This window comes from Brassica napus, chromosome C6 (genome assembly GCF_020379485.1).
Source record: "Brassica napus cultivar Da-Ae chromosome C6, Da-Ae, whole genome shotgun sequence".
NCBI classification, from domain to species: Eukaryota; Viridiplantae; Streptophyta; class Magnoliopsida; order Brassicales; family Brassicaceae; genus Brassica; species Brassica napus.
In genome coordinates this window covers 27,982,692-28,052,652 of record NC_063449.1, presented here as the reverse complement: position 1 = coordinate 28,052,652, position 69,961 = coordinate 27,982,692, and the positions used below count along the sequence as shown (strand labels likewise).

Sequence of the window (69,961 nt, the reverse complement as noted above, 5' to 3'; positions counted from 1 at the left end):
GAATGCAATTTAAAGTTCTTAAGGTATTGTATTTTTATAAGTATCAAAAGTTAAAAGGATCTACGAAAAATACATAACCCATGTAGGATATGTTGTTGATTAAGAAAATGAGATACATTCGAGATTGATAAACCTGTAGTATTATAATCTCGAGGGGAAGAGTTAAAGAATCTCACTTTTTATGATAAGTCAAACATCCAGAAGATTATGTTTACACTAAAACTAAGATTGATGAATTTTTCTCAAAGTAAATCCGTAAGATTTTGAGACACTTATGTTGAGACAATAAGCAAACGAAATGATATATACATTTCAATCAGAAATAATTCTCAAAGCAGTATAAGTATTTTAGAGAAAATATCTACAGCCTCTTATATATTGTACTACACAAAGATTAGTATAATGAAGATAAATGTATAGTAAACTAGAAGTTTACATTTGGCATGAATCAGTTAGACCATTTGGTTCATTAATAATGCGAATATATACTTAAAGGTCATATGCATAGTCATATAAGAACCAGAAGATTCTTCCGAATGATTTGACATATGTTGCTTACCCATAAGATAAAAGGGTAATATGGTTTTCACCAGCCAAAATAAGATATTGGCATAAATAACGAAGATGTTAGTGGACTGATCACCCACTATGCATTTTTATAATATTGGTGAATTCACTTCTTAAAGTCTTTAACGACTATAGCACATTCACTGAGATAAGTGCTAAACATTTTGAGCAACACTGGTTCGCATCAAGCCAATAAATATTCACTAGTTCTCCCCATCATTGGTATAGAATCAGAAACCAATCATTTTCATCTAAGAATGTTGGATGTTGCTCCGCCACAGAGCTTCAAATGAAGATGTGTTTTCAAATGAGGTTGGAAATATATGTTGGATATAAATCTCTATTGACACTTAAGAATCCAGAGCCATCCCCGAAAAATATAAGTAAGGCTATACATGAATTCTAAAAGTGAGTTAGTACTTCCAACACAAGGGGGAGAAAATAAACAGCTGGAAAATAAAATAAGTTGAAATGAATTATCATTGATCCTCGGGCTAAACACAATGTGAAATAGAAGTCCAAAAGATAATTCATTTCAAAACTTACTAATGCAGTTGCCAGACACGACCCATATAAATATAGTGATCAAGTCACATATACCAGCTGTAAATGCTCCAATAAGAATAAATGTTCTACAAGAACAATATCAAACTGCTAGTCACGCCTGCAGCGTGGTAGACAGATTGGTTCCCAAGATAAATCCTCGTAAATGAAAAGGAGCATATATTGATAATGGTCAAAACGAGGCAATATAAGAGAAATTAAACATGACTGACGAAAATTCAGGTACCTGAGACAAATGAAGAGATCTCAATAAGTTATGTCATGTATGAAACAAAATGGAACCGATAAGAAAATTGACGTCGATGATATTATACATGCAAAGTAGCAGTTGATATAATAAATGAGAAAGAGGATCATGAAAGAAAGTCTATTGAAAAGTGTACACAAAGAAATGATTGGCCAAATCAGAAAGATGCAATAGACAAAGATATAAACTTCTTGTGAAATAGAGAAGTATTTGGACCAGTAGTCCATACACTAAAAGGTGTAAAACAAGTGAGATGTAAATGAACCGTTGCACACAAAGAAGGATCAATATGAAATTGATTGTGAAGAGACATAATTTCATATGGTAGATGCAACTAGTTTCAAGTTCCTTATAGTCTGGTAATAAAGGAAGAACTTGAATAAAACAATCCACTTGAAAAATGTTAATCCCTGAAAGTATAATCCATGAAGGATTGATGATATCAAAATCATGTTCCCGGGAACTCTGCATATTCGATCGAATTGAAACAAACTATTTTATGGGATATATGAAATATTATAAGGTTAACAAATGTATCCATTTGTATTTATCAAGAGATTATAAATCAATAGAATCATGATTTGAATATAATCAAAACTCCTGAAGAGTTATAGAAAAATTATATTTTGAAAGAAAACTCTTGACAATACTATATTGTTTTTATGTATTCTAAACTGGAGATCTAAAACTGAGATGTTATCATAAAGATCCTTAAAGTATTTTATTTAAGACGCTCGTATATGTTTGGTCCTGAAATACCATACGTAAGAGTGTTATTTAAGAAAATTATTAATCTTTTTCATTACTGAAAGATGTAATTTCATATGAAAAGAAAGAAAATCATAATAGTAACTTCTATAGTTACAAATGAATAATTCGTATGTACGAGACGAATTTCTATACGATTATATGTAAGAAATTTGGTTTGAAATCCAAATAGACCAATAAACTATTGTCTAAGTCAAAAGAGAATTATGGACAAGAAGTCTAAAGGCCCTAGATATCATAATAGAAATGAATAGAGTTTATTCTCTTAAGTTAATTCTCTGAAGAGAGTTGATTGGAATGCATATCCTGAAGATATTGTTTCCAGGGAAAGAAATATGATAGTAAGTGTGGTTGTACTCTTTTTCCTTATCATGGTTTTTTTTTATCCCATTGGGTTTTTCCATGACAAGGTTTTAACGAGGCAACAAAGAACATACAAAAGATAGACACCCAAAGAGAATGTTACAATTTGAGAGATGAAAATCTATCATTGTTCTAAAGGTTCTATGACTACTCATTCGAGGGGGAGCTTACGTAGTTGTACTCTTTTTACTTTTACTACGGTTTTTCCCATTGGGTTTTCCATGACTAGGTTTTTAACGAGGCACCACGTAATACAAGATGGATGATCAAGGGAGAGTGTTATAAGATAAACTTTGAAATGATCCTCCACTTCTTTACCAAACTCAAGCACTATGATCATCCACTCCTTTACCAACTCAAGCACTATGATCATCTACTCATCAAACACTATGATCACCCACTCATTTACCAAATTAAGCACCATCTTTGTTATTTTATGTATTGTTGTTCACTATAAATACCATCACTCATCTCACTCTTTTGTACACCAAAAACAAGAACAAGAGTTTATAATCAAAGAATCATTACATTTTCTTCTTCCTTCTTATAATAAACTCTCTCCCTTATACTAGTGTTATTTGCTTCCTACGTGTATTAAATTCTACTCTTATTTAAATTTTTCGAAACTATAAATTATAAGTTATTTCATAACAAAAACAATATTATTGCCTTTCAACATTAGAGTTAATAACCTATCAACAAAGTAAAGATGATCATAGTTTGTTTTTGTTTTGGATCGGACAAAGATGATCATAATTTATGCCAAAAAGCAGTATACAATATTGTCAATGACTCAATGGTGAGCTTCCTCGAACTAGCCAACAACCCAATGCGATGACTTTCGAACAACGGATTAAGTTTCAACCTTTCTGATAAGAACAGTTTATTGTCTTATAATCACTCAGTTTTATAATAAGTGTCATTTTAACATTTTTTCTTGTTACACAAAAAATGTCACTTTATAATTTCAATGCAAATTATACTTACTTTCAGCTGAAAATTAATTGCAAACTGCATTGATTTTATAAATAATTTTATTTATTTCAAAACTATTGGTCGGAGAGGTGTAATTAATAACAATTTACATAGATTTCAGTCACTTTCTTAATCTGTGTGAAAAATGTCAAAATGACACTTATTCAGAAACGGAGGGAGTATGTTTTTCTGAATAGAGAAAAAATCAAATCGAAAATCAACAAAAGAAAGACAGAGACATCCCCTAATATCTCATAGCGTTAATTATTAATTTATCGTACGTTTTCTTATAGAAAGTTTATTATCTTACGTTAACATTTAATTGATGTTGAAAATATATTAATCAACTTGTTGACACACGAAATATAAAGATAATACAATTTGGTGTTTTCTATCCCCCGCTGAGAATGATATGATACCAATTTGAAATGGCGAGAAAAAAATATTAGGAGTTGACAAAGAAAAGGAAGTCAGCTCAAAAAACAAAACTACAAGAATATACTACATCGTGATTTAAAAATTCAATCATTGGCCATCCAATTCGGACGTTTGAGTTTATTTATAAAATCTACGTAGATAATTGATAGTATAATGTATTGTATCTCAGTGTGAAACAAGTCATTACCTACTCTTTTTTCTATAAAACCATTTCATTACCTACTTAATTTCGGTATATTAGTTTTTATTTATTTAAATAATGTGACCCTTCAAAACGCATCGTTGGTGATCGTGATACATTAACATGATTAATAAACCTGCCTGCTTATTTAACAGAATATATATATATATATATACTGTATAACATTTTTAAATTAATACTCTATAAATTAATATAAACTAATTTTTTTTATAAAATAATATAATTTTATAGTTCCAAATTAAGTTTTTGGTTCAATCACTACAAGAAAACAGGGGGATTCTGATGACCGAAATCGTCAGAAATTCGTCGGAATAGACCGATTTCGACGAACCTGTCCGTCGGTATCGTTTTGTCGGAAAAAAAAAATTCGTCGGAATTTCGTCAGAACTTCCGACGACTTTCTGACGAATACCGAGAAACGTCATTCTGACGAACTTCCGACGATATTACGATGCGGACACACGAGACCAGAGTTCATCGGAAAAACTATGTACCGACGGAGAACGTTCTTCGGATAATTCCGACGTATTGGATTCCTCGTTGTATTCCGACGGACGTTGGTTCGTCGGAATATACCGACGGACATTGGTCGTCGGAATATACCGACGGATATTTGTTCGTCGGTATATTCCGACGGAAATTGGTTCGTCGGTAAATTCCGACGGATATTTGTCCGTCGGTATATTCCGACGCCTAAAATTCGTCGGAATATACCAATTTTAAAAACGAATTAATTTTGCATTTTTATATATTTTTTTATATTAATAAATTAAAAAAATCAGAAATTTAAAACTAATAATATTATATAATTTAAATTCTTAAAATTCATACAAACCGAAATAGAAAAAAAAACATTCATAAAGTTTTAAAAAGCCAAAAAAACTAAGATGAACTCGAAGACATCAAACGATCTAGCTTCTGCATTATCTCGGTGTTGAACTTCTTCTGGGATGCCAACTCAGCAAGGATAGTGGCATTCTCCGAAAGGATAGTGGTGTTCTGCTCCTCCAATGCCCCAATCCGTTCATCTTTGTCATGTAGCTCCTCGAGAATCATGAGATCGGCATACGGAGCTTGCAAAGAAGATGCCGGATACGAAGAAGCACGGCGGGCCAACCCAACTAAACGGCCTCCTTTCCTTTTAGGAACCGCCTACAAAAATATTTAAAGTTAGTAAATAGGGACAAGTTAGTAATCGACATTATAAAAAAAATATATTAATAAAAAAAATTACCTTTTCAACCATCTCATTTATTTGCAATAGAGACAAGTTGGTTGAAGCTCCCGTAGAGTCGCCGTCATCAGAGAGAGGCTGAGATTGAAATACTATTTCAGCTTCCACCAAATCAACGACACCTTTGATCACGGGGTCCTGAATTTGACCCGTCGTCTTGTTAGTGTGAGCCACCTTAATGAGTTGGAGACGATCAACGGGATTACCGTCATTTGCTTCGATCTAAAAAAACCGCCATTATTAGCCAAGGAATATATAAAATATTTATTTAAAAAATATAAAGATAAATAATAATAAAAAAACTTACAAGTTCATCCTCCTTAGTAGACATAGAGCAAGCGCCGAGGTTGTGCACATACATACCTTTCCCGCCACGATCGCTCTTCCGGTTCTTGGAGTTCCTAGAAGACGTCTCTGCAGTTTCTTCCTTCTCCCAATGAGCTATCAACTGCTCCCACACCGTCCCGTTGATGAACCGTGACCTCTTGTTCTTCTGCCAAACTGTCTTCCACGCGTTTATCTGCTTTGTATAAGAGTCCATGGCCTTTTCGTTGAATTTCTTACGGACTGTTTCCGTAAGATCGGAGTGCCAGTTGAACTCTTGCTACAAAACAAACACAATTTAATAAGTAAATATATTTAAAAAAATGTAAAAACTTTCAAAAAATGAAGAGTTACTATACCGCAAACTGACGAAACCACAACTCTCGTTCGTCGGAAGGGATCACACTCCACTTTGGATATCCAAAACGGAGCATGGAGTACATCATCTGGTTGATGCTCCGGCTAATGCTATTTTTCGACTTGGTGAACCTTTAAAAAAAATACAAGTTAGCAAGTTAATTAAAGGAAAAAAACATAACGGTACAAATAAAAAAATACTAACCAAGTGCTATGGCCTCGTCGTGGGTTGGGTTGGAGAACCGGGAGATGCTCTCGACCTGGTTGTTGAACCAATAGATGAACCGGAATGACCCCCGGATCCTGTTGAGCAGCAGCGTGAGGGGCAGCGGGAGCTGGAGCGGGAATATATGCGGGAACCGAGTCATGAGACGATCCCGATGCACGGGAACTGCTCACCGAACTACGTCGAAGACGGGCTGCGGGGCGGGGTTCATCCTCGGCCCTAAAAAAAAAATTAATACAACAAACATATTTTCAAATCATTTCTATTTTTAATGTTTTCATTTATATATTTACAAAAGGTTTTATAAACGTTTTAAAAAAAACTATTAAACCTTTTATTATACATAGTTTATTACTAGAAACTTATAAAAAATAATAAAAAAATTAAAATTTTTTATTATACATGATTTATATATATATATGTATACACAATTATAAAAAATTAATAAATGAAGAAAAATGTTGTTAAATATTTATAATTTTTTTTTTTAAAATGTTTTATTATACATAGTTTATTAGTGGAAACTTATAAATAATTATAAAAAATTTTAAAATTTTTATTATACATGATTTATATATATATATATATATATATATATGTATACAAAATTATAAAAAAATTATAATATAGAAAAATGTTGTTAACTATTTTTAAAAAATTTTAAAAACGTTTTATTATATATATTTCATTACTGGAAACTTGAAAAACGTTTTTAAAAATAAAAAAAAAACGTTTTAAAAATTCAAAAAACGTTTTTAAAAATCAAAAAACGTTTTTAAAAATCAAAAAATGTTTCAAAAAAAACTAAAACAACAATCCAAACAACAATCCTAACTTATATATCTTAAACTATCAATCAAACAACCTAAAACCCGAGATCTAACTTCCAAAACCCTAAACAATTGAGATTAAAGAAGGTTTGGGATGATTCTTACATGATTTACGGTTTGGGGGGAGGAATCGCCGGTGTAGAGGGAGGAATCGCCGGTGTAGAGAGAGGAATTTAGAGAGAGAGAGGCGGAAATAACGAAGAAGGAAGAAGGAGGGTTATTATATCTGAAGATTCCGACGGACACGGGTTCGTTGGTATTTCGTCGGTATAATTAAAATATACCAAATGCCGATTCGCGAAAATTTTCAAGCGGTTTGGTTCTCCCGGGAAAATTGAATTTCCGACGGAATGTGTCCGTCAGTATATTCCGACGGAATGTGTCCGTCAGTATATTCCGATGGAATTCCGACGACTTAGTGTTTAGGGTGTTGATTTCAAGTTTCTAAATGCAAAATCCAAATCTTTGATAATATATATAGTATTTGCATAAAGATTTAACAATAAAAATGTTTTATAACACGATTTTACACAACAACATTTTTTGTAGTGTAAGCTTATATGAATATGATTGTATAAGTATATAATGTTAAGATGAGATGTTATGAAAACAATGATATGCATACATAAATATTTTAATGAGTTGTTATATTTGAACGGTTGCGATCTAATACTATACTAAACACTTATTATGTGTTATTTTCATAGTTTTGGCATCTAAATTTATAGATTTTTATGATTGAAATTTTTTAGAAACACATGTCGTCGGTAATTCGTCGGAATATACCGACGACATTCCGACGAACTGGACAAGTTCGTCGGAATGTCGTCGGTATATTCCGACGAATTACCGACGACCTTTCCAAATTTCAATGAAACCCAATGTCGTCGCTATGTCGTCGGTATATTGCGAGGGATTTCCGACGGACCAATAAAAAAAAAAAAAAAAAACTAATCAGAATCTTCTGAATCTTCATCAAACTCCCCAACCTCGGCTTCTGGCTCCGAATGTACGACAGCATCATGTCCAAACACAGTCAAATTCTCAACGAGTTGAACATTTTCCAAATCTTCAACTGCCTGGGCGTTGCTGGTAGACTCTGGTTGCAATGGTTCATCATCATCAGAAGTTCCATCCACTCGTCCTCTTGGGTTGATTTGCGTTACAGTAACCCATGGATCGTCTCTGTACGTCACCCGAGGGTAACTGATGTAGCACACCTATACATATCAATTATACAAGTATTAGTAAAATATATAACATTAATTAATTATATTGGTAAAAAATTATGAATAGATTGACATACCTGATCAGCTTGCGAACCAAGAATGAAGGGATCATAATATTGAAGTTTCCGCCGCGAATGAACTGATGTAACACCAAACGCATCAATCTTCACTCCTCTATCTGGGGTGGTGTCATACCAATCACAATAGAATACTACACAACGCAATCCAACCATTCCAGGAAATTGGATTTCCAATATTTCTTTTATGTTGCCGTAGTAGACATCGTCACCGGAAGAAGATGAAACACCAGCATCATATGTTGTCTTAGAATGACCTTTCCTTGTGAATGCATATCCTCGCGTACAAAATTTAGGATATGATTTGACCACATAGTTTGGTTCCTGCACAAATTCGCGTATCCAATCATCGAACACAAGACCTCTGGCCAAACCATCATTCACCTATAAATTAAAAACATATATGATTGAAAAGTTAATTAGTTTATATTAAATTTAAACTAATCATTTGCATAGGGTAATATGATATATGACTCACATAACTACGAAGCCACGCAGCAAATCCGTTATCTCTAAGTTGTCGAAGCTCATCTTCTGTTGCATGCCTGTGAGTCATACGCAACTCCGCCATATATACACTATATACAAAAATATTATCAATATGAAATAAATTTATTGAATATTAATCTAACAATAAATGAATAAATATTTTTACCTCTCATATTGTAGAACATCTTCACAGTTGGTGAGCAAATATGTTTGCAAATGAGCGTGCTCAGTGTCCGTAAGTCTCCGCTTCGTGAATTTTCCACTAAGTCGTCCTATTTCCTTGAACATGCTTGGGACAGTAACATGATATGTTGCTCTCTCCCCTCTATCATCATGCCGAGCAGGTCTTCGGTGTTTTGTATGCACTTCTGGTGGAAAATAATTTTCAGCAAAGATTGCAGTTTCTTCATTGATCACCTGTGCCACTATAGATCCTTCCACCCTGCTTTGATTTTTGACCATCTTCTTCAGATGATGCATATAACGCTCAAAAATATACATCCATCTGTACTGCACAGGACCACCAAGTTCCAATTCTCTTGCGAGATGAATAGCAAGATGTTCCATTACATCAAAGAATGATGGAGGAAATATCTTCTCAAGGTTGCACATGCTGACTGGTGCGTTTGTCTTCAAATTATTAATACCCTCTTCAGTCACTACTCTGCTGCATAAGTCGCGGAAGAAAACACTAATCCCTACATAGATAAAAGACATAATTTTCGTAAGTATTAAGTTTTTATAAGCATAATTGTTAAATATAAAAATAAATTAAATTGTAAAAATATAATATACCTGCAATTGCTTCATGAACATTACGTGGCAATAATGCTGAAAAAGCAAACGGAAGGAGGCGCTGCATAATTACATGACAATCATGACTCTTCAAGCCAGTAAACTTTCCTTCGCTTCTATCAACGCAGTTCCCCAAATTTGATGCATATCCGTCAGGAAATTTCACTTTATCTGTAATCCAATCAAAGAACTCTTCTTTTCTAGCACCATCCAGCCGATAAATGGGAAAAGGGGCCGTACCGTTCTCATCAACGTGAAGTTCAGAACGATCACAAATATCGACTAAATCCAACCTTGACTTCAAATTATCCTTCGTTTTACCTTGGATGTTAAGGACTGTGTTCATCAGATTATCGAAGAAGTTCTTCTCAATATGCATGACATCTAAATTATGCCGCAATAGATGACTCTCCCAATATGGCAGATCCCAGAAAATACTCTTTTTGTGCCAGTTATGTAGCTCTCCAACCGCATTGACTCGAATGTTTTCATGTCCACCTACATCTGGCGTCCTTTCTGCATCAAAATACCTAAACTGCTTCAACAAATCTTTCCCACTAACTTCCTCAGGTGGACCATCAAACACCTGCTTGTTCTTCGTAAACGAAGTCTTACTCCTGCGGTATGGATGATCAGGTGGTAGAAATCGTCTGTGACAGTCAAACCAACACGTTTTCCTTCCGTTCTTTAGTTGGAAAGCATCTGTGTCATCTTGACAATATGGACATGATAGCCTCCCATGTGTTGTCCATCCAGATAACATACCATATGCTGGAAAGTCACTTATTGTCCACATAAGTACTGCCCGCATCTGAAAGTTTTCTTTGCACGAAACATCGTATGTCTCAAAACCATGCGCCCATAGTTGTTGCAACTCATATATCAGTGGTTGAAGAAACACATCTAGTGATCTTTTAGGATGATCTGGCCCGGGGACGAGAATTGAGAGAAACAAAAACTCTCGTCGCATGCACAAGCTCGGCCGTAAGTTGTACGGTGTCACAATAACTGGCCATAGAGAATACTGTCTTCCATGCTTTCCAATGGGCTGAAACCATCAGTAGATAATCCAAGATAAACATTTCTTCTCTCTTCCGCAAATTCTGGATATGTTGACTGGAAATGTTTCCAAGCCTTCGCATCTGAAGGATGTCTAATCTCACCATTTGTGGAATGCTCTGCATGCCATCTCATTGCTTTTGCTGTGCGCTCACACTGATACAACCTCTTCAATCTTTCCGTCAAAGGCAAATACCACATTCTTTTGAATGGGATCGGAACTCTTCCCCTCGTCTCCTGATAACGAGGTTTCCCACAAAATTTGCATACATTCCGTGTCTCATCCGCTCTCCAGTAGATCATGCAGTTGTCAATACATACATCTATCACTTCATACGGTAGTTGAAGACCGGCAACAAGTTTCTGAACCTCGTAGTATGAACCCGGTGCAAGGTTATCCTCAGGTAGAATACCTTTGACAAAATCAGTAATCGCATCCATACATTCTTCAGCCAAATTATAGTCTGTCTTAATACCCATTAATCTAGTTGCAGATGATAAGACTGAATGACCATCTCTACAATTTTGATACAAAGGTTGTTTTCCTGCATCCAACATGTCAAAAAATCTCCTAGATTCGGGATTTGGTTCTTCCCCTCTATAATGATCATGTACCATCTGCTCAGTACCTACACCATAATCTATATCCGTTCTAGATTCTTCTAACCTAATATCAGGCTGAAGTTCACTAACAGGCTGAGGTTCGCTAGTACTACCATATTCATAACCAGTTTCCCCATGAAGGTACCAAACTTTATAATTACGTGAAAACCCTTTCATATACAAATGAGTCCAAACATCAAATTCTTTTATAACCTTATTATTATTGCAAGAAGAGCAGGGACATCTTAACATACCACTTTTTGCATCCGGTTGCTGTTGAACAAGCCTCATGAATTCTCCAATCCCTTGAACGTATTCTTCCGTAAGCAAATTGGTGTTCGGATCCAAATGAGGTTTATCCATCCACGAACGATAATAAACTTCTGAAGACATGATTTTCACGGAATTGTTATGACTAAAGAGAATGAAGAGAGAATGAAGTGTGAATGAGTTGAATGAGGAGGGGTTGTATTTATAGGAAATTGCTTACGGCCCTCCGACGACTTTCCGACGAAATTCCGACGGATGTAAAGCAGTCCGTCGGAATTCCGTCGGTATTGTCCAATCTCAAACGGCTATACAACGGTCATATATATTTGTCGGCAACGGTCATATGGTTCGTCGGAAATTCGTCGGAAAATTCCGACGAAATTCTGACAACTTTACTGTTAATCGGAATGTCGTCGAAAATTCGTCGGAATATACCGACGAACTTCCGACGACTACAACGGTTACATTTTTTATCGGAATGTCATCGAAAAGTCGTCGGAAAATTCTGACGACCCTTGTTTCGTCGGAATTTCGTCGGAAATGGCCGACGGAATTCCGACGACTTCAATTTTTTGGATTTCGTCGGAAATTGGTCGGTAATCCGTCACAAACGTCTGACGACATTGATGTCCGTCGGAACCTCCGTCGGAATTCGGCGTGTTTTCTTGTACTGAATTAGTATATCGATAAATTAATATCTCTGTAAATTAAGAAAAAAATTATAGTTTGCTGTATTCCCAACATTATTAATTTATAGATGTTTGACTTATTTTACTACCATAAGACAACAGAATCTATCGATCCTAATTTTGTGTTATACCCTCGTACACAAAAAATAAAAAAATAAACATAATTATTTCATAATGGGAGAATCTTTTGTTGTTTCATGTTCGTGTTCGTGTCTATTCTGCATTGCCATGAGGCTTTATATAGAAAAGATGAGTACCACAAAACATAACGTTTAGGTTTTTCTTTTCAAAACCAAAAAACGTATATGCATGGTTACGGAGTATTAAGTGTCATCAATAATCATAATGAAGAATGATTCTTTCGACTATTGACCGTAACTTGCAAAAATAATTTTAGTGTCTCGACCAAATCAATGCTAATATTTATTTTGCTATCGGTATACATTTTTACATTTAGCCAAATATAAAAGATAACCATGAATATGATTTAAATCATAAATAATTAGACATAAGTCTATCTAACATATTTAAATCTAAATTCAAACCCAATATCCAATGTGTACATTTAAGTCACACATTTTAGAATTCCATTTCTGATTCAATCGAACTCCACTTTTGACATTTGGTTATACTATTTTATAGTGTCCACGGTTATTCCCACTAACGTCTTCGCCAGAAACTTACCGAAAATGATCTAAAACCATTTCGTCAAAACCGAGTTCTAACAATCCCCCACATGAATAGAAATAACTCTAGACACTAGACGACTCAGCAAACTTGACATACTTAACATTCCTTTTAATGATATAACAATTTGATCTCATGACACACCTTTAATAAAAAGATCCTAGGTTGTCATCACATTGAACATAATCTCTTGAGATTAGTCAGGATCAATTGTCTAATGATTTTTGTCATCTTTTATTCAAGATACAATTAACCATTATACACAAAACTTAACGTATTACACTAGTTTTTTTTTTAAATCATATTGTAATAACTATCACTAAGTTCATTTGGCCTTTTGCCAATAACTTTATATGGTAAGCAAAGCTTCCCCTATATTTCTTGAGATAACTCAAAATATGCATATTTCCATTTAACATCTCTTAAGAGTTTAGAAAGTTAATCTACAACTCCTTTAGATTTAAATGAATAAAAAGCAATTTCAAAAAACAAAAAAAATTTCGTTCTTAAAAATTCACATTTTACATACAACGATTTTCATAGTTCTTTCAAGTTGATTTTTATAAATCCAACTTATATGCTTTGGAATTTTCCAAACACATATTTTTTGTTTTTTCGCAAATATACATCTCATTACAAGATATTATTTTTGCCGTCAAAACCACATAATTTTATATGATTATTCTCAACCATATTGACTTTACAAACTACAATACTCATGTCAGTTTCAGTCACAATGGTCTTAATTCTCATTGTTTTTGCATGATTAATCTTTTTACAACTTGCATTTAAGCAATAACGAAATATAAATATTTTGATCGGTATCAATAAACATTTTATTTCTTATGGCAAACAGATTTATATGTGGCAGACCTCTTCCAAACTTAATTTGGAGCGTCGACTCACAAAATCTATTTCCATCCATACAACTTGATCTCTCAAAGATCAAAATGTTTTTTTATATATAACTATGGTATCACCATACTTAAAACTTGGATATCTTTTTCTTTTCTCATTGGTCACACATGTATTTAATAATTAAATTAAATTACACTTAAGGAGAAAATTTGTAACAATGAAACAAAAAACGTTAATCTTGATAATTAAATCAGATAAGTCAAAGCATTAACACCTGTGACTAGTAACGTTTTCTTTTAAACACATTTATGAGGCAGTAAATTAAAAAAAAAATATGTTATGTATAGCTGCTAATATATTTTTTTGTCTCTGTTAGTACGGATTATCCTACGTGACGTGCATGAACTCTTTTCGAAGCCTCCAAGGTCAATATAGAGGATTTATAGAGGATTTGAGGTGGTGTCTGGTAAAGAATCTTGTCAAACACCATTGTTTTTTTCTATTACACATTCCTAAAACAAAGTTAAAATTCCCAAAGGTTCACACATCAGATAACGAAGAGTCTAGGATAAAGGTCTTCTTCTTCACACATCCTCTCATTTCTGAACTGAACCACGTAAGTAGTGACCCTGCCAGTTTGAGTTCCACGTCTGGCTCGCTCTTTACCAGACACCACCTCAAATCCTCTATAAGTCATCTTGTTGATGGCAGGAACGAAATCCTTGTTGCCGCTGATGATCACCACGAGTGAAAAATCCTCAGCTGGTCACTCATCCAGCTGATGGCGTTTGCAATGATTTTTTTGTCGGAGGTATCCTTGTTTGCCCTACCCGAATCATTGATCCAGATTCAGGTAGGGCGAACAAGGATACTTCAGACAAAAAAATCATTGCAAACGCCATCAGCTGGATGAGTGACCAGCTGAGGATTTTTCACTCGTGGTGATCATCAGCGGCGACAAAGATTTCGTTCATGCCATGCCTTATAGAGGATTTGAGGTGGTGTGTCTTGTAAAGAGTGAGCAAGACGTAGAACTCAAACTGGCAGCAACAAAAATGCGCTTTTTTCACAGGTCACTACGTACGTGGTTCAGAAATATCCATAACCACAGATTTCTTGCGCACCACCATAATCAAGACAAATTTTTCAAGCCTAAAGCAAAAAATTTAAGCAAAAAATTTAGCTGAACATCCAGCTGGTAACTGAGATTTTCAAAATCCCAGTCTGGCTAAAGTGCTAAAGTGTAAACTGTGATCTCATTACCAAAGAATCTGGCGTACTCTGAGAGCATGATTCTCTCTCTCTCCAGAAGATGTTTACTAGCAGAAACACCTGGAAAATTGGTTACAAAGTTAAATGATATAACACATGATAAGAATAACAATAGAAATTAAGTACAGTTGAGTATTTACCGGGGCCGGGAGTAGGATCTAGTAATTTCTTCAACCAATCTTTGGCAAATACAATTCTTTCATCCAGTGACTGTCCAATGTTTACTAAGAAAGCCTCCGCCTCTCTTTTTTTCCGTCTTCTTCACTGGATTTTTGACGTCAGTAGTTGCAGCGAGAGGGTTCTCTATAGGCTCCAAAGCAGAATGAATATGAGGATCAGGTGCTTGTGTGATTTTATCTATCTTGTGTCCTGAGGCACTCCCTTTCTGACAGTCTCTTCAACAGCGAAGCAAGATAATTTAGACTTACCAAGCTTTCAACAGCATAATCAAGGGTAAGGCTAGGTGATGATGTTTGCTTCTGAGGAGATGTTGTTTGCTTCTCTGGAGATGATAAGTCTCAAGACAACTTTCGAAGCTCTTTTTGTACCAACTTCTTTTCCTTAAATTCGAATCTTCCCTAAGAGCAAAACTCCTCTCACAAACGCTTACTCATCGTTTCCTTGTACTTATCCAAATCTCTTCCGAGAGAAGATACACGTTTGTACTGCTCTTCCTTCATGCTGCCATAAGGACAGAAGCCCGTACTCTTCATCTCCTCACCACAATCCAGCTAGTTCGTTCAGTTTATTATCCTCTAAACTCATCCAAGCTGCTTTCAGGGTTTCCATCCCGATATCAAAAATAATACTGAGCTGCTTCTCACAGGCTCGAGTAATCTCCAGATCCAGCACACTCTGATGTTGCCTAATCTTCTTTTTTAACCGGCGGATACCTACAAAACCTTAAGCATCATGGAATCCGGTGGGAAGTCCGTTGCACTTGTTGCCATTTTACGGAGAAAGATGGTGAATAAAAAAACGAAGAACACAATGAAACGAAGAACGCGGAGGCTAGGGTTCAAAAAAAGGAATAATTTCTTTTTGGTTGTTCCAAATTAACCTCGGTTCATTTCACCTATATAACTCCGTCGTTTGGGTAACAATGCGTTTGGCCCAAGGCCATAACCCTTCTTTTTATTTGAAATTAATCGATTGAGCAGAACGAAAAACACTGTTGTTTCGGTAACAATGCGTTTTATGTTTCCTCCAGAGTGGAGAGACTTCAATGTTTTCTTCTTTTCTTTTTGATCAATAAGACGGACTTAGAGCATCAGCATCGCGGAAACCCAGTTCTGTTTCTTAATTTTTTTTTCTTTTATCTGTTTAAAAAAAAAAACCAATCGCGGGTATCCACGTGTCGTGGAGCCTGCTAAACAGTGCAAAAACTCCACAACAAACATCTCTTATTCCGCGATAGAAAACTACGTTTCTTCCCATTTTATAGGACCTACCTCACATTTCCCCCCTAAAAATCCTCCTAAATACCCCCGATAAAAATGCTATTATGTTTTGCCAAAAAAAATGCTCTTATGTTTTCATCGTCTAATTCTGAACTATGCCAAAAAATAAATAATAATATTTAAATAGTCTAAAATGGATACTATCATATGTATTTACATTCACATTAAGTCACAACATGTTTACTAAGTCAAATAAGAACCTAAATTAATAAATTATTTATAATCAAAAACAAAACAAACGAACGCATGCATAAGTCACAATGACACATTCACTTATGATATTTTCATTCTCGAATAATTTCTTTAGGTTACAAGTATTTAAGAAAACTCAAAATAATATTAAAAATAGAAATTTGTTACAACTGTTGGAACTCGTTTTTGACGATATGGTTTAAGACCATTTTTTCGGTAAGTTTCCGGACGAAGACGTTCGTCGGAATAACCAGATGTTGGACACTATGAAGTAGTGTACTCGTGTGTCAAAATCGGAGTTGGTTTTGAATGGGAAATGAAAGACTAATGTGAAAGTATTTGTAAAATATTCATATTAGAAATATGAGGTGAGAATCCTCTTGTAATTAAAATGGAGAAAATAAAGCAAAGTTTAAAACTTTGTTTATACTGAGAAAGAAAGATATTTGGACCAAACCTAAATTTCAGGTTTTGAAATTTGGTAAATGATTCAAGAAATTAATAAAGAATTTAGACTTGTTAGTCTAGTTTTTACTTAATTTATTTGTCTTTATTTTTAAAAACTTTGTGGTAAATAAAGTTTGAATAAAATAAAGAAAAATATCTTTGCTAATTAAATTGGTCAATGTGAAGTAGTGGAGGTATGAATGCAAAATTGATTATGATTTTGTAACCTACATCTAAATGCACATCCATATAATTATGATGAGAATCTCCATTTTGTGCCAACGTTTACGGTTTGGTCTATGACAAACGTAAGGTTTGGTTAGTGACTATATAATAGTCATTCCTCTTCTCATTCTAGATATAGACATCCAAGACAAACAAAATCACTTTCTTCTATTTTTTTTTTTTTTTGTGTCTGAGAATATAACATAGAAATATGTTCGACAGACTTTGGTTCTCAAGTGCTGTGAGACTGAAGATATAGGCAGTTGTATCCAGGGATTCTTAAACGTATTAAACCGGCACACTACGGGCGTTTAAAGGATTAAGGAAAGAGATCTAATTTTGACTCTGCTTCAACCTAGTTCTTTTTCAACTACGGTATTATATTGTTGTATTTTTTTTATTCATGTTATTTGTAATTTTTTTTTGCTTTACATATCAAATTTGCCTATCTAGTAAATTTGGTGCTTACAACAACCTAATTATATAGAAATAATATTAAATACACTACAAGAAAACATAATCTTAACGAGGGCGGTTTTCCTCGTTAGTTCGTCGTAAAAGAGGCTTTACGACGAATTAGCGAGGAAACGCGTTTGCTCGTTACTCATCTGTCGTAACACATATTTTCTCGCTAATTCGTCGTAACTTAGCGAGGAATATATTTCGTCGTAAAGACAAAATAGAGCATTTCGTCGTAAAGCCACGTCAACATTCCACGTAAGGACCTCGCTATACTTCCTCGTAAATACCTCGAAACAAGTTCCTCGTAATCTACACGTAAATACCTTGAAAGAGTTTCCTCGCAAAATACACGTAACAACCACGAAAGACTTTCCTCGTAAAATACTCGTTTATCTTTCCTCGTAAATGTTTCCTCGTAAATTACTCGTTTATTATTCCTCGTTATTTCCTCGTAAGGTTTCCACGTAAAGAGGTCGTACATTAGCTACGAATTTACTTCATTTTTATTATTTTACAGAATTTTAAAATATAATTAAAAAATAACTAAAATTATTTAATTTAATAATAAATTAAAATTTAAAATAAAAATAAATCAATATGAAAATATTTTATATATAAATAAGTTTTGAATTTATAAAATACAACAACCGAAAAAAAAACTAAGGGTCGTTCATCGCCTGGTAGAATTCATCACTCCTCCTCGTAACATCCGCCTCGTTATGTACGTCGGATGACTCGCCTTGAATGGGATGTTGTTGTCGCATGTTCCTCAACATGGACTCCCATTCCGGATTTGTGGCCGCAATAACGTCCAAGAAGCCCTCGACTCCACCCATACGAGATTTTGTCGCGGTCAACTAGTTACGCAGCTGAGCGGACTCTCTACGCAGCTCAATGACTTCATCATCCCGTCGCTGACCATAAGACGATGTCGCTCTCGGAACATCGTTGACGGAACCAATACCCAACGTCCGTCCCTTTTTTTTAGGGACAACCTTATAAATAAAAAATAAATATTGTAAGTAAAAATTTAAAGTTAAATTAAATGAATAATAAAAAATTAATTTTTTTGAAAATTTACCTCCTCGTAAATCTTATCCACTTCAAGTGTGGATAAGGTGACGGGTAATCCGTCGGTAAACTACTGGGTCAGCTGAGTCTAACGGTCTTCAACCCGAGCAACTACGTCGTTGTAGATTTGCTCGGACTTGCCATCTACAAATACGCCCGCCTTGTTCTTGTGGGTTCTCTCGTAAAGTTCCATAAGAGACGGGAGATGTCCCGTCTCTTTGGCCTAAAAAACATTTAAGAAAGTTAGAATAAATTAATATATATATTAAAAAAATTATTTAATAAAATATTTAATTACCATTTCCAAACGGACACCGGCGTTGGGTTTTTGGCCCGTAGTGTGAAGCATCGGCCCGTTTCCGTGCTCATCGACTGTGTTACGGGAGTTAGAGCAAGCTTGGGCGATTCTAATGGAATCAGGAAGGCGCCAATAACGGATGAGGCCATCACACACATCCGTGGTGAGCTCAGCGGGTTTGCCACGCTCATACCCCTTCACGATCCAGTCACCCTTCCAGTTGGAGACCGTGTCCAACAAGCGAGCTTTCGCCTTCTCGTTAAACTTCTTCCTCACCCTCTCAATGATCCCCAATGCCCAATTATATTTTTGTTGTTGGAAAAAATAAATTAACAATTAGGTTTTTAGAAAGTATATATATAAATCATGAAAAAATTAAAGTATATATAATTAATTAATAGAAACTTACAACGCAGTTTGGATGTGGCATCGAAACCCAAACCCGAAACCCGAAACCCAAAACCCGAAACCCGAAACCCGAAACCCGAAACCCGAAACCCGAAACCCGAAACCCGAAACCCGAAACCTGAAACCCGAAACCCGAAACCCGAAACCCGAAACCCGAAACCTGAAACCCGAAACCCGAAACCCGAAACCTGAAACCCGAAACCCCAAACCCCATATTCCTTATTTTCTACTTCATATATTCCAAACCCCATCTTTATTTTTAGGTTTCGTCGTTATTTCCTCGTTGTCTTACGTGGGTTTTACGTGGGTTTTACGTGGGTTTTACGACGATTTCATCCTACGTGGTTTTTACGACGATTTCATCCTACGTGGTATTTACGACGATTTCATCCTACGTGGAATTAACGAGTCCCGCGTTCTTTATTTTTATATTTCGTCGTTATTTCCTCGTTGAAATACGAGGACTTTACGACGATTTGTGCTTACATGGAATTAACGAGTGTTATGTTTAAATCCCTAGAATCCAAAACCCGAAACCCGAAACCCGAAATCCCAAACCCCAAACCCCATATTCCTTATTTTCTACTTCATATATTCCAAACCCCATCTTTATTTCCATTCCAAACCACAATTCCCACATTTGCTTATTCATAAAACAAACTCCCACATTACCTTATTCATAAAACAAACCCCACATTATCTTATTCTTAAAACAAACTCTCTCATCTTATTCATACATCAATCGGATACATCGACATTCTCGTCATCACTAGAAACATCATCATTTTCATTAAACTCGTCTTCAACAGCTTCGTCTGTGGCATCATCGGAAAGATCTTCGTACTCGTGATTATGCGGATCAATGAGAAGGATGTCATCAATTTCTTGTTCAGGTTCCTCGACTTCATTTATCTGTTCTTCTTGCAATGGTGGTTCTTCTCCACTGATGATTCGTCCTCGAGGTGTAACTTTGATCACTGCTAACCAATTTATACCTGAATCTCTCATTCGAGGGTATGGAAGGAAGCTAACTTGGTCTGCTTGTGAAGCTAAGATGAAAGGCTCGAATTTGTTGTACCTTCGTCCACCGTTGACATCAACTACACCGAATTTGTTAGACCGAACACCTTTGTTGACGACGGGGTCGAACCATTCACATTTGAAGAGGACGCATTTCAGCTTCAGTATCCCTGGAAATTCGACTTCAATAATCTCCGTCAAGATCCCGTAGAAATCTGTTTCCCCTTTCACACATATTCCATAGTTACTGGTCGCCCGCTGTCTACCATAGTCATATGTATGAAAAGTATAGCCTCGTGTGAAATACATCTGTGATGTGGTGACCTTTACAAGTGGAGATTGAATTACTTCGTGTAACCACTTAGGATAATCTGCATCGTTGTCGTCATAATCAACCTGCAAAAATAAAGAGAATGTTAATGAAATACAGATCATGTATGAAAAAAAAGTTTGAGTTAATACCTGATTCTGCAACCACTTAATGAAGTGTTGATCTTTCCTTTTGTCTACGTCACTTGTGGATATACCAGGAAATGTTTCTTCGACTTGAGAAACAAATAGGCTGTAAAATCACATTTTATAGGAATGAATCTCTCGCAATTATACAATTAATTATACTTATATGTGTTTCGAAGTGTCAATATATGTTACCTTCCAAAATAACGCATCAATGGATCTTCGCAATTGAGTAGAATATAGGTGTGTGCACTATGAGTGTCTTGTTCACTCGACCACCAAACCTCTTTAGACATCCCACCGAGTCGTCCAATCTGGCTAAAGATGTCTGGAACACCAGCAACTGCATATGTTGGCGCAACACCACCATCATCATATCTTCTTGGAGCTCTTCTCCGGGTACGTACTTTTGACGCAAAGTAGTACGATGTGAAGTGAGAAACTTCTTCCGTCAAACTTACAACAATTATAGAACCTTCAACTTTGGCGAGGTTCTTTGCTTTTCCCTTCAAATATTTCATGGCTCGCTCATACTGATACATCCATCCGTAATGTATAGGTCCACGAAGCAATGCCTCATATGGGAGGTGGACAGCTAGATGCTCCATGACGTCAAAAAATCCGGGAGGAAATATCTTCTCCAAGTTGCACAATAAGATGGGAATGTTCTCCTGAAGCTGTTCCACAACTTCTTCTTTAAGAGTGTGTGTGCTCAGATCCCTGAAAAATGCTCCAATGCCTTTTATATTCAAAAAAAAATTAAACACATTGTTAGACATATATTATTTTGTAAATTATTGTGATATAATACACTACGTACCTGCAAGTGCTTCATGTACGTTTGTTGGAAGTAGCTCCGCAAATGCAAAGGGCAGTAGTCGTTGCATAAAGACATGACAATCATGACTCTTCATCCCGGAGAACTTTTGACCCTTTTCAACACATCTAGAGAGATTCGAAACATACCCATCGGGAAACTTCACTTCTGATGCCACCCAGTTGAACAACACCGACTTTTTTTCTGAAGATAATCTGAATATCGGAACGGGAACTTGTCCATTGCTTTTAATATGTAACTCGCTTCTTGAGCAAATATCCGGCAAGTCCAACCTCGATTTTATGTTGTCTTTTGTCTTCTCTGGGACATTCAATATTGTATTCATGATGTTCTCAAAGAAATTCTTCTCTATATGCATCACATCGAGGTTTTGGCGCAGAAGAAGATCCTTCCAATATGGCAACTCCCAAAATATACTCTTCTTGTGCCAGTTGTGATGAACACCGTAAGAATCTGGCATATTACGAGGGACATGCCAATTACCACCCCAACGAACTGTTTCGTTAGCTCCGTAGTAGTCGATTTGCGCTTCAATTTGTTCTCCAGTTAGATATGGAGGAGGAGTGTCTCTCACAACCCTTTTGTGCCTAAACAAATTCTTGTTTCTTCGGTAAGGATGGCCAATGGGAAGAAATCGACGGTGACAATCAAACCAACTTGTCTTCCTACCATTCTTCAGTTGAAACGCATCTGTCGTTCCATTACAATATGGACAAGCTAATCTCCCATGTGTAGTCCATCCAGACAACATCCCATAGGTAGGAAAATCACTTATGGTCCACAAAAGCATCGCTCGCATCGTAAAATTCGTCTTCGTTGAACAGTCATACGTCCTCACCCCTGTTGACCACAAATCCTTCAACTCTTTTATCAGTGGTTGTAGGAAAACATCCAGGGACTTTTTTGGATGGTTCGGACCAGGTATTAATATGGTCAAGAATAGTAACTCCCGTTGCATGCACATCTCCGGTGGCAGGTTGTATGGAGTAAGAAAGACTGGCCACAATGAATATTGTCTCCCTGACATTCCGAACGGACTAAATCCATCTGTGCATAATACGAGATACACATTCCGGATATTGCTAGCGAAATCTGGATGTACTTTGTTGAAATGTTTCCAGGCTCTTGCATCTGATGGATGAGTCATCTCACCATCCGTCTGAGTATGCTCGGCATGCCATCTCATCTTTCCAGCAGTCTGCTCTGATTGATACAATCTTTTCAATCTGTCTGTAATTGGTAGGTACCACATCCTTTGGTACGGTACCCTATTACGTCCCCGTCCTTGCGGCTTGAATCGTGGCTTCTTGCAGAATCGACATTCTTCTAGCTTCTCATCATCTCCCCAATAGATCATGCAGTTGTCGATGCAAACATCTATCATCTCCGAAGGCAACCCAAGACTATAAACCAGTTTCTGAATCTCATAATAAGAATCAGCAGACACATTGTCTTCTGGCAAATACTCTTTAAACAAGTCCGCCCATTCGTTCATGCAACTTTCAGGTAGATTGTGATCAGTTTTAATATTCATCATTCTAGCAGCTAACGACAATTTAGAGAGACCTTCTCTACAACCACTGTAAAGTGGTTGATTCGCCGCATCTAAGATTTCGTAAAACTTTTTTGCACCTATACAAGGTTCTTCATCTTCATCATGAGCTACGAATGCATCAGCTACCATATCATGAACCCTATCATAATCTACCATCTCCTCCTGACGGTAACTATGTTCATTATGCAAATGATGATCAACCGGTTCTTTTTCCTGAAAATTGCTATTACTACTACTAGTTTCGTTCTGATCATAATTAAAACCTTCTCCATGTTGAAACCAGATATAGTAATTTTGCGTGAAACCTCTATTTATTAAATGCTTCCAAACATTTTCACGGTTTGCCAGTTTCAAATTGTTGCATTTCCGACAAGGACAGAACATCTTACCACTTTCTTGGGCGAGCAGTGTTGAATCTGCTTGATGCATAAATGTCTCCAGACCCGCAAGGTATTCTTTCGTCACTCTCCCGTTAGCATCTCTATGCATATACATCCACTTCCGCAACTCGTAAATAGTCCCGGAGCCAGCCATTTTTTTTCTTTCACGTTTTTTGTTGTTGGTGTGTTTAAAATGATGTTCAAACATCCATATTTATAGGAAAATTCGAATCCGGTAGTTGTAATTTTCCTATGAATTTACGACGAAAATTAATTAGGTGGGCCAAAAAAACGTGTAACACCTATAAAGTTGGTGGATTCAAAAATTTCCTCGCTAAATACACGTAAACTATTTCCTCGTAAATAACACGCAAATTTTACGTCGTATTTACGAGGAAATAGTTTTTCCTCGTAAAATACTCGTAAAGTTACATCCACTTTACGACGAAACACTTTTGTCGTTACGTTACGAGGAAATAACGATGACTTTAGTTTTTCACGTAAATTCCTCGTAAACTCGACGTAAATTTACGAGGATTGTTTTTCCTCGTTAAATTTCGTCGTTAAGCATGTGTTTTCTTGTAGTGATAGTCTAAAAGGATAATATCACACATATATATATCTAGGTCTATATTAAGCAACATCATGGATAATATCATATATATATATATATATATATATATATCTAGGTCTATATTAAGCAACATGATGTTTAATAAGTTAAGAAAAAAATGTCACGTATAATTCAAATAGGATCCTAAATTAATATAGACTATTCATAACCAAAAATACCAAAACAAACGAATGCATGCATAAGTCAGAATGTCTAAGCAACATCATGTTTAATAAGTTCAGAAAAAAATGTCACGTATAATTCAAATAGGATCCTAAATTAATATAGACTATTCATAACCAAAAATACCAAAACAAACGAATGCATGCATAAGTCAGAATGTCACATTCACCTATGATATTTCCATTCTCAAATAATTTATTTTCTTCTTTTCTTACCTAAGATCAAATAATTTCTTTAAGTTACTGATTATTGCGTTTAAGCACACACCAATTAACCTAATGTGCCAACAATACCAGAATCGAATAATATGTCATTGTAGCATTTTAAGATCGAATCCACAATGAACTAATGATCTATAATACCAAGAATACACAAGCTTCATTAATCTAAGCAAACAAGAAGATCGATGATTCGTAACAAACTAATATCCTAGAAATATAAATAAGGTGATCTCAAATCCAATCAAGAAACAAGAGCAAGTATTCAATCAAATGCTAAGGATGGATCCTTGTGCAAATATAATTGATATAAGGTGATCAAAGTTCAATCTACGATGTTCAAACAAAACAATCAACAAGTCTATAGGTCTATATCTCCTTCAATATAGATTAATCCACTGCGTGGCAAAAACCCATATGCTAATCATGAATTAAACATCAACTGTCGTTGGCTAACGCAATCAAGCATGCATGAATCACAAGCCTATTAATCACTTAAACATCTCGGACATCAACTGTCATTGGCCAAATATGTGAAAGACAATACTACGTTCATTCAATCATTTTAACAAACACCTTTCGGGCGTAAAATAGCTTAAGGTCTAGATGATATTGATCAAGTGTAATCTAGCATTAAGAACACTTAGCAAGTATAGAACATTGTTAATCAAGCAATAAACATCCTAAATATCCACCTAATCACCCTAATCTATCTAACCCATGAATCACAAAGTCACTTAAACTGTTGCTAGGGTGTTTAAAAATATAGTTCTTCATCTAGGTTGTTCTTAAAGCTAAGTTTAGGATTAATCACCCTTTAAACTTAGATCTTAGGATTAATTGAGAACAAGTCATTGCTTGACTCAATACCTGAAAATAAACTAGTATGATCTAGCTGACTAGATACAAACGAGAGTTGATCTATTAAGTTAGAGAATATAAATCAAACCTGTCCGTAAAGCTTTCTGGAAGAAGCATCGATTGACGCATCGATTGTTCTGTCGATTGATATTTTGAAAGGTGTATCGATCAATATTCTTAACGAATCATCGATCGACACTTTCTTGCGATTAACACACGATAGTTGAAATCCGAGATCCAGATTAGATTATTAAATTGATTATATTTGAGTTTGAATTCAAGAACAATTAATATCAATAGACCCATAAAAACCCATATTAATTTATTAATTTACTTATCATACCTGATAATATACCTGAATCTAGCTATTCTCCCAACTGTTAACAACCTCAAAACAAACCAATCGAGCAATAATCTTACTCACCAATTCATTTACTGCTTTAAAACCTATAACCATTTAACCTAGCCTTATTTTAAAGACTATAATCTATTTTGTAATCCTAGAGTCTTTGTGGATTCAATCCCTAAGTACTACATCTGAACCTCTTATTTGAGAGAGTAATTCACTCCTTAAGGTAATTTGAGTGATATCAGTGTTTTACTTGAGGACAAGCAAAAGGGTAAGAGTCTGGGGGAGTTGATAGACCATGGATTTTACCCACTTTTAGCCATGGTTTTGATATCTTGCATATTTCCACTGTTTTATCCATTCACCCATGTGCATTTTGATCATATAGATTAGGATTTAGCCATGTTTAGGTTGCATTTTGCATACATGAGTCTTTATCAGGTATTGGAGTACCACATGGAGTTCTTGGAGACATTTGGGTGCATTTGGAGCTCAAAAGAGGTGATAAAGGTGATCATTGGACGAGCAGTGCATGGGAGCGACCTCACCGGAGCGACACTGTGAAGTCGCTGTGACACCCTTTTAGAGCGACTTGGCCAGAGTAACACCCCGATGTCGCTCGCGTCTCCATCGCTCGGAGGCACGAGAGCGACCTTACAGCGATGTTCCGGAGCGACACCATAAGGTCGCTCCAGCTGGGAGCGACGTGACCGGAGCGACACAGCGAGGTCGCTCGCGAAGAGCGACCCGGAGCGACGTCTCGCAGCGACCCCTCCAGGTCGCTCCCGAAACCTGGAGCAACTACTGGAGGTCGCTACGCGCCTTCTGTTTGCTCGAATTCATTTCTACTCAAGGGCCTTTTGGTCATTTCATTATGCACGTTTTTACTTTTGAAAACCTATGTTTTAAGTACCTTTAGCAGCCACCAGGCAGATTATCTTTTATTCTAAAGAAAAACCTTTGGAAAGTTCATCTCTTGAATCATCTTTGTTCATCTAGTTATTGCAATTCTGTGTTTCCAATTCGTTGTTGTATCCCTCTGTATGATTAATCTGAAATCCAAAATGGGTTTAAGAGGAATCATGAAGAGTAGTGAGTAATCACCATTTGAATTCATGGGTTATGAAGATTAAGGATGATTAGGTTAGAGCTAGGATGTTTTAGAGTAGATCATTCCAAAACCTTGCTAGTAGAGTAATCATAATGCATCTTCTGAGTTAGCTTCTCAAAAGTTGATCTTTAGGCATTTCCCACCCAAAAGGTGTTCGATGAAATGCCTGAAACAACTCTTCTAAGCTTTTAGCATATTTTGCCAAAGACATTTGTTGTTAGAAGTGCTAAGATAGCCTTAGACCTGTTAGTAATGATTGCTTCCATATTATTCAACCAAAGACATTTGTTGTTTGAAATGTGTTAGTAAATGAACATTCATCTAGACATAGAGTTTGTTTAGGATCGTGTCTAAGCTTAAGGTTGATAGTTTGATTGTTCGTCTGCCATCCTTAGTTCGAAACTTGATCACCCAAGGTCTAATTCCTATGCCCATGAGTTCTCATTTTCCTTAGTTAAGAAAGTCAACTCATCTACCGTTTTTATCATTCTGAAACTGCATTAGTATTAATCATTAGTTTAGAAAACCCTTTAAATCATCGGTTGCACTTAGATTAAGTAAGTACTTGCATTCTCAGTGCTTGAAATCCCTTAGAATTGGTTCGACAATCATTTATACTACAACATTTGTCTTAGGAGCCTTGAAAACTCCTAACATCAAATTGGCGCCGTTGCCAAATTCTGAGTAGATTTGAACATTGAGATTTAGTCATTTGTTTGAGACTAAGTCATTTTTATTTTCTTTTGTTACTGATTCTCCTTCTTCACTTCCCTTTAATTTACAGGTGTATGAACTTGAGGAGCAGGGGTCCATCAAACCTAGTTCCAAGAGCCGCAGACATCAGAGCTTTAGAGAGAGAGTGTGCTAGAAAGAGAAGAGAAGAAGAGCAACAGTCTCACTTGCAGAGATTGGATACTGATATGGGAGACATACCTCAAAATGATGCCAACAATGTTCCACAAAACCAACAGCGAGCAGCTCGACCCATTGGCACTTATGACCACCCCAACATTCATGGTCATAGATTGGGAATCCGAGCACCAGCTTTAGCAGGCAACAACTTTGAGATCAAATCAGGACTCCTCAACGTGATCGAGAACAACAAGTATCATGGCTTGGCTCTAGAGGACCCATTTGATCACTTGGACAGGTTCGACAGCTACTATGGGTTGTCAAAAACCAATGGTGTGTCTGAGGATGCCTTAAAGCTGAAGTTATTGCCTTTCTCTCTGGGGGATAAGGCACGACAGTGGGAGAAGTCTCTATCAAGCGACTCAATCACCACTTGGGATGACTGCAAGAAAGCTTTCTTGGAGAAGTTCTTCTCTACTTCAAGAACTGCTAAGCTAAGAAATGAGATCTCCAGCTTTCAACAGAAAGGCTTGGAAGGATTCAGTGAAGCCTGGGAGAGATTCAAAGGCTACCAAGCTCAATGCCCTCATCATGGATTCTCTAAGGAAAGCCTGCTGAGCACATTCTACAGAGGAGCTCTTCCTAAGTACAGAGCCAGATTGGATACAGCTAGAAATGGGTTCTTCTTGGGAAGAACAGAGGAGGATGCAGAGCAGTTGGTAGACAACATAGTCAAGAGTGATGCAGTCTACAGTGGAGACCACGACAGAGGCAGTAGAACAGATGACAAGCAGACGAGGAAGGAGTTAAAGGCTCTCCAGGATAAGATTGATATTCTCATTGCTGATAAGGCCACCCAGGAGCAGCTGCACTTTGTTGGTAACCCAAACAAAGAAGCCACACCTGTTGTCCAGGAAGTTGATGGTTTGGAAGGGCAAGAAGAGCTGTGCTTCATCAACAACAATGGTAGCTGGTACAAAAAAGAGCCAAAATTTCAGTACAACAACTACCAACAGAGATCTTACCCCAACAACCAACAGAGTGGTTATCAGCCTCGGAACAACCAGCAAGGCAACTATCATCCTCAACAAAACCCTCCTCATGGTTTCAACAACAAAGGACAACAACCTGCCCAACTACAACCTACTACTTCTACCTCTACTCCTCAAGTCAGCAGCACTGATGCCCTACTAAAACAAATCTTGGAGTCTCAGACAAGAAGTGAGAAGCATGTTGGCTATGAGTTGAAGAACCTTCACTCAAAGATTGATGGAAGCTACAATAAGCTCAACAACAAGTTCAGAACTTTGGAGAACCAGTTTGCTGCCATGAACACTCAACAAAATCGCCAACAAGGTTCTTTACCTGGAAAATCTGAGCAAAACCCCAAGGAGACCATGAAAGCTATCACCCTCAGGAGTGGTAAGGAGTCACCTCAGAAAGCTCTCACCAAGGATGCTGAGAAACAAGGTGAGGGGGTTGCCATCAACATAGATGATGAAGTGGTGATTGTTGATGAGAAAATCAATGATGAAATCTTGGAGAAGATTGTGGAAGCAAAAGGTAAAGGAAAGGTTGGGAAAGAGAAGAAAATAGTGAAAGATGGTGAAGTTGTTGCTCCAGCAAGTGAGAATTCTTTTGTTCATCCTCCCTATGAACCCAAACTACCATTTCCTGGTAGATTCAAGAGCCAGCTGCTAGAGAAGTACAAAGCTCTATTTGAGAAGCAAATGAGTGAAGTTCAAGTCACAATGTCCATCATTGATGCTTTCATGTTGATTCCTCAATATAGCAAGTTCCTGAAAGATGTTGTAGCTGCAAAGAAGGAGGAGATGGAGGGCATGATGATTCTCACTCATGAGTGCAGTGCCATCATCCAGAGGCTTGTTGTTCCAAAGAAGCTAGAAGATCCAGGATGCTTCACATTACCTTGTGCTCTTGGACCCATGGTATTTGATAGATGTCTCTGCGATTTGGGAGCTAGTGTCAGCTTGATGCCTTTATCTGTTGCTAAGAAGCTTGGTTTCACTCAGTACAAGAAGTGTAGACTGTCTCTGGTATTGGCTGATCGTTCAGTGAAGTACCCTGTGGGTATCTTGGAGGACTTCCCCGTTATGGTTGGAAAATATGAAATCCCTACCGACTTTGTGGTGCTTGAGATGGGTGAGGAAGCTGCAGATCCTTTAATCCTTGGAATGCCTTTCTTAGCTACATCAGGAGAAATTGTTAATGTGAAAGAGGGCAAGATTGATCTCTACTTGGGTAAAGGGCATGTTCTTCACTTTGACATCAAGGAGGTAATGAAGAAACCAACAGTTCAAGGGCAAGTTTTCTACATTGAAGAGATGGATGCCCTTGCTAATGAGCTCCTTAAAGAGTTGTCACTAGAAGACCCTCTACAGCATGCTTTGATGATAGAGAGGCCAGCTGAAGTGATTCAGAACCTGGAGAGTGCTGCCTATGGGATGATGTTGGATTCACACAGAGGATTTGGTAGTAAGGATCAGTATGAGGAGCTGCCTCAAATTGTCCATCAGGAAGCCTCGGTCATTCAACAAGGGGACACCCAGCAAGACGACTGGAGCGAGCTTAAGGCGCCTAAAGTGGAGCTTAAACCTCTCCCCAATGGTGTAAGGTATGCATTTCTTGGTCCTAATGGAACTTATCCAGTCATTGTGAGTAGTGAACTTACTGAAACTGAGCTATCTGAACTTTTGAAAACACTTAAAAGATTTAGAAAAGCAATAGGTTACTCACTTGATGACATCAAGGGAATATCACCCTCTTTGTGTATGCATAGGATACATCTTGAGGATGAATCAATGACTTCTATCGAGCATCAAAGAAGGTTAAATCCTAACCTGAAGGATGTTGTAAAGAAAGAGATTCTTAAACTCTTAAATGCTGGTGTTATCTACCCTATTTCAGATTCTAAATGGGTATCTCCTGAGCATGTTGTGCCAAAAAAGGGTGGTATAACTGTGATTAAAAATGACAAGGATGAATTGATACCAACAAAAACAGTCACTGGGCATAGGATGTGTATTGATTACCGAAAACTGAACTCTGCATCTAGAAAAGATCATTTTCCACTTCCATTTATTGATCAGATGTTTGAGAGACTTGCAAATCATCCATTATATTGTTTTCTTGATGGATATTCAGGATTCTTCCAAATCCCCATACATCCCGATGATCAGGAGAAAACAACATTCACATGTCCTTATGGTACCTTCGCATATCGAAGAATGCCATTTGGTCTATGTAATGCTCCAGCCACCTTTCAAAGGTGCATGATGTCGATCTTTTCTGATCTGATTGAGGATGTTGTGGAGGTGTTCATGGATGATTTCTCTGTCTATGGATCTTCGTTTTCTGCTTGTTTGTCAAATTTGTGCAGGGTCCTACAGAGATGTGAAGACACCAACCTTGTGCTGAACTGGGAGAAGTGTCACTTCATGGTCAAAGAAGGGATTGTGCTGGGGCACAAGATTTCAGAGAAGGGGATTGAGGTGGATAAGGCCAAAATCGATGTTATGGTTGGTTTGCCCCCACCAAAGACAGTGAAAGACATCCGAAGTTTTCTTGGTCATGCTGGGTTTTACAGGAGATTCATAAAGGACTTCTCCATGATCACTAGACCATTGACCAGGCTGCTGTGCAAAGAAGCCACCTTCAGCTTTGATGTGGAGTGTCTAGAAGCCTTCAAGAAGCTGAAAGGTGAACTCATCAGTGCTCCAATTGTCCAGCCACCTAATTGGGATCTCCCCTTTGAGATCATGTGTGATGCTAGTGATTATGCTGTGGGAGCTGTTTTGGGGCAGAAGAAAGATGGCAAGACCCATGTGATCTACTACGCGAGCCAAACCCTGAATGATGCTCAGATGAGATATGCCACAACAGAGAAGGAGATGCTAGCCATTGTCTTTGCCTTTGAGAAGTTCAGAAGCTACTTGGTGGGATCTAAAGTCATTGTCTACACAGATCATGCTGCGTTGAGACACCTTTTGGCGAAGAAGGATGCAAAGCCCAGGCTCTTGAGATGGATTCTTTTGCTGCAAGAGTTTGATTTAGAGATCAAGGACAAGCCAGGAGTTGAGAATGGTGTAGCTGATCACTTGTCCAGGCTGAGAGTGGAGTGTGGCATTCCAATTGATGAAGGACTCCCTGAGGAACAGATCATGGCTATTGGAGCAGTGATAGCAGTTTGTGAGACTGGAAGGAAGCTTGAAGAAGTCAAGGCAACAGAAGAGAAAGAACCTTGGTATGCTGATTTGGTGAATTACCTAGCCACAGGAAAAGAGCCTTTGAATCTTGTGGGTTATGCCAAGAAGAAGTTCTACAAGGATGTGAAGAGATACTACTGGGATGAGCCCTACCTCTACATTCTCTGCAAAGATCAACTTTATAGGAGAGTGGTTGCTAATGAGGAGATTGATGGGATCCTTACACAGTGTCATGGATCATCTTATGGAGGCCACTTTGCTACCTTCAAGACTGTTGCTAAGGTGTTACAAGCTGGATTCTGGTGGCCACACATGTTCAAGGACACACAAGACTTTGTTTCAAGGTGTGATTCATGCCAAAGGAGGGGAAACATCACCAAGAGGAATGAGATGCCTCAGAATCCAATCCTTGAAGTTGAAGTGTTTGATGTGTGGGGTATTGACTTCATGGGGCCATTTCCATCATCACATGGCAACAAGTACATCCTGGTAGCTGTTGATTATGTCTCAAAATGGGTGGAAGCTATTGCAAGTCCCACCAATGATGCAAGAGTGGTAATCAAGATGTTCAAGAGCACCATCTTTCCAAGGTTCGGAGTTCCAAGAGTTGTAATCAGTGATGGAGGGTCTCATTTCATCAACAAACTGCTTGAGGGACTTCTCAGGAAGAACGGTGTTAAGCACAAGGTTGCAACTCCTTACCATCCTCAAACAAGTGGTCAAGTTGAGATTTCTAATAGAGAGATCAAGTTCATTCTGGAGAAGATTGTGGGGATTACAAGGAAGGATTGGTCAGTTAAGCTTGATGATGCGCTTTGGGCTTATAGGACAGCTTACAAGACACCTCTGGGGACCACACCTTTCAACTTAGTGTACAGGAAATCTTGCCATCTACCAGTGGAGCTTGAGTACAAGGCACTTTGGGCAGTAAAGTTGCTGAACTTTGACATCAAGAGTGCCAAGGAGAAAAGGCTTTTTCAGCTACATGAGCTTGATGAGATAAGAATGAATGCCTTTGAAACCTCAAGGATCTACAAGGAGAAGACTAAAGCTTTCGATGACAAGAATATCCTAAAGAGAGAGTTTAAAGAAGGATATCAAGTTCTTCTCTACGACTCAAGGCTGAAGTTGTTTCCAGGAAAGCTTAAGTTAAGGTGGTCTGGCCCTTTCAAGGTCAAAGAGGTTAAGTCATATGGAGCAATAGTTTTGTGGAAACTGATGGAAGAGACTTCACAGTCAATGGGCAAAGGGTTAAGCCCTACATGGCAGATGCACCTGAGGAAGATGGAGTTTCAACTCCACTGTCTGATCCTACCCCAGCCTAATCCAAAAGGAGGCAAAGTCAAGCTAGAGACTTAAAACAAGCTCACTTGGGAGGAAGTCCCATGCGTATCCTTGTACATATTGCATTGGTATTTTCATTTTCATCATATTTCATACAAAAAAAAGGGAAAAGTGTTGAAGTAGTGTTCAGGTGGTTCATCGATCCGGTCAATGCAAAGAATCGAGCGTGGGAGCGAGGTTCCGCAGCGACGCCACGAGGTCACTCCAGCTGGAGCGACGTGATCAGAGCGATTGGTCCAAGTCGCTCGTATTTTCTGTGACTGGGAGCGACGTGATCAGAGCGACTCAGCTAAGTCGCTCGCATTTCTGTCTCCGGGGCTCGAGAATCGCTCTCGGAGCGACGTCTCGCAGAGACCACGTGAGGTCGCTCGCGTTTTCTTTCGATCAGAGCGACTTCTTGCAGCGACCACGTGAGGTCGCTCGCATTTTCTATTGATCAGAGCGACGTCTCGCAGCGACCACGTGAGGTCGCTCGCGTTTTCTGTTGATCACGACGCGAGAAAACGACCCGGAGCGACCTATCAGAGCACTCACTCCAGGTCGCTCCCGAGCCGGTCCAGGTAAGTACCTCTTCGATTTTGTCCGGTTTAATTCGAGTTAACCAGCCCTAAACCTAACCGGACGACCCTAGACCTACCCATACCCACGACCTTCATCTATTTCACTCTCCCTTCCTCACAAACACTCATACTCTCTCAAACAAACCCACACCAAAAATCTTCTAACTTTCTCAACTCTCACCCAAATCTCCTAGTTCTTGTTTCTAAATCCAAGCTTTCCCCCCAACAGTCTATTCCTCACCACCCATTCCCCATTTCCTTTCATCCAAAGCAAGGTATTGTGTTTTTAAATTCAAATTCGTAGGTCCATGAACCCTAGAATTTGAAAATCGAAATTTCGTCATTTTCTTGCTTGATTGTGGTAAAATAGACTAGGAAAAGCTTATATATCAAGTTGGGTTGTTGAATTGATGGTGTAATTGAGCTTAATTTGAACTTTGGCAAAATTAGGGTTCATGGATTTGGGGCTTTTCGAAATTGATCCTAATTGAGTGTGTTAGTGGGTGAGTTAGTATGTTAAGGTGTTGAAAGGTTTGATTAGAGAACCCTCTCAATATAGAATTACTTTGATTATTGAATTTTACTTGTCTTGTAATTTTCACATGATGAAAAGATCGAGAATTGTGATTCTTTACGTTGCTTCTTGAAGTTTACATTTGCAAAGTCAATCGACTTACCCCTTTCCAAGTTTTGTATTTCTCAGGTACAATGGTTAGGAAAACTAAGGGAAAGTCGGATGCTGAGAGGCAAGAACCTGAAAGTAAAGAGTCTTCATTGAGAGGAAAGGCTTTAGCCTCGGAACGAGCTGGTTCTAGGACACAAAAGACTTCTCGACAGCAAACCGTGGCTGCAAAGAAGGCAAAAGAGCAAGAGAAGAGGGCATGAAAGAGTATAGCAGTTGCCGCAGATGAGGAGAGTGGCGATGAAAGTGCAGATGAGCAGGCTCCTACAAAGAGGGCCAAGATGTCCAAGGGGAAGGAGGTTGCTGATGATAGAGATAGGGCGAAAACTCCATCTGAGGAAGAGGTGTATCATCATTTGCTGAATGGGGTAACTTGGACTCCAACCAGATTCGCTGACCTTGATTTGCTGAAGGAGGTGGGTCTCGATTCTGATATTGAGGCAATGCTGGGGAACCTGAAGATGCCCCAACTCCTCACCATGGCCTGCCCTGCCTACCGGGATGTCTCCTGTAAGTTCTTGTCTTCCCTTGAGGTCACTTACCATGACGCTCCGCACGTGAGGCAAGGATGGGGCAAAATAAAGTTCAAGGTCAATGGGAGAGAGTACAACATGAACTTCAAAGACATTGGAAGAGTCATGGGTTTCCAAGACTTGGCAGACTACTCCCTTCCCAAGTGTGAAAACCTCCCCGCTAAGCTTTGGAAGTTAATCACTGGAAACAAGCACTCTACCGGGGCTGACAAGAACTCACATATCCGGCACCCGTCTGTATGCTACCTCTATAGGATGCTCGTCCATGCATTCTACCCACGGAAGCAAGCTGGTAATGTCACCGAGGAAGACATGCGACTGCTCTGCCCGGCTATCCGCCCCTACAACCTTATTTGAACTGAACGAACTTAATGCATCTTGCTCATGGTCCCTTGTGTACTGAATCATGGATATACACACTTGAGTTGTCACATCCTTTATGCCAATTTTTTTGACAACCTCTAGTGGTAGACCTCTCCCCAAAATCCCTTCCTCTGTTTAAGCCTTCATTGATTGATGAGTGAGGCCTTTTTCGGAAAGTCTTACATGCACATAATGTTGAGAGTATCGGGAACGACAATGCTTGATCTTCATTCTTGCTAGATTAGGCACATTATTGTCTAGCCATAGGATGAGGGTGAGTGTTGTAAAGTTTGATTTGGGAGTCTGAGAAAGTTGAAGGAAAAGAGTGAACTCTTGTGTTTAATTGACTAGTCTTTAAGGGATAAGTAGAGAAACTTCTAGCTCAATTTGTGAAAAGTCTTGCCCCCCCCCAAAAAAAAAAAAAAGGGGCTAGCAAAGTTGTTTAGAGCTAAGATTTGTTTAGAAGTTGAGAAAATCCTTTATAGATTTCAAAGAAAAATAGTTTTATATGCAAAGTGTTCTTGAGATCTTTTGGTGAGAGATGGGAGTTGGGTTTGACATTGGGAAGTGATTGTGTAACTTGTATGTTTGGGAACAAGGTAGAACAATGGAGATTGAGCATTGTATGCATGAGTTGGTCCCTTTCTTAGATATATTATGTGCAATGTCAAGGCTACTTGTTTCGAGAGTAAACCACCTTAAAGATCATATATCTTGAACCTCTTGACTCACTTGAGTAAAAAGCCTTCCCTTACCCAACCAAATGATTTGGACCAATTCACCATTTGCAAGAATTCACCTGATGTTTTATGCTTAATGAATGTGAGAGTTGGTTGATTTGAATGTTTGGATGCTTGATGATGAGTGTAAGGGCAAAAGGAGTTGAGATAGGCCTAGAGAAGCTAGAGTGTAATAACAGAGTGTGCTCACGTTGGATTAGATGTTGAATTGAGTGCTAGTAGTGTTTCATTTTGCTATGAGCTCCCACCTTCAACCCTCTCTCCCTATGAGTTCTAGAAAGTTCACTTGTGGACAAGTAAAAGAAATAGTTTGGGGGAGTTGATATCTTGCATATTTCCACTGTTTTATCCATTCACCCATGTGCATTTTGATCATATAGACTAGGATTTAGCCATGTTTAGGTTGCATTTTGCATACATGAGTCTTTATCAAGTATTGGAGTACCACATGGAGTTCTTGGAGACATTTGGGTGCATTTGGAGCTCAAAAGAGGTGATAAAGGTGATCATTAGACGAGCTCGCGAAGAGCGACCCGGAGCGACGTCTCGCAGCGACCCCTCCAGGTCGCTCCCGAAGCCTGGACCTCTCGGAGCGACTACTGGAGGTCGCTGCGCGCCTTCTGTTTGCTCGAATTCATTTCTACTCAAGGGCCTTTTGGTCATTTTATTATGCACGTTTTTACTTTTGAAAACCTATGTTTTAAGTACCTTTAGCAGCCACCAGGCAGACTATCTTTTATTCTAAAGAAAAACCTTTGGAAAGTTCATCTCTTGAATCATCTTTGTTCATCTAGTTATTGCAATTCTGTGTTTCCAATTCGTTGTTGTATCCCTCTGTATGATTAATCTGAAATCCAAAATGGGTTTAAGAGGAATCATGAAGAGTAGTGAGTAATCACCATTTGAATTCATGGGTTAGGAATATTAAGGGTGATTAGGTTAGAGCTATGATGTTTTAGAGTAGATCATTCCAAAACCTTGCTAGTAGAGTAATCATAATGCATCTTCTGAGTTAGCTTCTCAAAAGTTGATCTTTAGGCATTTCCCACCCAAAAAGTGTTCGATGAAATGCCTGAAACAACTCTTCTAAGCTTTTAGCATATTTTGCCAAAGACATTTGTTGTTAGAAGTGCTAAGATAGTCTTAGACCTGTTAGTAATGATTGCTTCCATATTATTCAACCAAATACAATTGTTGTTTGAAATGTGTTAGTAAATGAACATTCATCTAGACATAGAGTTTGTTTAGGATCGTGTCTAAGCTTAAGGTTGATAGTTTGATTGTTCGTCTGCCATCCTTAGTTCGAAACTTGATCACCCAAGGTCTAATTCCTATACCCATGAGTTCTCATTTTTCTTAGTTAAAAAAGTCAACTCATCTACCGTTTTTATTATTCTGAAACTACATTAGTATTAATCATTAGTTTAGAAAACCCTTTAAATCATCGGTTGCACTTAGATTAAGTAAGTACTTGCATTCTCAGTGCTTGAAATCCCTTAGAATTGGTTCGACAATCATTTATACTACAACATTTGTCTTAGGAGCCTTGAAAACTCCTAACATCAGGTTTATAAGTGTTTTAATATATATTTACTACGATACAGAGTCTATTTAGAGTATTTACAGGTTCATGGACGATTTGGAGGAATGTGGTGATTTTGGTGTCTTTTGGAGTCATTTGAGTGCAGAGCTGCATAGACGCGTCAGATGTTTAGCTATGAATGAAGATCTTCCCACCGTTAGATTGGGGATAAAGCTTTCAGTTAGCTTTTAAATTCCACTGGTTTGAGCTCAATCAGCATCCTATAGCAGAAGTTATGCCCGTTATACTGAAGAGTGGTCAGTCTGCCTCGTGAGAGGAGGCTGTCGAGGAGATGAAGGACTTTCGATCGAAGGTGCACCCTTGCCATCGATCGACGGTGATGCCAGAATCGGTGATGCCAGAATATGGACTGAACATGTTTTATGACCGACTGAAGCCCAAAAGCAACCAAAAATTATCAGAATACCCTTGGACGACCTAAACCCCTATTTATGTGTTTTCTAAGCCATTGTTGACGGCTATACTTTCTTTTATTCTTGTTCTAGGTTAGGAGAGAAAGGAGGAACTCCTTCAGAGTCCTCCTGGAACTCCTTTGGTTTTTATATCTATTCTATTGCAGTTTTATTATCTATTCATCTATGATTTTTGTGACAAACTTCATGTTTGAATAGATCCACCTGTTAGGTTTAGGGTTCAAATAGGTTATGAGAGATTAGCCCCAAATATAGAATTGCTAGGTTGTGATATTCATCAATAGGATGTTCTTACTGCTTGAGTTCTAGAGTCGCGAACTAAAACCCTGATCTTAGAATCATTAGGCACAAGTGATAGCTTGGTCTTTACTTTGAATAGATCCTCATTTATCTAGGATTACTAGAAACAAGTGATAACTGATCTAGGAACCCTAGTAAGTAATATATCAACCCGCGTGCAAAGCTTGCTAGAAGCGTGTCGATCGATATTCCAATAGAATAATCGATCGACGTTGTGAAAGGTGTATCGATCGACATTCCTCTAGAATCATCGATCGACACTTTCTAATTGATGGACAAACGATTGTTGAGATCATTAGATCTAGTCAATAGACGAATCTAAAAAGCGAACACTAATCGATTTGTTCTTATAAGTGTTCAGCTCTTTAATATCTTGCATACAACAATTAGTCTCTATATCATTATAATCCTGATTACCTGAATAGAAACCCTAGATCTAACAACCATCCTTCCACCAAACAACTCAATCAATCAACTACCTTGCTCACCACTACTATTTACATTTAAACTATTAGCCTAGCTTAATCATATAACTATTAGATCTTTTGTATGTCATAGCTCCATGTGAATTCGATCCCTAAATACTACAACTCGACCTCTTATTTGAGAGAGTATAAATTACTCCTTAAGGGTAATTTGAGTGATATCATCAAACCGTGCGGTTTACAGCACATTATCGGGATTTTGGTGATGAGTTACGAACGGGGGATCCCCCTTGACGTTGATCATCTCGAAGCCCTGTTGATGCCCAAGGGAAGTTCGGACACAGTACAACTGAGTCCTCAGCCGAACAGGGCGATTATAGTGGGATTCTTATCGAACTACCGCGTTTGGACGCAGTTTCTCTTCTTTGTCCGAATCGACAATGGATCTGTAGAAGAGTTGCATCTCTATTTTTAGGACCAGATTGGGTCGGAAAGGTACTTTCGATTAGTTACACACTAGTTTTTGTTTCGACGATATTCAATCTTACATATCTGTTTCTCATTTTGCAGTGACCAATCCTCTTCCTCCAGCTCCGGATGGCTTAACTACCATTATAGGTTTACTCCGCAGTGGTAAATTCTATTGGGCTTCGTTTACTACGAAACGGTTCGTCATGCTGTCGCTCTTCACCGTTTTCGATTTCAGCTTTAGTATTAAAATAATTATAACACTAATATTGGATAATTTAGTCCTTCCATTTAGAGACAAGTGTATTTTCCCAAAAAAATAAAAGATGGTGTAGATTTCAAAATAAAATCTAATGGAAACGATTTCCCTAAAACCATTTTTTTTAGTTTAGATTTTGAAATTGGAACTAAATTACCGGTTTTGGCGAATTTGAATAGTTTTAATCAATTTTTCAAAATATAATTCAAATCTCATTTTTAATACAGCTCAGAATCGGACAAAACCGTAAGTGTTTTGATCATCCGGTCCAGTTTCCCAAAACATTGAATTGGCCTGAGCTGTATGCTTTTGTTAAACTGTTTGCTATATAAGCAATATGTTGTAGGAGCTGTATGCTATTGCTAAACTGTTTAATAGGATGATTGGTAAACCAGTATAAGTTTAAAATTATTATAAAAATTAGTATATAGTGTATAATATATAATATACTAGCATATAAAATTAAAAAGATATATAATTAATTTACATTATTTAATAATTTTAAAATTATGTTTATATCGAAAAATATTAGTTTAAAATAAATTAATTAAAATATCTATTTCTAAAAATATTCTTTCAAATTTAAAATAAATTATATTATATTTTAAATGTAAAATACTATTTTTTAAAAAAATATTTTTATTGGAGATTAATTTTAGAAATCAAAATTTTATTTTTTGGATATAAAAATAATTTTATGATATTATAGAATAAAAAATGAATTAATTATATATTTTCTTTAGTTTTATATATTATAAATGTAAATGCTCTTTTAAAAGCTTCGTATGAGAGCATTGAACTAGAACATAATGGTAATACTAATGCTATACCAATCAAGGCCTAACTAGATCTTGACCCGTACAACCGTGCATGTGATTATTTTATTTTTACACATTACATGATTAATTGTAATATTTACCATATTATTAATTGTTTACAATAACATTTTAAAACACAACAATTTTATAGTACGCATTGCAATAATTTAATTTATTTGTTTTAAAATTTTCATATTTTAAATCATGTGATACACAATTCTAAATTGAAAAATTTTACTCGTGAAAGATCAAAAAAATTAGGAAAAATGATTGTTGACTACATGAAGTATTTGCTATCACATGGCTAACCATGCAAACTAAACTAATGTATATCTAGCCACACAAAGTATATGTTATGCATGACAACATCTCTCAACTTTATGATGTTATGTAGTTAACAGCAGTAGTTTAATTTTATTCATCCAAAAAATGATGTGGATGTTAGAGATCGTTTAAATATTTTATTTCAACAATTAAATATGACCGATCCGACTATAACTAAAATTAGATTTTGACCCACATTTTAAAAGCGTAAGAATATTTTTAACAAAATATAATTTACAAAATCAATATGTTTTAACATTTTTTTATAAGTAGCGTTTTAACATTTTTATTTTAGTGTATTTTAAAACTATATAATTGTATTAATTTTTATTTTTTTAACATGAAAGTTATATGAGATATTATTGAATTTTTTTAATTTTTTTTATCTTTTTGTTATGAACTTTTAATAAAAAATATGTTATTCGTTTGATTAATTGTGTAATATATACTTCTTTGATTTAATTTATTTGCTGTCAATTTAACACTTTATTTGTTTAAAACTTATGTGATGTCAACTTAAACCAAACATAATCTTGCGTGTATAATTATAAATTATATACTTTTAAGAATAAAAATAATAAAAGAATAATAATCTAATATGAAAGTTTTACTAAGTTTAAATGATTGAAATTTTTGTTTGTGAAAATATATATGTAAAATAATTCAGTAACTTAATAACTTCATATTAACCAAATAAAATGTTAGAATCAATAAAATGTAATCAAAGAAGTTTTATAATAATTTTTTTATCAAATAAGTATATATCTAACAATTAATCAAACGAATTACAAAAATTTATTAAAAATTCATAACAAAACAGATTAAAAGAATTAAAAACTAAATTAAATAATATTTTACATAAATTTTATATTTAATAAATATAATATAACTTTATTTTTTTTCAAATACACTAAAATAAAAACGTAAAAACACTACTTATCAAAATTTATAAAACATATTGATTTTGTAAATTAGATTTTCTAACATAGATTTTGTTAAAAATATTCTTACACTTTTAAAACGTGGGTCAAAAGATAATTTAGGTAAATTACCGCGAGGTACTTCACATTTTAATTGATGGAAATAGAGATTTAAACGGTCCCGGACATACATATCATGTTTTTTGAATGAATGAAATTAAATTTGTGATGTTAATTACGTAACAACATAAAATTGATGAATGTTGCCAAACATAATATATACTTCGTGTAGTTAAGTATATCTTTGTTTAGTTTGCATGGTTAGCCATTTTATGGCCAATACTTTATGTAGTCATCAAACATTTTTCCAAAAATTTATTGAAAAATATTATATTAATTAATATCCCAGATTAATACAAAACTGTACATGTACTTATTTATAATTTTATTTTAAAATAAACACGAAATTAACTAAATATTTAAAAGTTTTGTTTAAGCGAAAAATGAATATACATTTATGTTAGACAAACAAGAAATTACTTAAATATTTAAAATGTTTATTTTAATAAAAATGAAATAAATAAATAAATATATATATATATATATATTTATATTTATATTTATATTGTAAATAAATAAATATAAAAAGATTTTTTTCAGATATAATTTTAGAGTAAATATAAGAATATCTATTTGATTTGTTTGTCTTAGAATAATTCAAATAATTTAAATATTTATACAAAAGTTAATTTTAACAACTTTTTAATGGGTGGTCCAAATTAAAAAATCATAAATAAATTAAGTCATGACTTCTCTTTTAATAGAATAGATAATTTTAGAGTAAATATAAGAATATCTATTTGATTTGTTTGTTTTAGAATAATTCAAATAATTTAAATATTTATACAAAAGTTAATTTTAACAACTTTCTAAGGGTGATTCAAATTAAAAAAAATTACAAATAAGTTAAATCATGACTTCTCTTTTATAGAATAGATAATTTTAGAGTAAATATAGAAATATCTATTTGATTTGTTTGTCTTAGAATAATTCAAATAATTTAAATTTAAGCAATGACTTGTTATAGAGTAGATTATTATTTTTGTTTCTTCACTGATTTTTCTTTCCCCGTTAGAATTCGATCCTGGAACCTCTCTCAAAGATCCAGCTCCTCATCTATTATACGACTAAGATCTTCTCGATTCCAGATTCTTCTTCTCTTGTTCGGGATCCAACTTAGGTTTCTAAAATTCCGAGAGGAGACGATATCTAGGGTTTCGGGGGGTGGGGTGTTTACTCTGGCGTGTTTGTAGGTGAAAGTAAATGGTGGATCACCTTACCCTCCCCTCTATTTCATCTCCCTTTCCACGAAACCATATCAATAACCAAACGATTCTCTGCTTCTATAGTTCTTCCCCAATCTCCAGGTGCGACGCAAAAGCGATGCTGAGCGTGATCCGAGTGCATCTCCCTTCCGAGATTCCTATCGTGGGCTGTGAATTAACTCCTTACGTCCTTGTTCGCCGCCCCGATAAGTCCGCAGCCACTGACGATGTCCCTGAATCAGCTCCCCTCGATGGCTACTTCTTGAGATACAGATGGTAAAGTTTGAAACTTTCTCTGCTGCTGATCGTGGGTTTTGTCTGATTTGCTTGTTTTTGGATTATTTGGCGAATTGGGGTTTACTCAACGTTTGGAATTTTGATCTAAAGTTGAGATATTTACTCAAAAGTTTGAAACTTTGATCTAAAGTTCAGAGATTTCTGATTTGGGTCGTTAAGAGAATTGCTAATTTGTTTGATCTAAAGTTCACTCTTTCGATTTTTTTGCTTTATTTGTAGGTATCGAGTACATAGTGATAAGAAAGTTACGATTTGTAGTGTGCATCCAACGCAGCAAGCCACTTTACAATGTGTATTCTGTTCAAAGCGTAGAAGCCTCGTTTCCAAAAGCTACCATTGTTCTCCCAAATGCTTTGTAGACGCGTGGCAGCATCACAAGACCTTACACGAGGCAGAGAACGGGAACGAGGAAGATGAGTTAGTCCGGTTTAACAGCACCGGCTCGGGGGTTCTCTCCGGTACCTTGTCAGGTTCCATGTCTAATCTAAGCCTCGCCAGTAACGGCCCAACGCCGTTTTATCCTTCTAGTATCTCGCAGAAGAGTGGAGGAGAGACGCTGGTCGAGGTCGGGAGTTGCAAAACGTACACGCCGACGGCTGATGATATTGGCTATGTTTTGAAGTTCGAGTGTGCTGTGGCGAATGCTGAGAGTAAACAGGTTGTGGGACATCCTAGTACGATTTTGACTTCACGTGTTATCCCTGCTCCTTCTCCGAGTCCGCGTAAGCTTATCCCTGTAAATGGAGCTGATGTGATGGGTCACTTGGATCAAGATGGTCGGATTCAGTCTGCAGGATCGTTCACTGTTCTTTCTTATAATATTTTGTCTGATACTTCGGCAAGTAGCGACCTGTACAGTTACTGCCCTCCTTGGGCTCTTTCTTGGTCTTATAGAAGACATAATCTGTTAAGGGAGATCGTTGGCTATCGTGCTGATGTAGTTTGCCTACAAGAGGTATGTTCTTCTTACATGGACTTTGTTTAAGCATATTATAAACGATCAAAATGTTCATTCTTCTTTCTTTATCTGGCAGGTACAAAGTGATCATTTCCATGAAATATTTGCTCCTGAGTTGGATAAACATGGGTACCAAGCTCTCTACAAGAGGAAGACTAATGAGGTTGGGTCATTGATTCCATTCCCCCACTACTTATGTTGGAGAGTCTATTAACCGTAGCTTACTCGTTGATAGGTTCTCAGCGGGAGTACAAGTGCGATTGATGGCTGTGCAACATTCTTCAGACGGGATAGATTTTCACATGTCAAGAAATATGATGTTTGTATCTCTTCTATAATGTTTACTCGCTCTATCTGTTTAGGTCCTCTTGCTGATTCACGGGACTGTTGTTAATCCAGGTTGAATTCAATAAGGCTGCTCAGTCTTTGACTGAGGCTATAATCCCTCCTACGCAGAAGAGAACTGCTTTAAACCGACTTGTTAAGGTACTTTTGAGATGCTATAAGTCGCAGCTGATACTTAGAGAGTTGTTGTTTTACATCACACCATCACTTATTCCCGTTATCGTCATGTCATGTCTTAGGATAACATTGCGTTAATAGTTGTTCTTGAAGCAAAATTTGGTAATCAACCTGTTGATTCTTCAGGGAAGCGCCAGCTTATCTGTGTGGTAAAGTTTTCTTCTTCTTCCCATTCACTTGTTTGTTTCTGTTCCTGCTCTCTGCGTGAAAGCTGTGTAATTATCTCAGTTTTGGCTGCTGTAGGCAAACACACATGTAAATGTACAACAAGAACTGAAGGACGTGAAGCTCTGGCAGGTATGTGTATCTCTCTATCCTGAGGAAGTCGAAATTTCATTGAACTCAAGAGGATTAGTATTCACACCTCAGTATCTGTGTGTATTCTTTTGAGTTCAGGTTCATACCTTATTAAAGGGGCTGGAGAAGATAGCTGCTAGTGCGGATATTCCTATGCTTGTATGTGGAGACTTCAACACCCTTCCCGGAAGGTTTTTTGTTAAATTCTTTTGACCTAATTTATCAAATTCGATATGCTCTTTAATGATTATTGGTGTAGAAAAGCTAAAAAGATCTGTTTTTTTGGAATTTGTTATTTATTGCAGTGCACCTCATACACTTCTTGTAATGGGAAAGGTTGATCCACTACACCCAGATCTATTGGTTGATCCCCTTGGAATCTTGCGTCCTCAAACCAAACTGACTCATCAATTGCCTCTGGTAACATTTTTGTTTTTTCCTTCTGTTCACCGTTTATGTTACCTCTCTTGTGGATCTTTGATAAGAAAAGTTGTTTCAGGTGAGTGCCTACTCATCTTTTGTGAGACCGGGAACGGGTCTTGGACTGGAACAACACAGGAGGAGAATGGATCTTAATACAAACGAGCCTTTGTTTACCAATTGTACAAGGGACTTCATCGGCACTCATGACTATATATTTTATACAGGTATCACCACTTCTTAACTCACCCTGTCCTACATGTGAAAGGTAACAAGTTAACTAAGCTGGAAGATCTTGCTATTTTGGTTTTCAGCGGATACGTTAATGGTGGAGTCTTTATTGGACTTGCTGGATGAAGATGGATTAAGAAAAGACACAGCTCTTCCTTCCCCTGAATGGTCTTCTAATCACATTGCACTCTTGGCTGAGTTTCGATGCATGCCTAGAACCAGACGCTAACCACCACCACTTTGATAGTTTTTTTTTTCTTTTGGTTTCCGGTTTTAAAATAGGATTATGACAGGAACTCTTTAGACAAAACCTCTACCAAAGTATGTAATAGAGAGGACACAAAGGTCTGAAGTTGTTCTGGTCCAAAGTAAAAGCAGTTCACTTTCTTAAGTTGGGTCATTGTTTGTAATGACCTGTGTTGCTTTTATATATCCTTCCATTTTTAATAAAAGTTATGGTTTATGATTAAACATAATGCTTTGTAAGGACTATAGAGAACTCGTGAAAAATAATAGTCGACTAGGAGTTTTTGTTTCGCTTCTTTCACATGCACAAGTGAAGACTCACTCGTGTCTACATAAATAACCATTTAGAGAGCAAACATACACATACGATGCACTCTATTAGTAAAACAATAGAGATAAGAGAGAGGACTAATTGTTTTGTTGAAGAACTGGAGTCAACAGGTTAGTCCCAAGCACTGGCCACTCCAGGGCCGTAGCCTTGGTTAGGAACGGTTCCATATCCTCCACCGTAGTAAGCACCACCGCCTCTGCCGTATGGTACATAACCACCAGGAACGGCTCCATATCCACCACCTGGTACGTTTCCATATCCACCAGGCATTGCTCCATATCCACCACCGGGAACGGCACCATATCCTCCTCCACCACCACCATAGTAGCCACCGCCTCCGCCTCCGCCTTGGCCAAAAGATTCTCTCCTGAAGTCACGGCCACCAAACCGCCCACCAGATCGTCGGTTCTTACCACCTCCAAATGAAGCACGAGATGCATACCGACTCAGCCAGTCAGGGACCTCCTGGTTTGCTTCCTGCATTAGCTCAGCGAGTGGCTTGGCCATTGATGTGTTGTTATCATTGAAGAAAGCAGTTGCTAGTCCTGAATTGCCTGCACGTCCTGTTCGTCCGATACGGTGGACATAGTCATCGATATCGTTTGGTAGATCAAAGTTAACCACATGGGCCACGTGTGGAATGTCAAGACCACGTGCTGCCACATCAGTTGCAACCAAAATAGGTGTCCGCCCAGTCTTGAATGATCTCAGTGCCATTTCTCTTTCCTTGTATGCATAATAACACGATATGGTATCAGGTTTGGTTGCACTGTACTATACATTTTCTGATATGAACAACTCACTAACCTGTTGTGACCTATCACCGTGGATGGTCGTTGCTGGGAATCCGTTCATGCACAACCAATTCTCCAACGAGTCAGCTCCCTTCTTTGTCTCCACAAATACAAGAGTCAAAGCTTGCTGTAAAATAAAATTAACCGGAACGTCAAGGTGCTCTTGCACCGGAATGCATCATATAGAACAAAGCGGCAATGAAAGGAGAACTAGTATTAACTATGTTAAGTTTGAACCAAGAAACCAACTATATTGGTTTGCATTACCTTTCCTTGGTTACCATTCTCCCTCTGAGCATGAAGAAGGTCCATTAAATGGCTTCTTTTGTCAGAATCGTGGACAAACTCTACTCTTTGGACTATTAAATCCGTACTTGAACCCACTCTTCCAACAGCCAGAAATATGTAATTTGAAAGAAAATCAGATGCAAGTCTCTGCACACAAAAATAAAACAAAGTTAAGCACATATAGAATTGGGAAGAGCATTTCCTGCACAGTACGTAACTTCTATCTTGAGGTTTTAAGAGCCAGACTTATTGCAAGTCTTAACTAAAACAACAAAAGTTATAAGTCAACGAAGTGAAAAGTTATTCTCAGAAAAAAATGTACTGATAATCGCAAATAAAGCAGAGCATAACAGTGAAAATACAAGAAAGAATTAGCTGAATCTCTTCACCGGTAAGGAGAAAACACAGAAAATGACATGTGAAAGAGTTCCACAAACCTGTATCTCCCTAGGAAAGGTAGCACTGAACAGCATTGTCTGCCGGACACCAGGAGGAGGCATATCCATCTGCTGAACGATCTTCCTGATTTGCGGTTCAAACCCCATGTCCAGCATCCTATCCGCCTCATCAAGTGCTAGGTGTTTTACCATCTGTAGTGAGACTCTACCTCTCTCAAGCAAATCATTTAATCTCCCAGGAGTTGCAACAAGAATATCAACTCCTCTTTCAAGCTCCCGGATCTGTTGGACAGCAAAACAAAAAGAGATAAGCAAGAACATCAGACTTACTATCACGAAATATGTAGCTGACTCCTAAAGCTCTTCATTTGAAGGATACAATAGTTTAATTATCGTATACAGGAGGAATTCTGGTATAATACAGAGCAAAGCCTAGCCAGTACATGTCATCAACCAAACTAAGAGCTTAAACAGTAACAGCCTGGAAAAGCACACAAAAATCTCTCTTTCTTTCACACACTAAGTGTATAAGACGTGAAAATGGCAGAGGTCATCAAACAGTAACAGAAACCTGTTGGTTGACTGGTGTTCCTCCATAAGCAACCACAACTTTCACACCAGTTTGATAGGAGAACTTTCTGGCTTCATCATGTATCTGCCAAAAGAATCATACAAGAGACAGTTTTTTTATGAAATCTTCATTGGAATGTACGAAGAATAAAGATCGATATCAGAGCAATGATTTCAGACCTGACATGCCAACTCCCTAGTTGGTGAGAGAATGACAGCAAGAGGATACACTCCCCGAACTCCACGTGGTCTCTCTACACGCTGCTGCTCCTTCATAATCCCACTAATAATAGGAAAACAAAACGCAGCTGTCTTCCCAGACCCCGTCTGAGCACAAGCCATCAAATCCCTCCCAGCAGCCAAGATGGGAATCGCATTACGCTGCACAGGGGTCGGCTTCACGTACTTGCACCTCTGGATATTAAGATTCAGAGCCTCTCCAAGGTCTATCTCAGCAAAGGTATTAACAGGAGGCGGCACATTATCCCCACTTGTCTCGATGGGGATATCTTCATAGGCCTCAAAGTTAATGCCTGTGTTCTCCTGCTCGTCAGCAACCGGCTCTACATTCCTATCATTACCAAACGGGTTAGTTTCAGTATCCCTACGGTCCCAACCTCCACTCCTGTTATTCCAACCACCACCTCCACCTCCTCCTCTACCAACATAGCCTCCGCCTCCGCCTCCTCGACCACCATAACCTTGGCCTCCTCGACCACCATAACCACCACCATATCCCCCACGATCACTACCAGGTGAAGGTCCACGGCCCCTAAGATGCGGAGGCACGTAGTTGGTTCGCGAGGGACGAGAGTTCCCGTAACCCCAACCAGATGGTGCTCTCTCCGCTTCGGAAACATCAGCCCATGATGAACTCATACTCGCAAATTACAACCTACAACTGATTTTCAAACCTCCAGCTTCGTCTTCTTCGATTTAGAGTAGATCAAAGCCCTGGAGAAGATCGTAATCAATTTAAGTTAGAAACAAGTTGCATATGTGCATGTACCAAACAAGAAACAGTCATCACATCCCTATACTGAAAAATGCAGATCGATTCAGCTAAAAATCGAATAATCAAAAACAAGAGAAGGTCGTAAGCAAACACAATAGCGACGAACTAACACGAAGCTGAGAACAATCGTCTTCTAAAACAAACAAATGCACAAAATCACTAAACCCTAGAAGCAAGAGGAAATCGAACAGGCCATGGCTGTTATAGACGGGAGCAACGAAACCATGCACAGAGAGAGAGAGATAAAGCAAAGACCTTAAGAAGCTCGAATAGGAATAGACTCTAGATGAAGGATCAATGGTGTACGGATGATATAAACCCTAATTCTTCTTCGTCTCGCGATCGCACACGAAGCAAAGTTTCTGGGAAATGAGCAAAAGCGAAAAAGGATGGGAAGAGATATTTGTATTTCGATGAACCTTTTGTTGTTTCCAAGCTTTCTTTTTCAGGTTGTTTGCCGTTTTCGCTAAAGAAAAGCGTGCCGGCGTGGCTGTAACGAATTAAACTGTGTGTCGGGCATTAGTTATCTTAGCGCGTGATGGAAACGACGACGAGGGATTGGATGGAGGCGAATATTTATTATGGTCTGGACAAGAATAATTACTGACAAATTTAGAAATTAATTGCCAGAAGAGTATTACCAATTTATTTTTAAACAGATGCTCTGTCTTTGCGTATATGCTGGAAAAGCCTAATTTATTAAATTTTATTGGAAAGAGTCTCGGCTATCATTTTCATTAAAAGTATCATATACACTCTCAAAAATTATTTGCAATGAAAACTAACTAAAAAAAAAACAAATAGTAAATATATGCTATTTTACTTTTTGGCAAAAATATGTAATATTTTACAAAATATCAACCTATAAGTTTTTATTTTGAAATAGCTGTAATGTTGAATAGGTGTATAAAAAATTATACTCTGCACAGTGCACTGCAGCCTTTCGTGTCCTTATGAAAAGTTCTTATAGAAATTGCCTACAAATTTTAAAATTAATTGCCAGAAAAGAATTACCAATTTTATTTTAAAACAAACTCCCTACATTTGAGTATATGCTGGAAAAACTATTGTATAATTTGAGAAAAATATGTGCCCATCATTTTCATTTAGAACATCTCCAAAAAACACTTTATAACTTCAAATATGAAGTTTTTTGTTCTCCAAAAAGGAACTTCAAAACTTTAAATTTGAATTTTTTTTTTGATGAAATGTTAAATTTATTAATCATCAGCTATAAGAATGTTTATGTACAAAGAAACTTTTTAAATGAAAACTAAGAGATCTTCCCTGCATATGTGCTCGAAACCATGCTTGCATTAAACCCCTTAAGCGTGGCTTCTTCGTATAACCTGTAGCCGTAATTCGATTCTTCACTGTCTTATCAATAATCTTTACCAATTGGCCTGACTGTCTTGGTTTCTTTAAATGCCTTCTATCATTCCTCTCCCTCCATATCATGTAGACTGTAGTTTGAAAGACCAACCTCACTAGAATGTACTCAAGTTCTCAAAATCCATGAATTATGAGGTGTTGAAGCGTGTTTTCCCAGTCAGGGTCAGGCGGTCTCCCCAGCAAAGTACCTACCACTTCGATCCAAAGCATGTAAGTATAAGGACAGGCAAAGAACAAGTGGTCTCTCGTCTCATTTGGCTCTCCACAGAAGATACAGCCTTGCACCTGACCCCATGATCGCATACGTTCTCCAGTGGACAACCTATTTCTTATTGCCAGCCATGTTATAAAGGCGAACCGCGGCACTCCAAACATGAACCAAATCACTTTTCTCCACTCTTTACTAGGTCCATGGGTTCTGATCCTCTGCCATGTGTTAGTAGTAGAGAAATGCTTGCAAAATTCAGTCTCATTCTTTCGCCATAAACAACATCCCGTAAGTGAGTATTCTCTTCCATCCAATAAGTTTCAACCAAATTTACGAGCTCACGCATCTGTCTGTCGCCGCATCTACGAAAGACCCAACCTGTTTCATTCCTTACATCACAAATCAGAGCTGTTCTAGTCACACCAAGATTTAGTGTCCCAACCTTACCAACGATCTCAATTAGTCTGCCTAGAGGGTACCATATGTCTGTCCAGAACCTGACATTTTTGTCCATTATGAACCTCCATCCTCACGAACTGTTTCACTAATGTACGCAACTTCAAAACTTTCCGCCAAACCCATGAACCCAGAACCGTGTCTCTAACATCCCAAAAGGATTCTCTGCGGAGGATGTATTGTTTCACCCAGCTTACCCAATGGGAGTGTGACTCACTAAACAGACGCCATATCAGCTTGAGCGAGAAAACCAAACTTACTTCTGCTATGCTTCTTACCCCCAATCCTCCCTCCTGCATCGGACTGCATCGGCCTGCATACCTCCTTCTAAGCCACTTTTGCCTTAGACGTATCATTTGGGGATCCACTCTAGAGAAACGCCGAACACATGATGTCAATATCATCCATACTCCCTTAAACAAGTTTGAAGTTTCGTATTTTTATTTCCATTTTGGTCCCTACAATCACACATCACTTTTATGATTCATAAATATTTTTTCATTTATTTTTTTAATCTTTAAAAAAATATATCTCATAAATATATATATATATTTTTTACAGATTTTAAATTTTACACATAAAATTAAATAAAAGATTAAAATAAGATTTAAAATATTTTAAACTAGATTTAGTCAACAATAATATACAAAAGAAACTTAACAGTTTTTTTAAAAAAAAAATTTACATGAAGACATAACTATTACACAAATTTAAATATTACAACAACACTAATAGTAATGTAAGTTTGATCCGGAACCTTCAAAATTTTCAAATATTGTCCACTTTTTTTGTATAACTTATGATGATTGTTGTTGTTGTTTTTGATGTATTTTTCGTTCAATTCTTTCTTGCTCATATCAAATATATTCACGAGTATTAATATCATCGAAAACAAATTAGTCATTTAGCAATATTTTATGTTTCTCTTTTATTTTCTTGTTCCGATCTAATATATTTACAAGTATCAATATCATCCGATTTCAACAATTTTTAGCTCGTAATCTACAGAGTAAAAATGAAGAGAGCCATTTTTACTTCGAAATGCACTAATAGATCATATATGCATTATAAAAATCATTTTATAGAATAATATGGTATTTTGTTTGAAGTTCAATATTAATTAAGTTATTTTTATTTAAACTTTTATATTTTAATATAATATTTTATTAATTAATATTGTTGTAATATGTTTATATATGTGCTAGTTATTTACAAAAGTTATATGAATTTAAATTAGTTATGACAAATATAAAGACCATATTATAAAATATAAATAGTTTTGAAGTTGAGTTTGAAGTTTTGATTTTGGAGAATAACATCTTTGAACTGCGAATATAGAATTTGAGTTTTTTTTTTGGAGATGTTCAAAGTATTTTGTACACTCTCAAAGATTTAATAATTTTCTTACTATTATTATGTTGGCTTGCAAACACTGAATAGAAAAAAACAATTTTCAAATATCAAAAGAAAGTTTTTTTTATTTTTACTATTTTTGTAATAGATGTTAAATAATGTTGTATATGTGTCATAAAAACTGTATGCTTTTTGAAAAAAAAATACACCGTATATTGGTTTGTCCGAAACAATCGATCTCACTAGGGTTCTGGGATAACTAGGGTTCATCAATCCTGTTGAATTTTAGGGTCAAGTAAACGGTCTCTTCTACACTCCCACGTCAACATACAGCAGAAAGTCTCAGCCTTTGAGCTTCGTTACTGTTGAATTGCTTTGAGAATTACAGTTATAAGCAATGCTTAGCGTTATACGAGTTCATCTACCGTCGGAGGTACCTATTGTTGGCTGCGAACTCACACCTTACGTGCTTCTCCGGCGGCCGGATAACACCGCCACCACCGATGATGTGCCAGAGTCATCCCCTCTTGATGGTCACTTCTTGAAGTACAGATGGTAAGCTATGCCAATAGCTTTGTCTCACTCTTTAACTAGCTTATGCTTGATGTGCTTATGTATATGTCTCATGTTAAAGTTCAAATCTTTGTTCTTTTTTCAAATATAAAAGTGTGAGAGATGTTTAGTTTCATTCTATCTTTAAAGTCTGTATTTTTAAGATGCATTCTCTGGATATCTATTTGCAGGTATCGTGTACAAAGCGATAAGAAAGTTGCTATTTGTAGTGTGCATCCATCCAAGGAGGCCACATTACAGTGTCTAGGATGCATAAAGACAAAGGTTCCTGTCACCAAAAGCTACCACTGTTCAACTAAGTGCTTCACAGACGCGTGGCAGCATCACCGTGTGTTGCACGAGCGTGCTGCTGCGGAAGGAAATGGTGAAGAAGAAGAGTTGCTCCGTTTGAACAGTTCAGGCTCTGTCTCTAGCATCCTCAGCACCGTTAGTAGTTTAACAAACGGATCATCATCATCAGTTTATCCCTCATCCATATCCCAAAAGACTGGCGCAGGAGGGGAAACACTTGTTGAGGTTGGACGCTCCAAGACATACACACCGATGGCTGACGATGTGGGGCATGTTTTGAAGTTTGAGTGTGTAGTGGTCAATGCAGAGACAAAACAGAACGTGGGGCATTCTTGTACTATATTGACTTCTCGTGTTATTCCAGCTCCATCGCCTTCTCCGCGCAGGATGATCCCTGTTAGTGGAGCTGTGGATTCTAATGGCCGACCTATGTCTATGGGATCATTCACTCTGCTGTCCTATAATATATTGGCTGATGCGTATGCTAGTAGCGAGATATACAGTTACTGCCCCACATGGGCTCTTTCGTGGACATACCGTAGACAGAATTTGTTACGGGAGATTGTTAAGTACCATGCGGATATAGTTTGTCTACAGGAGGTATTGCTTTTGGTTTAGTTCTGAACAAGTACACTCGTGTGAGTAGTTCATAGAGAAATAAAAATCTCCTCCTTTCATCTTGCAGGTACAGAATGATCATTTTGATGAGTTTTTCGCTCCCGAGCTGGATAAGCATGGTTACCAAGCTATCTTTAAAAGGAAAACAAATGAGGTTTGTTTTGACTCCTCTCTATGATCTCCCATAAACCTTTCATGCTCACTTATGTTCACAGAATGTGCTGAACAGAACTTATTGATTCACTTGGTACTTATTAGGTCTTCGTTGGTAACACAAGCACAATTGATGGATGTGCTACTTTTTACAGAAGAGACAGGTTTTCTCATGTTAAAAAATACGAGGTATGTCTTAGTATTCTACTTTATTACATGTATATATTGGGGCCTTTTTTACTTAAATCATCAAGCTGCTGATCCAGGTTGAGTTCAACAAGGCTGCTCAATCTTTGACTGAGGCTCTTATTCCTGTGCCCCAGAAGAAAATTGCTTTGAATCGATTGGTTAAGGTATTCAAAGATGCTCTCTACTGGGCCATTCTTGTTTCCACACATTCTCCATGTTTGATTTTCATGTAAAACTTATGTAGATTCTTTCTTTTTGAAGGACAATGTAGCATTAATAGTTGTTCTGGAAGCAAAGTTCGGTAACCAGGCTGCTGATATTCCTGGGAAGCGCCAGCTTCTTTGTGTGGTGAGTTTTGCATCTCTTTGCATCTTCTTTGTCTCTTGGTGATCATTTTTTCTCTATGTTATTGGTTTGTTGAGTGCAGGCTAACACACATGTAAACATTTCTCATGAACTGAAGGATGTAAAGCTCTGGCAGGTTCGTTATGTTGATTGCAAAAAAATAAAAACTTTGCGGATTTCGGATTTTAGCATCACTACTAAGTCACATTTGGTTATTGCTCAAAACAGGTTCACACATTATTGAAGGGACTGGAAAAAATAGCTGCCAGTGCAGATATTCCAATGCTTGTGTGTGGTGATTTCAATACAGTACCAGCAAGGTGCTATACCCAATATGTCAAAATCTAGATCAGATTATGATTCTGCTCTCTAGCTGTATTAATATTGAGATTTTCTTCCAAATATTTTCAGTGCTCCTCATTCACTTCTTGCTCTGGGGAAGGTTGATCCAATGCACCCAGATTTGATGGTTGACCCTCTTGGAATTTTGCGTCCTCACACCAAACTAACTCATCAGCTGCCGTTGGTACTATTATCATGAAGTCATGCTTAAAGTCTTAAGAACTGTAACGTATGTATAATCATCTCACCTTGCGAGCCATGCAGGTTAGTGCTTACTCGTCCTTTGCAAGAATGGGAGGCAGCCTTACTGCTGAGCAGCAAAGGAGAAGAATGGATCCTGCGTCAAATGAACCCTTGTTTACCAACTGTACCAGGGATTTCATAGGCACACTTGATTACATATTTTACACAGGTTCCTCACCAATGCCTGCCAATTTGCAACTCAGTTTTTCTTTTCATTCAATAAACATTTTGCGTTTTTATGGTTTCAGCGGATACATTAACAGTGGAATCGTTATTGGAACTGCTGGATGAAGAGAGCTTAAGGAAGGACACGGCTCTTCCATCTCCAGAATGGTCTTCTGATCACATTGCACTTTTGGCTGAGTTCCGCTGCATGCCTAAGACCAGACGCTGATGCTGCAAACTCACAGATGAAGCAAATATTTTATGGAGATACCATAAGCTGTAACCGGTGCTTAAAGACTGGACCCAGTGGAGATGATTAAGCTACATGAGGTAGTCTGGTAGATCGTGTGTCCATGTACTATATATCGTAGGTTTATTTCCTTTCACCTCACTGTAAGAAGTATGATCACTTTATGGTTCCTTGTTTTTTTTCCTTCTCTTAGTGTTACCTATTTGCATGTAGATGTTTTCTTCCATGGCTTGTCATTGTAACAGTGTAAACTTTAGATTCTTGAAGAAAATAGTGGCTTGAGTTTATAGTCACTTTCTTGAGAATAAAATATCTGTTTGTGGCTCCAAGTCTCCCTGCACACAAATCCTATAGTATCAATGTTTTACACTCTTTCTTTGTGTATATCTTGTAGAGATTGTGAAAACGGACTCTCAACAACTTATACATATTTATTTAGCCCTCCAATAAATACAAAAGATTCAGAACTCAAATTTCAACTGAGACATGAGACGTGTCAACTAGTAGCCATTATTTAAACATTTTAAATAAGTTTCTTGCAGAATTAGAACTATGATTATCCCAAGTTGATAGTGAAACATATGTATACAATAAGAAACAAGTCTGTTTATAAAATGGCATATAGAGTACATTGTTGCATATACTGATGATTAGAGTCATGGGTTACAATCAAAATCGACAAATGCTGGCTCTATTCATAACAGCAGCAATCATGTTTCTTGGTGTGAGATCAGACTTGAATCAAGACATAAAGGGATGTCAGGACTCCATGTCTGATCTCTACTCATGTCTTCCTTTTGTAACTAGCAAAGCTAAAGCTCCAGACTCAACATGTTGCACCACACTCAAGGAAAAAATAAATAAAGGGCAGACCAAGAGATGTCTCTGCACTCTTGTCAAAGACAGGGATGATCCTGGTTTAGGGTTCAAAGTTGATGCCAACCGTGCAATGAGCCTTCCTTCCACTTGTCATGTCCCTGCAAATATCTCACAATGCCCAGGTCAGAAACTCCGTACCATAATCTCCTCTACAGTATCTTCTGGAAACATAGAAGATGATGATTTACATAGTCACAAAATTATATATTTCTTATCATCTCATTTTTTCTGCAAGAAGAGCTTCTACATTTGCCTCCAGATTCAGTAGCCGCCAAGATTTTTAAGCAATTCACTGAAGGCTTACAAAATGTTGAACCTAGAGGTACTAATGCTACTCTTTTGACTATAAATGGCGCACACATGATTCCATCCCGTTTCTTTGAACAAGAAGAAAAAATAACAAAGAAACAAAAAATATTGCAGCAGTCCCCACAAGTTCAAGCGTCAAAGGAAGAGATAAGAAGCAATTTGGTCTAGTGATGGCTGGAGCTTTCTCAGTATGGTACCTAGTATAATCCTCTGTTATGAAAGTTAATAAATACAACCAAACTCACTATACATGTCGTATCTATCAGTTGTGGATGTACCATGGCTTGTTAATAAAACATATTGTGTTCTCTTAGCATCTCATTAAGATATTATGTGATGGTATGTTATATAACTGAAAAGAATCCTCGTATGGAGCTACTTACCTTTAGTACGGGGCTAGATGTTGTTGAGAGTCCTGGAGTTGAGAGCAAATTAGCTGTGTACTTAGAAGCATGCCAGACAATGAACTTGAAGTTCAGAGATCCAGAAGATGAATAGCAATAGCAGCTGAATCCAATGCTAGATTGCTAGACATGTATTCTCATATGCGGTTGGTTCACACACAGCAACAATTTGTAAGCATGATAAAGTTATCACAGAATCAAACTAGAAATTGTATTTCACCAAGAAAGATTGTCAACAACACAAGAAAGAAGAACAAATTGGATTTCAAACCAACAAATGAATTTGTTAGAAGAAACCAACAAGATCAAAATCTTAAGAAACTAGTCTATTTTTTAGGCCAAATCCTAAAAATAGCCTGAAAACAAAAACAGACTCACCTACAAGGCTACAAGCAAGATTAGTTTATATATCTATCTCTTGAATGAGAGATCTCAAAGGTGAGGGGCAAAATACATGTGCTCTCTTGGGAACATAAGAAGAAATAGAGTCAGGTTTAAAGGACGCAAAATTGACAAGTCTTAATTGGCTAATCCCAAGCACTGGTCACTCCTCCACCATAGCCACCACTTGGAGCACCACCGTATCCACCACCACTTGGAGCACCACTGTATCCACCACCACCATAGCCTCCTCCTCCATAGTAGTCATTGCCACGGCCACCACCACTACCGAAAGAGCCTTCTCTTCTGAAGTCACGGCCACCAAACCGACCACCACCCCGTTTCTTGCCACCGCCAAATGAAGCACGTGAAGCGTATCTTGTGAGCCACTCAGGCACCTCTTGATTGGCCTCTTGCATCAGTTCAGCGAGCTGCCTAGCCAGTTGTGCATTTTTCTCATTGAAGAAGGCTGTTGCTATGCCAGATTTGCCTGCACGTCCTGTTCGCCCGATGCGGTGAACATAGTCATCAATGTCATTTGGTAGATCAAAGTTCACTACATGAGCCACATGTGGAATGTCAAGACCACGTGCTGCCACGTCTGTTGCAACCAAAATGGGCGTCCTCCCAGTCTTGAAGGACCTCAGTGCCACTTCTCTTTCCTTTAATGCATAATAACACAAAGTAGTAGTCAGAGTTAGTCAACAGAGAACAAACTTCTTGATAATGAACTTGAAAGATGTCATTCAGTAATATGAACCAGCTTGTCATTAAAAACATAGGTTGCTTTAGCTTTAGTTGGAGTGAAGTGTATATTTTACTTCACGATAGCAAGGTTTGATTCACATTTAACATTAAAGAAATTATCAATCAACGAACAGTTTGGTTTTAGCTATTGCTGGAATAGAGTATATCGATAAAAACGGAATAGTAAGGTTTGATGTTCACATTATCAATCAACGAACCTGTTGTGTTCTATCACCGTGGATGGAGGTTGCTGGAAACTCATTCATGCACAGCCAATTTTCCAAAGCGTCGGCTGACCTCTTTGTCTCCACAAAAACCAACGTCAATGATTGCTGTGTATGAAAAGAAAAGTAAAGCCAGCAACAGTCAGGGCGTCAAGATTATGATAATAGATCTTGGCTAAGTAAACAGCAGATGGGAACTCCCGCATTACCTTGTCTTGGGTCTCTCTCTGGGCGTGTAGCAGATCCATGAGATGACTTTTCTTGTCAGCCTCATGGACATACTCAACCCTTTGGGCGATTAAGTCAGTGCTTGAACCAACTCTTCCCACAGCCAAAAATATATAGTTTGACAGAAAATCAGCTGCCAGTCTCTGTACAAGAAACAAAAAAATGAAGAATTAATATAAACCTAAAGTACCAAATCTTCTTATGCTGAATATTATGCAGGCTGTTGTTCTCATATATCACGCAAAAGGCATTTTGACTTCCTTGCCCGTCTAAAACTAAACCATCAAAGGTTCACCATCATTGTTTGGGTAAGAACACTATTATCCTCTGACAGATTAAGCTCTGACTTTACTAGAATATAATTGAGCAAGAAAAGGGTGTTACGTGGACAAGTAGAACCAACCTGGATCTCACTTGGAAACGTAGCACTAAACAACATTGTCTGTCTCATCCCACGTGGAGGCATGTCCATCTGTTCAACGATCTTTCTAATTTGTGGCTCAAAACCCATGTCCAGCATCCTGTCCGCCTCATCCAGAGCTAAAAATTTAATCATCTGCATTGAGACTCTAGCTCTCTCTAGCAAATCATTTAACCGGCCAGGAGTTGCCACAAGGATATCAACTCCTCTCTCAAGTTCCCTTAGCTGCACAAACAATAAAAGATGAAATTAACAAATCAATGCTTGAAAATTGATTGACTAACACCTGTAACCAGGATTAATTCCAATGCTTCTGCATATTACGCAATGATGATACGAGCGAAATGGCAATGCCAACTAGAATTCAAGAAAAGTTTGTACGGTACAATATTAATTATGCACTGCTGACTTCAAAATCAAAACATAATTTCAAAAATGAGACAGATACAAGGAAGAACAGAGCTAGAAGAACCCAAACCAGTAAACCGTGAGTTGCTATTAACTTAAAACAGACAACAGCCCTATAAGAATGAAACAATATCCAGAGACAAAGGCAGACAACGACGAAAGAAAAATTATATGTGCATGATAATTACCTGCTGGTTAATAGGTGTTCCTCCATAAGCAACAACGACCTTCACACCAGTTTGGTATGCGAATTTTTTTGCTTCGTCATGAATCTAAAAAAAAGAGCAAAACGTCAACAATGTGTGTATATTAAAACAATACGCATATGTCTTGTCTGAATAAATTCTATGCTGTGAGAGAATGAGTAGATTCTCTATGTTACCTGAGATGCCAGCTCCCTTGTTGGTGAGAGGATAACTGCAAGAGGGTAAACGGTCCGTGAACCACGAGGTCTCTGAAGGTGCTGATCTCTCATGATTCCACTAATTATCGGAAAGCAAAACGCAGCAGTCTTCCCAGACCCTGTCTGAGCACATGCCATCAAATCCCTCTCTGCAAGAAGTATCGGAATGGCGTTACGCTGTACAGGTGTTGGCCTCACGTACTTGCACCTCCTGATGTTGAGATTCAATGCCTCCCCAAGATCAATGTCCGCAAATGTGTTAACAGGAGGAGGGACGTCTCCTCCACTGGTCTCGACGGGAATATCTTCATAGGCATCAAAATTAATGCCAGTATTCTCCAGAACGGCGGGTTCTAAATCAGCATCATCTCCAAACGGATTAACTTCACGGTCCCAGCCTCCACCTCTGTTGTTCCATCCACCACTTCCTCGTCCACCATAACCTTGGCCGGGACGACCTACATCATTCCTGTAGCCACCGCCTCCACCAACTCCACCTCCAGGAGCCCATCGAGAAGGTTGACCACCATACCCTCCACGATCATTTTGTGGCAAATGAGCAACAGGCTCTGACTGCCTGTTCCTTAGATGTGGGGGAACATAAGCAGGCTTTGCCCTGGAAGCAGCCTTCTCAGAGTCAGCCACATCTGCCCATGATGCACTCATAACTGAAAGTTTGTCCTAAATCTAGAAAAAAAGCTTGCAACTTTAAATAATCAAAACGGTTGCAGGTGCTCCTGTTACTTGTTATCCTTGACAATAATGAACCTGGCAAATTCCACAAATGTCTAGTTAGCAGAGAAGTGTAATCCAATAGCAGATGGGTGATTGTGAATAAAGGAAGATGCTTTATCGAAACCCATAAGCTGGAAAGATGAAACCCTCAAAAAATCTCAATCAGATCTATCAAACGACCAAGTCAGAAAAAGGTGGCTTTCGAAAAGCTCAAAATAGAGAGATACGTTCGCGGATAAACAAGGAGAGAGGATCTATGGAGAGAGAGAGAGAGAACCTTAATAATCGGCAGAGAGAATCGAATCGAAACGAGGAAATCAATTCAACGGTAGTCGTTCACCCAACGGAGAAGCTCGGAGAAGAGAGAAAAACCCTAAATTTACTTGTTTTGCTTATTTTTGGATCGGACACAACACAACGCGAGAAAATAGTTTTATTACCTTTTTTACCAAAAAAAAAAGAAAGATTTATTACCTTTTTGTTTGATATTGTTGACCTGCGATTATATGAGATTTTATACTTATATTTTTAAATATAAGTAAGGGACCTCTATAAGTAATGTAAGTGTTAACAAAACTGAAAATCTAAAGTAAAAATTCTATAAATTAATAATAATAGAATTAAGATAATTTATCAATTTATACAGTTATTAATTTTAAGAGTTTTTGTTTAAATTTATTTTTTAAGTATTTTATTTGAAAAAATAAGCAAAATATTATATATTAGTTTAAATTTAATAGATTTTAATTTATTTTATATTATTAGCTTAATTTATATATTTTTATATATTTAATACCTACAAATAGATTCATTTAATATATAGCTCGATAATAAAAATATTATTCAAGATACATTTAAAAAAAATTAACAATAAAATCATCCCAGGACAATTGACCGAATTTCATCGCTTTGTATAGGATTGGAACTTATTATCCGGGATCTTGGATCCCGATCTGGATATTTTGATTTTTAAGTTCGGGTATTCGAATCCGAATTTGTATTTTTAAAACATATTAATTTTTACATATGATATATTAATATTTTTATAGTCTTATAATGTTATGATTTAGCTTTTATAATATTGTAATATGATATACATTTATATTTATATTGATAAATGTTGTATAAATATTCAATTTATGAATTATTTTTAATATTTTAATTTTAAAAATATATATTTTCTTTTAAATTATTTTTATGGAGCTGGATCCGGATAGTAAAACTACAAATCTGACGGATCCCGATTCGGCCATAAATTGTGTATAATAATTATTAATTTACGATTTTAGTTAGATTATATATTAATCTAAATTTTCCTAAAAAATATTTTATCAAATTATTTATAGTTTACATAAACCTAGTTTATAATTAGAAAAAATCATTAATTATATATATTAATTTATAAAGTTTATATTGTGAATAATTCATCATAAATTCATAATCCTAAATTATTATGGGTATCCGTCAAAAAAAAAAAAAAAAAATATATATATATATATATATATATCGTTTCACAGTTCAAAATAAAGAAAAAGAAATTAACAGATTTGTAAACATCAACGTCTTCCTCCAAAAGAGTGAGGGCATTAAGGTAAACTAAAGCTACGTCCTGAAGACTACAAACCCCCCCACTCGCCACTTTTCTCACGCGCCCCTCTCCATTTCGATTTCCCCTCACTCTGCACAAGAAGCGAGAGAGAAAGAGAGAGAGAGAGAGAGAGAGAGAGAGAGAGAGTACACCCATCCAATTTAGGGTTAGGGCGGCTCCTAATCATCATCTCCTGGCTCCTGATCTCTCTTCTCGATCTGACTAGACGGAAGAAGACGCAGTATCAAAAACATGGGCGCGAATTCGGTTCCGGCGGACGCAACACTCGATCTAGATGAGCAGATCTCCCAGCTCATGCAGTGCAAGCCTCTCTCCGAGCAACAGGTTCCCCTTTTTCCGGTTAAATTGGATTCGTTTTGTAGTTTTCTCGGGTGAACTTTTGACTCAGATATTTTTTTTCTGAGTATCTGATTATGTCGAAATGGTATGTTCTTTTGTGGGTTAAAGAAAGGTCTTTTCTCTGTTGCTGTAGATGATCTTTCTGTGTGCTGCTTATGTCAAGATAGGAATTTTAAGGTGGTTGAAAGATGATCTTACCATGTGCAGTGTTGTTTTGTTTTCAATAGGTCAGAGCATTATGCGAGAAAGCTAAGGAGATCTTGATGGATGAAAGCAACGTCCAGGTTGGTTCTTTATCATACATCTCTTCATGATCGTAATAATTCTCATGTGGTATATATTGTGTAATTAGCTTGAATTTATTTTAAGTACACGCTCAATTCGTTTGGTTTAACTAGAGTTAATTTAATATATTATACATTTCCCTGCACGCAGCCTGTCAAAAGTCCAGTAACAATCTGTGGTGATATTCACGGACAATTCCATGATCTTGCAGAGCTTTTCCGTATTGGAGGAATGGTAAGATCTGTAACACTTCCTGAGATGCATAATGGCTGTAAAGAAGCAATTTATTTTACTCAGTATCCCCGTCTTTTCTAGCAATTATTAATTCTGGGTGGGTAATACAAAGTCTGAGTGCATGCTCATTGTATGTATTTGAAAGTAGTGCTTATATATCGTTTCTGGTTCCAATTGGTTGTCTAATGAATGTCCATCATACGCTCTTTTGCAGTGCCCTGATACCAATTATCTATTTATGGGAGACTATGTCGACCGTGGATATTATTCTGTCGAAACTGTTACGGTACCAAGTTTATACCATCTCCAGACTTTTTTTTTTGTTCAACAATAATTATCTGTTTTCGAAGTATAAAGACATCTTTGTCTTGTTATATTGTTTAATCAAATATCATGTGTCTATACTGGTGGTTTCTGTTCCTAACGTTTATGTATGTCCGTTAGATTACGATGCTGATACTCTTTCTATATTTTTAATTCCATATCTAGCTGCTAGTTGGCTTGAAAGTACGGTATCCCCAGCGAATCACTATACTTAGAGGAAATCATGAAAGTCGTCAGGTAAACTAACTTTTGTCTCTACTTGTACGTTTACTTTCTGAGGTATAAAGTGTTCGGATAATTTTTTTTCTGGTTTCTGGCATTGAAATCTTAGACGAGACCCTATCATACTTGCAATTAATTTTCTCATGTGTATGCACTATGCTATATAGATTTACGGACCAGTTAAGGTTTTCCTACATTTTGTTTGCTGTACTTTTCTCTTAAACTTTATATCTGACTCATGGTTTAATACTTTTTTTCGCTCTGACAGATTACTCAAGTTTATGGATTTTATGATGAATGCCTGCGAAAGTGAGTCTCCAACATCTTTATGCTGTATAAAATGCTTACTCATTCTGTTCATGCCATGATTCTTTTTTCACTAATGCTCCGCACGTCCTATTTGTCTCTGATATTCTCATTTGACTGTTCACAGTAGTAATTTTTTATTTTTGTCATACCTTAGTAATTAGTGGTAATCAAAGACGTGTAATTCTCCTTATACGCATGTAGGAAAATCTTTTGGGTCATTTCTGTTTGTTTAAATTGCGACCTTGTACTTGCAGGTATGGAAATGCAAATGTTTGGAAGATATTCACAGACCTCTTTGACTATTTCCCACTGACAGCCTTGGTTAGTGCTTAAGACATAACGCTGCACATTTATATACTCATATAGTGTAGATGACACATTATCTGTTTCATGCTCTCATATTTCGATAGATGACCCATTGCTGACGTTTTGGCGCTCTCAGTATTCGATATAAGAGAATGGCTTTTTTGGCACATGCTTGTGCGTGTGTTAGCATATTTGGTTAGCAAGTGTGGTGTTTCTAAGAGTTTTAGTTCCAACATATAAGGAGGGTATCCATCTCATATCATATCTCCTGTTTGCAGGTGGAGTCGGAAATATTCTGCCTTCACGGTGGATTGTCGCCGTCTATCGAGACCCTTGACAACATTAGGAACTTCGATCGAGTTCAAGAAGTTCCACATGAAGGGCCGATGTGCGACTTATTATGGTCTGATCCTGATGACAGATGTGGGTGGGGAATCTCTCCTCGTGGTGCCGGATATACATTTGGTCAGGTATTGAATTACGTAGCCGCAGTTTCAGAAAATGTCCTGAATCTCCTTTTTCTTTGTTTGTTCCAGATAAGTGTGTAACTGACTTTCTTTTTTCCTTCCTGTTTCCATAGGACATTTCCGAACAATTCAACCACTCTAACAGCTTAAAACTGATTGCTCGAGCGCATCAGCTGGTTATGGATGGGTTCAACTGGGCACACGTAATTCAATCAAACTCCTCTTCCCTGCATAGACTAGCCAAACCTGAGATTCTTTGCTAACTATGTTAAAAATCTATTCCCATTGACAGGAGCAAAAGGTGGTTACTATCTTCAGTGCACCAAACTATTGCTATCGCTGCGGAAACATGGCCTCCATCCTCGAGGTTGATGACTGCAGGAACCACAACTTCATTCAGGTATGTCTAGAAATCTTCATTTTGACTTCTGTGGATTCAAAGGACTAATTAAGAGAGTCTAAATTGTGAAACAGTTTGAACCAGCCCCAAGGAGAGGAGAACCAGATGTGACCCGAAGGACACCCGACTACTTCCTATAAACAAGAAGTCACCTCCTCTCAGCTGCATAGCCCGGTTGTTGGTTTTTGAAGATCTCTGCTTATTCTAGTTGGTACAACGCATTTGTGTTCCAGCTTGCTTCTCTTTAAAATCGATTTAGCCTTGGAATAGTGTAATATAGGCGACGAGGTCAATGAACTTAAAACCCCCCATGAATGTTTGTGTTTGGCTTAAATTGTTCAGCTCCCTTCTGCATCAAAATCTGTTTCATGTGAGAGATTATTTTTAACATATTTTCTTGTAATCATTCCGTTTAATTACTGCTTTTGCACCCTTTTGATATAGACATGACTAATATGAAGTTCTTTAAAGCCACAGCAGTGGAGACTTTGTTATATGGTCAAGTGATATACAAGTGGCAACACTAATATTATATAACACAAGAGAATGAAACTGTTACTACAAGTTTAAGTAAGAGAACATGGAAGGAACAAGATCAACAACAGACCAGGCAAGCCCTGCGTACTGCAAGAACCTTATACCCGTGTCAATATCAAACGAGTCCTGATTCAAGAACTCGCACATTTTCTGTGAATACCCAACCGAGTTCTTAGTTTCGTCCGTATTCTTCCCATTTGCATATCCCTTGTCTAGCTTGAGCTTGGGAATGTACGTGGTGGATCTTATAGGAATCCCAAGTGTGTTGGATACTGTTGGCAAGATCCATTTAGCAAGGGATTTACTGCAGAATTTCACTAAGAGTATCGTTGGTATCCCCACCATGACTCTCCCAATGTAGGCTGTAACAGGAAGCTCTGGTGAGAAGATTCGTGGAGCCCCTTCGTGGTGGAACTGGCTGTATGTTTGCTGAACGCCAGTCACCTAAGACATTCAAAACCATTGATTAAGGCTACTCTCTGAATAAACCATTTACAAAACTGCACTATATAGCATCTCTTGAATGCTCACAATTCCTAGTGCAACCCCAGTGAAGGCGGTGTGATACTCGTAGCTTGGAGTTGGGTTCTCGGGGGTGGGATAAGCAAAGAGCAACAAGAAACTTAGAGCAGTCCAGAAGGAGCTAACTGCACAATCAAATGGCTTCTCTGTTATTTGGTGTTTGCAAGTAGGAGTGTTAGTGAAACTACGAGCAATGATGCTTACCATTCTGTTTCGAGGTAATGAAGTCGTCAATGTTTTCATTGACGGTAAGCCAAAGACCGAGAGTAAGGACTCCTATGGCAAGACCAGCGATGATATCGACCACACTGTGCATACCCAAGTAAATCCTTCCTAGGAAGAAAAGAAATGATGTCAGCTGAGGAATCAAATACTTGTAAGGTATGTGTATGTGCATTTCTCTGGTATGAGTATGATTGATCTTACCAAATGCAATTAGGGCTACCAACAGACAAGCAAAGGCAAATCCATAGTATTGGATGGACGATTCTTCATGTTCAAAAGAGGACAACACATAGTGCAACAGATATCTGAAACACAAAACCAATAAGGAGACAAAGTATTAAAAACCTATATACCACATCAACTATTTGCTTTAGGAAAGATCCGTGTCTTGTTCACGACAAGGCAAACAGATAGCACAAAATGATGCCATTGTCAACCGTGGGATCTATCTGTTGAGAGCAGACATTAATCACTAGCTAGGAAATAACTACAAGAAGCGGGGTAAAGAGTTTGTGGATAACATACCCGGATAAGCAAACAGTGTTTAAAGTATGCGAAGAAGGCAAGCCATACTCCATTGCATTGTCTTCCTCATCTTTTGTGGCAGTAATCCTTCTGACTGGTGGGCAGCTAGGGCGAGGAGCTGATACAACATCCTACAAATACAGAAGACTATATAAAGGGAAAGTTCCTTCTTTGAAACTTCTAAACTAAGAGAATGTGTTACAGAAAGTTAATACCTTTATGCAGTTTCCCAAGTAATCACAGAATGCTATCAATAGAGTCATCTGCCTCGCCAATCTACCATGTCCACTCTGTAAAGATAATATCAAAATTATGATCCTATCCACAATAGCAAGCCATCTCTATGACTAAAGTTTCCAACTTTGATGTTACCCAGAAGAGCAGAGGCAAGAAAGCAGTGTAAAAGGGCACAGAGACAACACACGAAAGCCCTGAGAAGAGAGCATCCAGCACTCCACTCTGATGTTTCTGCAAAAAGAAAGAAACTTTATCAATCTCCCAGATGAAAAAGTCAATGAAGTTTGGATCCAAATGAAAAGTCAATAAAGCACCTGAATTTCGAGGATGAGGGGAACGCCACCGACGACTTGACGAGCGACCCATGGTTGAACAAGAGATCTAACCTTCTGGGTCAATCTCAGATAGGAAGATAGACAGATCCATGTCACAATACTCACGAGGGTCAATCCTTGCCATGTCCCTGAACCTTCCATTGATCTTTTTTCTACAATCTTCTGCTTCCTTCTTCCTCTCTCTCTCTCTCTCTCTCTTTCCCTGTTTCAAGAAAGAGGAGAGAGAATTCAGAAAAATGGAGTCGAAAGATTTGAAATTTTTGAGAGTAGCTCGCTCTAATGGTCGTGGTGGGATGTCTCTCTCTCGCGGCGTCCTGTGAGGAGCTCCAATGGATGTTGGCTGGCAGAGAGAGAAAATATTAAAATAGAGATAGGAAACTTTCATAGCCACCAGCTTTGAGCTAGTACGCACGTTTGGTCTACGTGTGGGTTGCGTGACTTGAGTCAACGCATATATTTAGTCAACAAAAAATTTAGTCAAATTCCTTAAATATTATTTTACTTTCTATTGGTGACTGCCATTTTTGAGATTTTTATTAAGTCTTTGCAAACTTTTATTTAATATAAAATATCGAGTGGAGAAATAAATATTTTTAGAAAATGAAAAGGGAGAAAATAAAACACTTTATTTGGCAACAAATAATAAAGTCACTTTGAAAAAATCTACAATTTACTTATGGGAATATACATTTTCTTCGTAAATTCGAACAACAGATATAATATTTGATTAAGATCCCATAATATCAAATAATACATGGTAGACTTGTGTGTATGCTTCTACGTTGTAAGAAAATATCCCGTTTCATAGTTATATTAGACTTTATGATCATCACACAATCAAACACTTCAGTTTCTTTGTCTTTACAATCAAACACTTCAGTTTCTTTGTCTTTCTGTCGAATCCTCTTACACATACATATCCTCCATTTTTAATAATAGTCAGAACTAATATTTGGGAACTTGTGTCATAAATTTTCTCAATGTTCAAAAAAAGAAAAGAAATTATCTCATAAAGGTCGTCATTGAGCATTGCATCTCACTTTTTTTTTTGCTCAACATATCATTCATTAATCCAAATCATAGTACAAAGGTTTTTGACCTCTACAGTCTTAGACCAAATACAATGATGAAGTCTACTATCACCTTGAATCACTTAGATGGACCCAACACTAGCTGACTGAGACATCACTGTATTGTTACAACCACCGGGATAGATAACGCTCCACGACCCGAAGCGAAATCATCCCTTACACCCCTAATTCGACCTCATGACCCGACACTGCATCTCACTTTTTTTTTAAGCTATGGCATGTGTTTGTCGTCATAAATGCATGAACTATTACTGAGGTTTTGGCGAAGTACCTTATTGAATTCTCTATTTGTTAGAGTAGTATATCATCAAATCACATTTTAACTGAGAACAGTTGGAAAATTTCTGAGTTCCCCCTAGGGAAGCTCTCTGTCCCGATTTTCGAGGCCGCGCCGCAACCGTTCCTCCTCGACGCCGGTCGTGCCCCTGGATGCCGGCGTCGGGTCCTCTGCTCAGCCTGCTGCTCTTCACCGCTCCCTGCTCTTT

At 37.4% G+C, this 69,961-nt stretch overlaps 7 protein-coding genes and 1 non-coding gene across 10 annotated transcripts; 4 read left to right on the top strand and 4 right to left on the bottom strand.

Annotated features, from left to right (window-relative positions):
* Positions 1 to 28,613: 28,613 nt before the first annotated feature.
* On the bottom strand, positions 28,614 to 28,720 carry LOC125589341. The gene has a single exon (XR_007325529.1). It is a non-coding gene; the product is annotated as a small nucleolar RNA R71 (small nucleolar RNA).
* Positions 28,721 to 43,193: 14,473 nt separating this feature from the next.
* On the top strand, positions 43,194 to 46,621 carry LOC106428246 (carbon catabolite repressor protein 4 homolog 2). Its single transcript, XM_013868997.3, has 11 exons — positions 43,194 to 43,701; positions 43,942 to 44,677; positions 44,757 to 44,843; positions 44,916 to 44,999; positions 45,080 to 45,166; positions 45,265 to 45,351; positions 45,446 to 45,499; positions 45,599 to 45,690; positions 45,805 to 45,919; positions 45,999 to 46,146; positions 46,234 to 46,621. The coding sequence occupies exons 1-11, from the start codon at positions 43,424 to 43,426 to the stop codon at positions 46,377 to 46,379; spliced, it is 1,914 nt and encodes a 637-aa protein (XP_013724451.1). The 5' UTR covers positions 43,194 to 43,423; the 3' UTR covers positions 46,380 to 46,621.
* A 26-nt stretch (positions 46,622 to 46,647) lies between these two features.
* Positions 46,648 to 50,224, bottom strand: LOC106428245 (DEAD-box ATP-dependent RNA helicase 52). The gene is made up of 7 exons (XM_013868996.3): positions 50,048 to 50,224; positions 48,958 to 49,731; positions 48,779 to 48,862; positions 48,247 to 48,489; positions 47,789 to 47,956; positions 47,535 to 47,648; positions 46,648 to 47,453 (listed from the first exon to the last, which is right to left on the bottom strand). The coding sequence occupies exons 2-7, from the start codon at positions 49,654 to 49,656 to the stop codon at positions 46,839 to 46,841; spliced, it is 1,923 nt and encodes a 640-aa protein (XP_013724450.1). The 5' UTR covers positions 49,657 to 49,731; positions 50,048 to 50,224; the 3' UTR covers positions 46,648 to 46,838.
* A 3,161-nt stretch (positions 50,225 to 53,385) lies between these two features.
* Positions 53,386 to 56,699, top strand: LOC106418709 (carbon catabolite repressor protein 4 homolog 1). The gene is made up of 11 exons (XM_013859464.3): positions 53,386 to 53,756; positions 53,945 to 54,665; positions 54,751 to 54,837; positions 54,942 to 55,025; positions 55,103 to 55,189; positions 55,287 to 55,373; positions 55,453 to 55,506; positions 55,599 to 55,690; positions 55,782 to 55,896; positions 55,977 to 56,124; positions 56,204 to 56,699. Exons 1-11 carry the CDS (start codon positions 53,599 to 53,601, stop codon positions 56,347 to 56,349), a joined length of 1,779 nt encoding a protein of 592 aa, XP_013714918.1. The 5' UTR covers positions 53,386 to 53,598; the 3' UTR covers positions 56,350 to 56,699.
* A 285-nt stretch (positions 56,700 to 56,984) lies between these two features.
* Positions 56,985 to 57,910, top strand: LOC106418610 (non-specific lipid transfer protein GPI-anchored 22). Of its 2 annotated transcripts, none has more exons than XM_048761799.1 (3): positions 56,985 to 57,371; positions 57,488 to 57,571; positions 57,676 to 57,871. In XM_048761799.1, the coding sequence occupies exons 1-3, from the start codon at positions 57,017 to 57,019 to the stop codon at positions 57,762 to 57,764; spliced, it is 528 nt and encodes a 175-aa protein (XP_048617756.1). In that variant the 5' UTR covers positions 56,985 to 57,016; the 3' UTR covers positions 57,765 to 57,871. The 2 variants fall into 2 exon arrangements, with proteins under 2 accessions (XP_048617756.1, XP_013714798.1); XM_013859344.3 differs by having other exon boundaries at positions 56,987 to 57,371; positions 57,673 to 57,910.
* A 246-nt stretch (positions 57,911 to 58,156) lies between these two features.
* LOC106418609 (DEAD-box ATP-dependent RNA helicase 11) lies at positions 58,157 to 61,944 on the bottom strand. Its single transcript, XM_013859343.3, has 7 exons — positions 61,787 to 61,944; positions 60,754 to 61,542; positions 60,560 to 60,643; positions 59,946 to 60,188; positions 59,524 to 59,685; positions 59,309 to 59,422; positions 58,157 to 59,005 (listed from the first exon to the last, which is right to left on the bottom strand). Exons 2-7 carry the CDS (start codon positions 61,438 to 61,440, stop codon positions 58,490 to 58,492), a joined length of 1,806 nt encoding a protein of 601 aa, XP_013714797.2. The 5' UTR covers positions 61,441 to 61,542; positions 61,787 to 61,944; the 3' UTR covers positions 58,157 to 58,489.
* Positions 61,945 to 63,128: 1,184 nt separating this feature from the next.
* Positions 63,129 to 66,445, top strand: LOC106418323 (serine/threonine-protein phosphatase PP2A-4 catalytic subunit). 2 transcript variants are annotated; one of them, XM_013859003.3, is made up of 11 exons: positions 63,129 to 63,442; positions 63,685 to 63,741; positions 63,893 to 63,976; positions 64,191 to 64,262; positions 64,466 to 64,537; positions 64,791 to 64,831; positions 65,086 to 65,152; positions 65,416 to 65,607; positions 65,718 to 65,807; positions 65,897 to 66,004; positions 66,079 to 66,445. In XM_013859003.3, the coding sequence occupies exons 1-11, from the start codon at positions 63,350 to 63,352 to the stop codon at positions 66,142 to 66,144; spliced, it is 942 nt and encodes a 313-aa protein (XP_013714457.1). In that variant the 5' UTR covers positions 63,129 to 63,349; the 3' UTR covers positions 66,145 to 66,445. The 2 variants fall into 2 exon arrangements, 1 of the variants encoding a protein (XP_013714457.1); XR_007324776.1 differs by lacking the exons at positions 65,897 to 66,004; positions 66,079 to 66,445 and adding an exon at positions 65,242 to 65,332 and having other exon boundaries at positions 63,142 to 63,442; positions 65,718 to 65,808.
* Positions 66,446 to 66,513: 68 nt separating this feature from the next.
* Positions 66,514 to 68,786, bottom strand: LOC106418324 (lipid phosphate phosphatase delta). Its single transcript, XM_013859004.2, has 8 exons — positions 68,365 to 68,786; positions 68,186 to 68,281; positions 68,029 to 68,103; positions 67,814 to 67,944; positions 67,490 to 67,593; positions 67,268 to 67,396; positions 67,073 to 67,188; positions 66,514 to 66,985 (listed from the first exon to the last, which is right to left on the bottom strand). Exons 1-8 carry the CDS (start codon positions 68,524 to 68,526, stop codon positions 66,563 to 66,565), a joined length of 1,236 nt encoding a protein of 411 aa, XP_013714458.1. The 5' UTR covers positions 68,527 to 68,786; the 3' UTR covers positions 66,514 to 66,562.
* Between the last annotated feature and the right edge of the window lie 1,175 nt (positions 68,787 to 69,961).

Bases quoted from the DNA above. Each gene is read 5' to 3' on its own strand.
- LOC106428245 (XM_013868996.3), bottom strand. From the start codon at position 49,656: ATGAGTTCATCATGGGCTGATGTTTCCGAAGCGGAGAGAGCACCATCT. The intron at 47,957-48,246 runs GTTTGTGGAACT...TTTTGTGTGCAG, and splicing joins CCTTTCCTAGGGAGATACAG to AGACTTGCATCTGATTTTCT. The intron at 47,649-47,788 runs GTAATGCAAACC...TTTATTTTACAG, and splicing joins AGAATGGTAACCAAGGAAAG to CAAGCTTTGACTCTTGTATT.
- LOC106418610 (XM_013859344.3), top strand. From the start codon at position 57,017: ATGATTAGAGTCATGGGTTACAATCAAAATCGACAAATGCTGGCTCTA. The intron at 57,372-57,487 runs GTCAGAAACTCC...TTCTGCAAGAAG, and splicing joins AAATATCTCACAATGCCCAG to AGCTTCTACATTTGCCTCCA. The intron at 57,572-57,672 runs GTACTAATGCTA...AAAATATTGCAG, and splicing joins ACAAAATGTTGAACCTAGAG to CAGTCCCCACAAGTTCAAGC.
- LOC106418609 (XM_013859343.3), bottom strand. From the start codon at position 61,440: ATGAGTGCATCATGGGCAGATGTGGCTGACTCTGAGAAGGCTGCTTCC. The intron at 60,189-60,559 runs GTAATTATCATG...TTGTTTGTGCAG, and splicing joins GAACACCTATTAACCAGCAG to CTAAGGGAACTTGAGAGAGG. The intron at 59,686-59,945 runs GTTGGTTCTACT...TTTCTTGTACAG, and splicing joins CGTTTCCAAGTGAGATCCAG to AGACTGGCAGCTGATTTTCT.
- LOC106428246 (XM_013868997.3), top strand. From the start codon at position 43,424: ATGGTGGATCACCTTACCCTCCCCTCTATTTCATCTCCCTTTCCACGA. The intron at 43,702-43,941 runs GTAAAGTTTGAA...CTTTATTTGTAG, and splicing joins TACTTCTTGAGATACAGATG to GTATCGAGTACATAGTGATA. The intron at 45,920-45,998 runs GTAACATTTTTG...AAGTTGTTTCAG, and splicing joins TGACTCATCAATTGCCTCTG to GTGAGTGCCTACTCATCTTT.
- LOC106418323 (XM_013859003.3), top strand. From the start codon at position 63,350: ATGGGCGCGAATTCGGTTCCGGCGGACGCAACACTCGATCTAGATGAG. The intron at 63,443-63,684 runs GTTCCCCTTTTT...TGTTTTCAATAG, and splicing joins AGCCTCTCTCCGAGCAACAG to GTCAGAGCATTATGCGAGAA. The intron at 65,153-65,415 runs GTTAGTGCTTAA...TCCTGTTTGCAG, and splicing joins ATTTCCCACTGACAGCCTTG to GTGGAGTCGGAAATATTCTG.
- LOC106418324 (XM_013859004.2), bottom strand. From the start codon at position 68,526: ATGGAAGGTTCAGGGACATGGCAAGGATTGACCCTCGTGAGTATTGTG. The intron at 68,282-68,364 runs GTGCTTTATTGA...TTCTTTTTGCAG, and splicing joins CCCTCATCCTCGAAATTCAG to AAACATCAGAGTGGAGTGCT. The intron at 66,986-67,072 runs GTGAGCATTCAA...TGAATGTCTTAG, and splicing joins CTGGGGTTGCACTAGGAATT to GTGACTGGCGTTCAGCAAAC.
- LOC106418709 (XM_013859464.3), top strand. From the start codon at position 53,599: ATGCTTAGCGTTATACGAGTTCATCTACCGTCGGAGGTACCTATTGTT. The intron at 54,666-54,750 runs GTATTGCTTTTG...TTCATCTTGCAG, and splicing joins ATATAGTTTGTCTACAGGAG to GTACAGAATGATCATTTTGA. The intron at 56,125-56,203 runs GTTCCTCACCAA...TTATGGTTTCAG, and splicing joins TGATTACATATTTTACACAG to CGGATACATTAACAGTGGAA.